The 59680-nt window shown below is 42.0% G+C and overlaps 1 protein-coding gene and 1 long non-coding RNA gene across 2 annotated transcripts in view; one reads left to right on the forward strand and one right to left on the reverse strand.

Moving 5' to 3' along the window:
- Window positions 1–4240, reverse strand: part of LOC131811234 (uncharacterized) — a 4780-nt gene extending 540 nt beyond the window's left edge. The window contains exons 1-2 of the long non-coding RNA XR_009345854.1: window positions 4087–4240; window positions 1–133 (exon numbers count right to left, since the gene is read on the reverse strand). The exon at window positions 1–133 is cut by the window's left edge and continues 540 nt beyond it. This is a non-coding gene — a long non-coding RNA (uncharacterized LOC131811234). The remainder of the gene's footprint in view (window positions 134–4086) is intronic.
- Window positions 4241–17268: 13028 nt separating this feature from the next.
- On the forward strand, window positions 17269–56143 carry CAT (catalase). The gene is made up of 13 exons (XM_059139505.1): window positions 17269–17463; window positions 32897–33068; window positions 34150–34260; window positions 35471–35601; window positions 36058–36162; window positions 36749–36874; window positions 39850–40041; window positions 40934–41086; window positions 44707–44845; window positions 47703–47833; window positions 53460–53567; window positions 55032–55115; window positions 55441–56143. Exons 1-13 carry the CDS (start codon window positions 17398–17400, stop codon window positions 55504–55506), a joined length of 1584 nt encoding a protein of 527 aa, XP_058995488.1. The 5' UTR covers window positions 17269–17397; the 3' UTR covers window positions 55507–56143.
- The last annotated feature ends 3537 nt before the right edge of the window (window positions 56144–59680 follow it).

The raw sequence follows: 59680 nt of genomic DNA on the forward strand, positions 1-59680 counted from the left end.
ACAGCACTTCTGATTGCGGAAGTCAGTGTCCGGTAGGCATGTGATCAGGGACCCCCCAGAAATCTCACTCAAATCGCCAACATGCACAGTCTGGATGGAGACATGACACTTGAAGTCTGGCTTCTCAGATTCTCTAGAATAAAGCACAGCATAATTTTCAGATTTCTCTTCACACAACCAGGCTAGCAATCTGAAGCTCTGGAAAACTGACATGTTCCTGTCTCTCCTTCTAGGACATTTTTTCCTTTACGTAAATAAAAAGGGAAAGATATGGGATGTATGTGAAGAATGCACTTATCTGTTAGGGGTTTTGTACTAGAGTTACAACAACACTGACATTCCACAGTGACGTATTTTCTAGGTGTCATTGTGGTTTCACTTTCAAAGGCATTTAACTTCAGCAAGTTTCATATATATTTGAGTTGTATTGTTTATCGTGTTTTGCAAACATCATTAAATGATGTGTTAGATGTAATGCCCGGTCCTCATCGATTCTGCTTAATGGTCGCTCTAGAATCTGTCCCACTGCCGCTACTCTTCCTTCATTTTATCTGGACTCTTCTAGTGATATTACGACTGCTCTTCTGATCTCTACTCTCCCCATTTTATGACCTCTTTTTATATGCTGACAAATTAATCTTCCTACAACACAGTGGCTGGGCATGTTTGTAAAAACATGGGTCCCACAGAACTTGAAAGAAGCCTTGTTTTCCAGACACCCTCCAATAACTTCCAGAGATCCTAAGTTTCAGGTAAATTGAATTCTCCCTGCATTCCCCATGCAGTACCTTACTTCTACCCTGGATTATGGGCTAATACAGTTATAACTGGACATTTCCTCAGACTTCACCAGCCTGAAGACGAATATGGAAGCACATTAGCATCAATGCCCCTGGTCTCAGTAGCTTCTCAGATACAGGAAGTCCCATATATTGAAAGGAGAATTGAGCTGACAGCCAGGCATGCTGCTGCTTCACTTTGCTGGGTTCCAGAGAAGCTCTCTGTGTTTCTGTCGGTGCCACTGTCTTCCCCATGTCCTTCTGCTGGGCATCTTGAGCTGTCCTGAGGCCACGGTTGACCTTGGCAGAGTGAGAAGGAATGGCAGAAAGAATGGCTCTCTCTCTCTTTTGTCACAGTCTGTTGGCGGTATGTTAAAACTGTTGTCTGGGTTCTAGTATATTACAGAATATAGTGGAAGAATAATCTTTTATTTTGCAGTACTGTTGGAATTCAACTTGCACCCAAAGTCTGCCTGACGGCCCCCAGGCGATATTTAGAATTCCTACTTCTCTTTGATAATTCAGGTTTTTTTGTTCCTGGATCCTGCAGTTCATGCCTGGATTTCCTTCTCGTAGGAGGAGTGGTTCTGTAAGAGGTCTCTCAGGACCTCTGCAAAGAGATTTGGGCTGGACCTTGCTACCAGTTTACTGGATGTGCCCAGAAACTCTGGCTCATGACTGTGCACTCAACTGTGGTTCTGAATAGGAGACATTTTAGCCTCCAAGCAGGAGACTTCCTTTTTGCCTGCCCCAATACTCTGGCAGACATACCTACATCCCAAGTCCTACAGATGGACTCAGCTTGGGCAGTTTTCATGTCAAAAAAACTGCATACACTGTGGTATCATTTACATAAAGTTAAAAAATATGTGGGACCTGTTCCCCAAATACTTATAGAACATAGGTGTTTGGTTGAACTTAAAGACAAGCAAAGGGGAGGAGGGAAGTGTCAGGGATGGATGTATAAAAGACATTACCCATATTAGTAATGTTTGATTCTTTAGGCTGAGTGGTGGGTCCATGCTGTTTGATTTTGTTATTATTTATAATAATGTATATCCATTACATATATATGAATTATATCACATCCAAAATTTTAAATATCAATTGTGTCATAATTAAAAGTTTGTTCCGATTTAAGAAAACATCTAAGTATTGATTTGTACTTTGCACTGCTTTCTTATCCCTTTGCTTTGCTTTTTAGTACTCCTCCTCTTTGTTGTCTACAGTAATCTTCAAGTTCTGGAATGTTCTTTCATTTTTGCCGTCTTTTTCTTATCTTAAGGACTGACCTTCTGTTTTCTGCTATGATTTTTACCTCTGCTCCCATCATGACTGCTGGCTTCTTCATTTAGATTTTATCAATTTGTTTTCCACCTCTTGGGGCTATACTGCCAGTGGTGAGCAGGTGAATTACTTACTCCTCTCAGTTTTTGTTTTCTGGAACAGTTTTCTGTCTACATTACATGAGTCATTGTCTGTTAGAACAGACTTCTGGGTTTTCTATCCGCCCCCCCCCCTTTTTTTTTGCTGATGTTTGATAAAGATACACTTTTAGATATTTTATGGACTTTTATGGACTACTCTGTAAACATTTTTGGGAATTGGAGTTATGGCAGATTTTTAAGAGGTGCCAACAGTACAATGAAATGGAGATAGCCCCTAAGAAAAATCCTTTCTTAACAGTTTCTCCTTGGGAAATTTGTTTAGTCCCTACTCCAGCTAAAGAACACCTAGAGTGGCTACTCTCTGTAGCCATTAAAAATGATCATGTATAGGGCGCCTGGGTGGCTCAGTGGTTAAGCCGCTGCCTTCGGCTCGGGTCATGATCTCAGGGTCCTGGGATCGAGTCCCGCGTCGGGCTCTCTGCTCGGCAGGGAGCCTGCTTCCTCCTCTCTCTCTCTCTGCCTGCCTCTCTGCCTACTTGTGATTTCTCTCTGTCAAATAAATAAATAAATAAATCTTTAAAAAAAAAAAAAAAAAATGATCATGTATATTATTATTTATTGACAAGGAAAGATGTTCATGACATATTAATGAAAAGAAATATAGCATGCACAATATTTATACATAACCTATATATAATTTCATTTTTATTTAAAGCCTTCTATATCTAAGTGCATATATAAGCATAGATAGAAGGACATAAACAACATTAATGTATCTAATTGATAAAAATATTAATAATGCTTATCTTTAGAGTGGTGGGATTTGGGATTATATTTTTGGTTAAGTTTATATGATTTTCTCTGTTTTCTAAAGCACTTGAAATGAGCCTATGTGGCTTTTATAAAAACTGGCCAATTAATTCCCATTTTGATTTAAAAAAAAGGTTTTGGTGAGATTAAGAAATTTCTCTTCAAAAGATTTCAGGTTTGTTTGTCTGTTTGTTTGTTTTAAATCTGCAAGTATACCTATCTGGAAGTATCCCTACTCTGTACTATTTAGCATAACATATTAGCATCTTAAAGTGGAAAAAAAAAAGAGTGAGAAATCCACATGGTATCTCACTGTACACATACTAAAAATGACAGTAAGTTATAGGTACAGGCCACATCACTCTGGTTGTGAGGGTAGGTCCTTCCCAAAGATAAGGGCACTGGGGGGAGAGCAGGATGGAGAGAGAGTGGACTGCACAGAGGAAGGGCAGCTTCCTAGGGTTGCAGAGTTCCATCTAGGGAAATGGAGGTGTGTGAGCTTCTCCAGAAGACCCAGCAGAGTGCCCTCAGGGTGGAGGAAAAATCTCCCCCAGTAGTTTTGCTTAGGGCAGAAGTATGCTTCTGATTCCATTCTTCCCACCTTGAATTCTCAGACACAAGTCAGCGGCCGTGGCAGTTGTGACCACAAGTGGTGTGGGATGCCAATCGAGTCTGCTTTGCCTGGGACTTTCCTGTTTCAGCAGTGAGAGTCCTACATCCCTGGAAACCCCTTGGTCCCAGACAAAACGGGGATGTTGGTCTCCCTGTATGGTGGGAACATCAGCAGGGTTCAGGAGATGTACTTGGCAGAGCCACAAAAGGTTTTTAGAGGTCATGACAATCAGAAAAGAGAAGGTGGCAGTTGCCGTAGTGACTGTGAAGGGGTCTGTTAGAAGTGATGCCAAGATATGGTGGTACCGTTGGCAGCAGCAGTGATCTGAGCTGCAAGAGAAGAGCTGTGCGGACAGCTCCAGAAGGAAATTGTTGTTACAACAATAATTTGTTGTTGTAATGAGGAAATCATTACAGCATGATTTGTTGGGATGGAGGAGGAGGACCAGGTGTGGTGGCGAGGACCCAAGAACTACATTGACAAAGATCACACTTACCTTACCATTCTTATCTCTCCAAAGCTCTTCAGTTGCCCTGCCCCAACACTTGGGACTAGGAAACACAAGTGGGTTCTTCCCAGACTTCATCTAGTTTTGGGGCCTAGAGTCACCTTTTGCTCATTTACACATCATCACTTATCTTTCTTGTTCACGTTCTGTTAAAAAAAAAAAAAAGTCAAGTATTTCTTGATTCACCAGGCACTGGAACATATATTACAGAAGAAATTCACTGAGTGGTTTTGCCAAGGGAAAAAGTCAGGAGTTGTTACCTGCTCCAAATCAAGGATTGAAAACTAGCACATGGATAGGAAAGAGTAAGTCCACAGACCTATATGCTGGTTGAACAGGAACTGTGGTTCCTGGGTCAAGAAATACTTTGCAGTCTGATGCCCTGAGGTCAAGTTTACAGTCCTAACCAGTTGTAGCTGCTGAGAACCAGTTATGATGAAACACGCAATGTTCCTCTCTGCTCTCCTAGGCAAGTGGTGCTTTAAATAGCAGACTTTGCTTCCTCCACCTCTCCATTTTAATTCCTGCTTTAGCCACCATTCCCAGGACCTTGCTGGAACACATTTTTATCTTTTTATTCCCACCATTCCCAGGACCTTGCTGGAACAAATTTTTATCTTTTTATTCTGGACAAATAGTACTTTCCAAGTTGAGTCTTGATTGCTGTTTATGTTCCCAAATTTTCTTTCTTCCCTCCTTCCTTCCTTTCTGTCTTTCCCCCCACCCTCCTTCCTTCTGTCCTTCCTTTTTTTCTCTGATGAGGACAGCCTATTTAATCTCCATCAACTCACCCTTATCTCTTTAGTTCCTCCTAAGCTTCCTTTGCAGCAAGCTTCCCATAGCTACACTTGTTGTCCACCTGTGTGGCTTGGACTCTCAGGAAGGCACTAGCTTTGACCCCCAGGTCATCACTGCTTTTAGATCCACAAGAGTGTTAAATAATGACACATCTGCATTGAATTATGATTCAGCCTTCCTGGCCCCACAACCACAAATCTGTAATGCCCTGGAGGGAAGGAGAGTCTGCTACAAATATTGGCTGCAGTGACAATGTTTTGATCTGCTTTTCATTTTCTAGATGTAGTCATAAACTAGAGGGTGGCTACAATGGTTGGAAGTGGAGTTTTTGGAGGATCTGACACGGTTTATTTTTTTTATATTTTAATTTTTTAAAGATTTTATTTATTTATTTGACAGAGAGAGAGACAGCAAGAGAGGGAACACGAGCAGGAGGAGTGGGAGGGGGAGAAGCAGGCTTCCCGCTGAACAAGGAGCCTGATGTGGGGCTCCATCCCAGGGCTCTGGGATCAGGACTTGAGCCAAAGGCAGACACTTTACAACTGAGCCACCCTGGTGCCCCTGACATGGTTTAGACGGGGCTCTTCAGGGCTGCATACACAATTCCTTTTTTTTTTTTTTTTTTAATTTGATCTTATTTTTTCAGTGTTCCGAGATTCATTGTTTATGCACCACACCCAGCAATCCATGCAATATGTGCCTTCCTTAATACCCACCACCAGGCTCACCCAACCCCTACGCTTCACTCTCCTCCAAAACCCTCAGTTTGTTTCTCAGAGTCCACAGTCTCTCATGGTTCATCTTCCCCTCTGATTTCCCCCAACTCACTTCTCTTCTCCATCTCCCAATGTCCTCCGTGTTATTCCTTAAGCTCCACAAGTAAGTGAAAACATATGATAATTGACTCTCTCTGCTTGACTTTTTTCCATTCAACATAATCTCTCCCAGTCCCATCCATGTTGATACAAAATTGGGTATTCATCCTTTCTAATGGAGGCATAAAACTCCATTGTATATATGGACCATATCTTTATCCATTCGCCTGTTGAAGGGCATCTTGGTCCTTTCCACAGTTTGGCTATTGTGGACCCTGCTGCTATGAACATTGGAGTACATATGACCCTTCATTTCACCACATCTGTATCTCTGGGGTAAATACCCAGTAGTGCTATTGCAGGGTCATCAGGTAGCTCTATTTTTAATTTTTTGAGGAATTTCCACAGTTTTCCAAAGTGGCTGCACCAACTTGCATTCCCACCAACAGTGTAAGAGGCTTCCCCTTTCTCCACATCCTCTCCAACGTTTTTTGCTTCCTGTCTTATTAATCTTGACCATTCTAACTGGTGTAAGGTGGTATCTCAATGTGGTTTTGATTTGAATTTCCCTGATGGCTAATGATGATGACCATTTTTTCATGTGTCTGTTAGCCATTCCTGTGTCTTCTTTGGAGAAGTGACTGTTCATGTCTTCTGTCCATTTTTTGGCATAATTATCTGTTTTACACAATACTTTTTGTTATTCAGTTTCTTTCTTTACAGATATACTCCCCATCTCCACCCCCACCCCTGCCTTTCTTTTATACACTGGTACAGAACAACTAGAACTTTGACTTTGTTTCACAATTTATGTGGCTAATTTCTTTCGTTCTTTCTTTTTTTTATTTAAGATTATTTATTTATTTATTTGACAGAGAAAGATCACAAGTAGGCAGAAAGGCAGGCAGAGAGAGAGGGGGAAGAAGGCTCCCTGCTGAGCAGAGAGCCTGATGCCGGGCTGGATCCCAGGACCCTGGGATCATGACCTGAGCCGAAGGCAGAGGCTTTAACCCACTGAGCCATCCAGGCGTTCCTATGTCCCTATGTGGCTAATTCCATAAACTATTGTGTTCCATGTCATAGAGCATTTCTGAGAGTTACAAATAATTTTTTTTTTTTTAAATTTCAGGGCATAGGGCTTTGTATGGGTATGTTTGGAAGGGACAAAGAGTAATAACATGGCAGAATACGATATAAGGAGGGCATATACTTTTCCTGGTACAGGCCATATACCTCCTGTGTCCCCAGCCCAAAGCCCTGCTTCTGTCCATAGTTTATGTTAAATTCCCTGTCCATGCAGCCTGTGATTAGCTACTGTTAGATCCTTCTTTCATCTGTGAGTTTCCCTGTGGGGTTCACTGTGCTGTGAAGAGGAGTCTTGGTGACTGACATTTTGGCACCCTTTGCTTATTGTGGACTTCAGCTGACTGAACCTCTTTCCAATATCATGATACTTTGCTCTGCTCAAGATTTACTTTATGATTGATTTTTACTATAGACACTTGGATATCAGAAGTGAGACTGTTTAAGGAGTGCATGTTGCTAGAAGTAGGGTGAATCTCCCACACAATTAACTTCACACAGGACTTGTATTGCCAGGGTTCCTGTTAACAGAACGATATACAGAATAATCTCTAAACTTCAAGTGTGATCATATAGCAATATAGGTCATTTTCCAAACACCAACAAAGGTGGCCATAAAATCAGGGCCTGTTTTGAAGATAATAGTTGATATTCACTAAAATAATCAACTAAGTACACAATAATGAGAAGTCAAAAACAAATGTTCACTGGCAAGTAATTCCTTACCTCAGGATAATCACGTAAGCTAAGCTTACAGTACTTAAGGTTGGATGATCTCAGGGTTTTATAAGTACGAATATATTATATTTTATGATATATATAAGCATTGAGAAAATCGTATGGCCATTTCTCTGTGTAGCTTGATTGTCTGTGTTTATATTTTCTTACTTTTTAACTTATGTCTTTGTGTCTTAAATTGTTCCTACAAAAAAATCACTAGGTCCAAGGCAAAACTGTGACCTAGGTAAAGTTTGAATTCAGTGGCTTCTGCTTCCTCCTCATTTTCCTTTTTTTTCCCTTTTTTTTTTTGTTCTTGATATGTCTTCACCCCCACATAAGGCCTAAACTGGGCCCCATTTTGGGCCTTGGTCAGCTACTACATTACTTATAATTAAGGTATTACCTGAGGAAATATTTATATATGACCTCTCTGAGGAATGTATTTACATTTCTTTGGTAAATATTTACTTTGATATATTAAAATTGCAGAAAGTTACAAAAATACTACAAATAACCCCAGTTTACCATTTACCCAGAGTCAATAATTGTGTACATTTTCCTCTATTTGTTTTATCATTTGCTTGCTTCCTTTATTTGTATTTATGTATGTATGTATTTTTTCCTGAGCCATCTGATAGTGATTTGCAGACATCAAGCCTCTTTACCACTAAGGGCTTCAATATGTTATTTTCCAAGAACAAAACATCCTCTTCCGTAACCACAGTGCAATGATCAAAACCAGGAAATGTAACACTGATACAATGTTATCATTCATACTAAATTTATAGTTTATATTAGGTCTCATAAATTATCCCAATAATATTCTTTAAGCCTTTCCACTCATTCCAGATGCAATCCAAGAACACACTTCCTACTTAATTGGCATAAAGAAGTCGCTTTAGTCTTCTTTAAATTGGGATAGCCTTAGAGTCTTTCTCTTTCATTTTCTTGATATTTTAAAAAAAATCTAGACCAGTGATTTTGTAGAATGTCCTTCAATCTGAGTTTGTTGGATGTTTCCTCCTGATTAGATTCAGGTTACGCGTGTTTGGTAGAAGTATCACACAAGTGATGTGTTCCTTTTGGTACAGCATATCAGAAGGCTCAGGATGGGTAGAACACATTTCTTTTTTAAAAGAGCACTCTTGAACATGAGAAAGCTTTCATATCCTGAAGGAAAATATATTTAAAAAGGAAATGAGAGGGTATAATGTATTTGAACTATTTCCCATTCTTCCTTTCAAAGATGCTCTCGAATGGAATGTCATTTTCTTGTGGTCTTTCTCAATTATGTGGGCTTCACAAGTGGTTTGATATGTCCTTCCCAAAAAGCCAGGTCTGCAGGTAGGTGGGAGGTGGTATGTTGCTTCAGTTGTGTTCTAAGAATGTGGGACACTCACCCCAGATCTTTCTGTATCCCTACTTGTTTTGTGGCAGGCAGGATCATGTCAGAGTTGAGATATGGCCTCCGGCCTGGTTTGAATCCTGGCCCTGCCACTAACTAGCTATGTGACTTTGGGAGGTTACTTTACCTTTCTGTATCTCAGTGTCCTCATATGTAGAGTGAAGATAATAAGAGTTCATACTTTATGGGGTTGTTGTAAAGATTCTGTGGGTTAATATCGGGAGATGCTTTTAGAGTAGAACATAGGACATTGTAGGAATCATATACCTGCCTATTAAATAAATACATAAAACAGGTTTGAGGTGACGGTTGTTGGAACAGGAAGGTTTGGTTTAGGGCAGTGGCTGGTTCTTGTCCATCACCATGTGGACCAGGAGCTACACTTGCAGTGGCCAGAGGCAGTCTCTTCACTCCACCACACTCTACAGGGGTGGGCTGTGATATAATACCTTAATGCCAAGTTTGCTGTATTTCCTCAACAGCTGTAGCCATCCATGAAAGAACCATGTGTGGCTCAAGAGCAATACTGGGAAATGCGAGGCACTAAGGCCCACTGTGTGCTCTATCTCTCTTGATCCTCGCAACAATCCAATGACATCAGTGAGGCAGATCCTGTCGGTTGACCACCAATCTCAATCTTCCCTTTCTTCTATTATCACAGAAGGCCTGAGTTTTGCCAAGCACATTGTTGCACAGCTGGTGTCTATATTCCCCAGCTTCCTGAATGGCTAAGCATGGCCATGTGACCAAATTCCAGCCAAGGGACTGTGAGTGGAAATCAAGTGTGCCGTTTCTAGGTCGTGCCTTCAAAAGGAACAGGCATATACTCCTTTTGTTCCTCTGTTCCCTTCTCATTGGTTGGCATACAGCTATGGCTGAAAGAGGGGGACTCAGAGAAAAAAGCTGCACATTGAGGATGGCTGAACTGCCTAACCAGCCATGCCATCTAGGTCTGAGATGTTTTGTGTGTGAGAAATACATTTTTACATTGTTTAAACCATGGTATTTTGAAAACAAACAAACAAACAAACAAACCAACCATGGTATTTTGGGGGGTTTCTTTTCATTTAGCAGCCTAGGTTAAACCTAATACAGAAGGTGTGACTACCTCCATCTCAAAAGTGAGAAGTGGAAGCTTAGAAAGATTAAGTGACCCAGTTTGTAAGAAGCTGTAGTGGGATTCAAACCCAAGTGCTCTGATGTTAGAGCTGAGACTTTTAACTATACCATGTTGTTTTGCCCCTTGGAGTCCTACTGGTCTATGATCTGGGCTCATGGGAGAAATAGGGGGAGAGAGACACCAGTCCCAGTCCTCCTGGTCTACATCCCATAGTTACACGCAACGTGTACAATTTATAACTATTATTTTCTTCACAGATACATAATTGTGTGGTCTCAACCATACTGATTGTGTTGATTTATCTATGAGGTTTTTGTCATTTTTCAAATTGTCAAAGCTTAACCAAGTCTGGTTTCTGCATACAGATTTAAGATCAGAGTAACGCACAAATGCAACACTTCATAGTTTACACCAAGGAGACCATTAAAATACCTCAAGGACAGCAGCCCTGGAAAATAACTCAAGCCAGACAAAATAATTCCAGTAGTTAACGTGATGGACTTGCACAGCCCTTGCAAGGGAGGGAAAGATGAGGAAGCAGAGTGGATAAACAGCAGGAGCCAAAGCCAGTCTGAGTCAGATACAGCAGCTGGCGTGCTTGGGCAAACTTGAGAAAGGCTGAACCGCAGGTGCAAATGTTTGCTTGCTCTTCTCATACTAGACAAGGTGTCACAACACCATCACTGATGAAGTCAAGCTTTTAAGAAAGAACGGAAGAGATCTCTTTAGATTTCTGTGGCCACAGCGGGGCTAACAGAATGCTTATCTTGGCACTATTCCTAATGCCCGTTGATCCTTCAAGATTCATTTGGCCATTATTTCCTCAAGGAAGCCTCCCATGATCTCTCAAGTTCAGGTTAGGTGACCTTCTTTGGTACCAACGCAGCAGCTCTATTTCCTTTCTCAGAACACTCTTCGCATAGTGTTATTTCCTGGCAGTTTTTTGAAAAAGATTATTTATTTATTTGACAGAGAGAGAGAGCGAGAGTGAGCACACAAGTAGGGGGAGCAGGAGAGGGAGAGAGAAGCAGGCTTTCTGTTGAGCAGGGAGCCCGACGCAGGGCTCAATCCCAGAGCCACCCAGGCGTCCCTCCTCATGGTTTTATTGTTTGTTTGTTTGTTTTTTTCTTTGCCCATGCCTATCTCCTTTAGTGCTATGTTTTTAAAGTCAAGCACGCAGAGCACAAAGGACACTGCAGAGGTTCCCTAGACTAAATCCCATGGGGGTGGTGGTAATGGCTGAACAGAATACAAGAGGTGTTGTTCTTTCTCAACAATCTAAGAAGATATGCACTGTATAGGCATCTACAATCTAACTACTTACCTATCCTAAAATTTAATTTCCAGTCCTTACTCTCAGTGTTGATGAGTGTCAACCAGCTCAGTTTTGCAGAACACAATAGACCATATGTCAGGGGACTTCAAATGTTCATATGATTTGAACCAAAGTTACTTCTAGAAACACGTCCTCAGGAAGTAAATACAAATACAGAAGAAGGATGTTCACTGTACTATTATTTTTATTTTTTTTTTTAAAGATTTTATTTATTTATCAGAGGGAGAGAGAGTGAGCACAGGCAGACAGAGTGGCAGGCAGAGGGAGAAGCAGGCTCCCTGCTGAGCAAGGAGCCTGATGTGGGACTCGATCCCAGGACGCTGGGATCATGACCTGAGCCGAAGGCAGCTGCTTAACCAACTGAGCCACCCAGGCGTCCCTGTACTATTATTTATACCAGAAAAAAATTAAATGTTTCCAGTAAAGGAATGTGTAAATAAGGGATCAGTGTTTTGATTGCACATTGTGCAACTATGAAAAAACACATACACACACTTTCAGAGAATAATTAATTTTTAATGAATATTTAATTCAGGGAGAATTTAATCACATAAGGTTAAGCAAAAAAAAGCAGGACATAGGACATGGTTGCTCTGTCATGGTGCTGGAGAGGCTGGCAGGAACGTGGTGGACAGAGAGTTTGGCAAGGGGGTTTCTCATCAGATTCAGGAATGAGAAATTTAAACCACAGTTGTGGTGACCTAACAATTCCAGGAGGAGCGTTCCCGACGGACAGGCTTTGCATTTGAAGAAAAAAGGAAGATTCAGCAAAATTACAAGAGGTTGCTATGGAAGAAGGTTCAAAGCTCATAAGAATTCCTGGTCGCAGGAGAGATGCCCTGACAACCTGGAACATCTCTAATTAGCTGAAGAAGGTAGGCTCAGGAAGTGATTTAGAAAAGTTAAGCAGCCTCTATCAGCAGAACAAGGTGTTTGTCCACTGCCGGGTGCACGGACCAGATTTTGTATGAAGAACAACGCAGGGTTGACCAGCCTCAGCCACGAGAGTGTAGCAAAAGCGTAGACTTCATTACCATTCCAAACAAACAAAAAAAATCATCAAATGAAAAGGCACAAGGAGGGGCGCCTGGGTGGCTCAGTGGGTTAAGCCGCTGCCTTCGGCTCAGGTCATAATCTCAGGGTCCTGGGATTGAGTCCCGCATCGGGCTCTCTGCTCAGCGGGGAGCCCGCTTCCCTCTCTCTCTCTCTGCCTGCCTCTCCATCTACTTGTGATTTCTCTCTGTCAAATAAATAAATAAAATCTTTAAAAAAAAAAAAGAAAAGGCACAAGGAAAACGTGAACAAGTACAAGCTAAGTGTGCTGCTAAGAAACAAGAATATGAGAGGAGAAAATGAGAGAGACAAAGTTCAAAAGCTCTACAAAATGAAAACAATGCAAGTGTTCAAAAGACTGAGCAAAAAGACTAAAAAGGGCCAAACCCGAATTTACAAATGGCATTATCTTTTAAGAAAAAAACTATAAAAAAACTGTCAGATGCTTTGTCCTTAATCAAGGATTAAGCTTTCTGCTGTCTATTGAGTTTTTTTTATGTATTTAATGTACTGCCTAACAATTAATTAAATTTATCAATATACACTGGGATGCTAAGCTACACTAAATATCATGTGCTTAGATATTTTTCTTCTTGTAAATGAAAATCTTCCATACATGATCTATAGAACACGCTTTTTTTCTTATTTATTTGCCTCTGAGGAAAGCTGGCTTGAAGAACAGAAAGAGCCTTCTATTTTGATGATAGGTTTAAGCCTGTAATACTTTTGTATCACGTGAAATTCAGGGGAAATGAAACATTTTGAAAGTTTTGAAAAAGGGCAGCTTGTGGGCAAAGGCAGTGCCACTTTTGTGGTCCTGCAAATTTCCACTGTGGCCTAGGTGGGTGGGTAGGTGGGGGTCTTCACACCAAACATGTCTCCACTCTGCTTCTTGTCCATTTGCCACTTTAATGACCCCCCCTCCCCCAATAATTCAGCTTCTTGTGTCTCAGCCAGTGAGGGGAGGGCCCTTCCCCAGTACTAATGAGCAACATGAGAAGTGCTCTGTGCTAGTCTTTTTGGGCAGAGGGTGGCAGTAATACTTCAGCTTTCATCTCCCTGAGGGGCAAGGGGGTGGAGGAGGACCCAGGGTCTTTGGATGTGGGGGAAGGGCTCCAAGTGCCCGTAGGGCCTCCCTGTCTCTAATGGTGTATCCAACACTCAGACTGTTGTAAGCTGTTGTTGTTTGGTATGAATGAAATTGTCCTTACCAAACAGATTTAATGGTTGAAAAAAAAAAGCACACAAAATGCTCTATTATTAGTATGATCCATTATTAGTCTTTCTCTCTTTCTCACTCTCTCTCTCACACACACACATTACATACACGAGAGAAAATATAAGTAAAAAAGATATCTATTTATTACCACCCATAGAAAAGTGTTTATTTTACACATTATATTTCCAAGCCCCCATTAGTAGGCAGTTGTTACTTTTAAAATCAGAAAAAAAAGAAGTTAGGGTAATAATAAATTCCAAATTCTTATTTCTGTGTTTCCTTTTGCTCAAACACCCAGATCAATACATGGAACACGTGGCCTGGGGGAGAAAGAGCACATGGATTTTTTTCCCTCAGGATAGTTCCAACTATGGCCACTACCAGACGCCAAAGGACAGAGGGGCTACGTCCTCCAAAATAATTATTCTTATTAAAGCAGGAGTCAGGTGTGGTAAAGCAAAATAGGCAGAGTAGAGGGTGCATGTCACTGCCACATATAAAATCACTGGCACTTTTTGCAGATTCGGCTTGCCCGTCCTGTTTGCTCAGGCCTAGCCCACAGTGGGCTAGAAACACGCAGCTGTGGTAGAGTTCACCATCCTTCCCTCCCAGGGCACTCTGGATTGCAAAACACCTCTTTTCTTTTACACTCTTCCTTCTGCCTCCTCCTCTATCCCCAAGTTACTCCATAAAACCATTGTGAAAAAAATGAAATAAAAATATGTGGAACATTCTCAGCTCCTAAGAGGGAAGCTGGAATCAGAACAGAAATAACAACCTTGGTGTGTGTTACTGTTCATGCTGCCCTGTGTACCTGTCTGTCAGCCAAGAAAACAGAATTCATCCTCTCCATTCTCTCCTTTCAAGTAAGTGATGAAAGAAAATTGATCAATAAAGGTGCCTAGCTGCATGGTCAGCCTTTTCACTTCAGCGTTTATTGTATGGCCTACTTTGTAAGCTTGGTTTTAGATTTGATTATCTAAGGATTCACAACATTCTGTTTTGTGCCAGGACATTTTTTTTCATTGGGTTCTGAATAATCAGAGAACAGCATTTTCTAAATAACAATTGTATTTAATACCCACGAAAATACTCCTATGTTTATGTTAATAAAATATACAAATCTGGTTTGTTTACAGAGCCAATCACTTGGAATTACCTTTAGGAATCACATAGATGTAATGTATTTTTTAACTAGGGCTGATTTTTAGAAGTATTTTCACTTAATCTGTATTAGGATTATAGTTGTGAGGTCAATGAATATAATACTAGGCATGTAACCAAAATAAATTCATTGTCATTACTTGAAAGCACGTATCTTATTTTAATGTACAAGATATGACATGATCTGAAAGTGTCTTGTTTCTCCATTTCTTTTTCTCTAGAAATTCCTTAGGAATCCAAACCAACACTAAAGGAAACAGAGGGAAAAAAAATAAAATAAACAGAGCAATGTTCATGTAAAGAACAAAGGTTAACACATGAGGTCTCTTTTTATTTACTTTGTTGAAATTTGGTCACTGAAGAAAATGATTAATTTATTTTTTCAACATTTATTTACTCAACAAGCCATTAGCTCAGGAGATGATCAGGGCTAGAATCCTGACTCTCTGTCTTAATAACGGTGTAATCTTAGACAAGTTACTTATTTTAACCTCTCTATGCCTCAGATTCCTGAGTTGTGGGTAGTGAAAGACATCACACAAATCACACAGCGAAGAGCATCTTCACAGTTAAGTGTAATGAAGGAAAAATACAGGGAACTGAAGATTGATTTGGGGGCTGCTTTTTTTTTTTTTTTTTTTAAGATTTTATTTATTTATTTGAGAGAGAGACAGTGAGAGAGAGCATGAGTGAGGAGAAGGTCAGAGGGAGAAGCAGACTCCCCATGGAGCTGGGAGCCGGATGTGGGACTCGATCCCAGAAATCCAGGATCATGACCTGAGCTGAAGGCAGTCGTCCAACCAACTGAGCCACCCAGGCGTCCCTGGGGGCTGCTTTTAAAGAACTGCAAAAGTTAAACTTTTATGACAGATTCTTGATACCACGCTTTTGTAAAATCATGATCTTCTGAAATTTCCATAGTCACATGCCCACCTATTATTTGTAGCTTTATTGAAAAAAGTCAAACTTAAAAGTTGAGCACTCTTGGGGCACCTGGGTGGCTTAGTGGGTTAAAGCCTCTGCCTTCGGCTCAGGTCATGATCCCAGGGTCCTGGGATCGAGCCCCACATCCGGCTCTCTCTGCTCATCAGGGAGCCTGCTTCCCCCTTTCTCTCTGCCTGCGCCTCTGCCTACTTGGGATCTCTCTCTCTCTGTGTCAAATAAGTAAATAAAATCTTAAAAAAAAAAAAAAAGTTGAGCACTCTTGATCTGAAGATTATGGCAGGTTTATATGTATTAAGGTGTTTAAAGAGAAATCCTAGCACCTGAAGGGGAGAATAATTCAGTCCATTTGATTACAATGACAGACGAGTCAATAACTTACTAAGCATTTAATTTTCCAACACGGCTCTTTAAAAACACAGAGCCAAAGTTCCTGGGATTTTTCAAAATTCTTAATTCTTAGGAAGGCGGGATAGCCCAGGGGTTCAGGGCACAGGCTTTGAAAGCAGAAGACTCAGGATCTAGGCTCTGACATTCTGCGAGTATTTAAGCTTTGGGCAAGTTCCACCACCTCTCTTCAGGCTCGGAGCCTTCATATTTAAAGGGGGGGAGGGTAACTAGATTTTCATCACGAGGTTGTTGTAAGGATTAAATGACACAGTCTGGCAAACATCGAGCTGCATCTAGCACATGGTAGACACTCCAAAAAGGGCAGCCTGCTCAGCCAAAAGGGAACCTAAAAGGCTGAATGAACTTCCTTCTTAATGCATTTGAGACTATGACGAGTATTAAGAACCTGCCCGTGTTTCATTTTTCCAGTTTGACTATTAGGAGTATTAAGAACCTGTCAGTGTCTCATTTTTCCGGCTTGAGTATTAAGAGTATTAAGAACCTGTCAGAGTTTCATTTTTCCGGTTTGACTATTATGGATAGAGTCTGGGTCCAGGAAAACTGACGCGACATTTGAGAGTAAGATAAGTGGTTCAAACTTAACTGCGGAAGCAGCGTTTGCATTTATTCCAAATTCCCATCCGTCCCTCAGTGGCAGACGATTCGAACACTAGGTTAAGTCAAAAATTCGTTTTCCACAGAGGAATTCAACCCAGGATTTCTGACTTACTAGGAGCTGAGATCGCGTTTAAAGTGCAAAGCCCCACCCTGCAGCGCCTCAACGTTCCCTCCTCAAAACCAGCCGGCCACCCGCCCGCGCGTCGCGGGGCGGCGTGAGGGATGCTGGTAACCCGAGGCGAGAGTCAGAGCCCCAGAGGTAGGGCCCAGCTCTGGGTTCATAAACCCCAGCCTGGCGGGGTCGGAGGGGCCGGGCTTCCCAACCTTTTCACCCACCTTTCTGGCCTCTCTCAGTCCCGAGGTTTCGTCTCCCCCGCAGAGGGGACACAGCGCCTTGTCCATCTCCTCCCGCCCGTATTTGGCTTCCAATCCCATCCTGCTTGGCGCTGGAGCGGCCAATCAGGAGACAGTCTCCCTGCAGGGGCGGGACAAGGGGCGGAGCTTAGGGGCGGAGTGACAGGCGGAGGCAGAAGTCGCCTACTTTATGTCGCGCGGCGGTAGTCGGCATCGTCCGCTGAGGGTGGAGACGTGAGAGCCGAGGCCACCTGCAACGTTCTGCAAAGCCAGTCACACACGATGGCGGACAGCCGGGATCCAGCCAGCGACCAGATGAAGTTCTGGAAGGAGCAGCGGGCCGCGCAGGTACAGCCCGCGTCCCCCGAGCGGGCCAGAAGGTTTGCGCAGGAAGCTGGGCGTCGGCAAGTAACGGCCCTGGCTTCGCCTACGCAGCGGCCGTGCGGGGGGCTGCACCACTGATCGCGGGCCGGGGTGGGCGCCGCTTTTCAGCCCCGGTGGACTGATCCATTCTCGGGAGGAGGGGGAGAGGGTTCTGGGTTAGGGGGAAAGGCTGCTGCTGGTTTTGTCGTGGGCCGCAGAGCGTGGGTGATTGGCTCCAAGTTTTGCAGTTTTGCCAGCTGGGACAGAGGTCGCAGCTTGAGGGAGGAATGAAGCCTCACGGGGGAAAGAGGCAGAAAGAGCTACAGCTGCAAGAAAGGAAGTGAGGGAGGAAATGGGAACGGGGCTCCAGCCTTGACCTTGCTCAAGCACTTAGTCCAAGGTTCCGTGTTTGCGGGGTGCCATGTGGGCAGGGGTCCTGTTTTTATCATCTCGGTAGCCCCAACAGCAGTCACAAGTACTCCGTATGCATGGCAGTCAACGACGAAATAAAGAATTTTTAGGTCCGTCATTCCATTTGCATTTTAAAAACACCATGCCTAGCATTTTGGAGCTAGAAGCGACATCAGGGCTTGGTTAATGCGTTTATTCACACGTATTCTTGGAGTGCCGGTCTGTGCTAGTCACCGTGCCGAGACGGGGTGTACAGATGCCAGTGAGGCAAGAACTAGAGCGTAGGGGAGCTCAAAGTCTAGTCAGGGAGACTGCACAGATAAACAGGTGATTACCATACAGCGTGGTGAGGGCTCTATTATAGGTTATCTGTAAGTGTGAAGGGAGTGACTGGACTTGGCTGGAAAGCTTCCCAAAGCACGTGACATCTGAACAAGAACTTTAAAGATGAGAAAGGAGTTCAGCTCCGTGGTGGTGGGTGAGGCGTTCCTGGCCTGTATCCAGGGGCGCAGAGTCTCAAAGAGCATCTTTGAGCAGGTTGGGTTAGTTGGGAGTGCTTCTGATCTCAGTCTTCTCTTGTCCTATTGGACCAGAGAGTCTTGAGGGACTTGCCCAGTTCCCATGGCAGAGAGAGGGCCAGACCCATGCTTCTTCTCATCTTAATGCTCTTTCTCAAAATTGAGTTAGTTATTCATGAACTGGAGTATTAATGCTAACTGTCCTGTGGATCGCTTTATAATTCCCTGCTCTTGAGAAGGTTTTCGTGCCCCTCTTAGGGCCTAGCACTTCTCTCTCCTTGTATTGTCCTTTATTATATGCCAGGAGGGTAATTCAGTTTTTCATGATTTCCTAAAGAGAACCAGAGAGACTTGGAGTCTTAATCAAGGATGGGCAGCCAATTAGGGGCAGAGTCAGGATTAGAAATTACCTGCTGGGGGCCAGGATTCTTTCTGTATCTAGTGGTCGCTAAATCCTGATTCACAGGATTGTCCATATTGAGATTGTCCATATTGAGAGCAATATGGACAATGTAGTGAGTGTTTCATAAAGCACAATTTATTCATTTTTAAAGGACCCCTTTAAATTTTGTTCTGAAACTAGCTTACCTCTGTATTTTGAGAATCATTAACTATTGTTAAATCATTACAGCACTAATGGCGATTTACCCTATGTGGTTGCCCATGTGTGAAACATTGGGCTTACAAGAACACATCTATAATGGGGGGCTTATAGTTGAAATACTGTTATCTTCTCTGCCGATGGCATGTCTGTGCGCTGTGTGGACGGTCCTGATTGGCAGTCACTTTAATGTCTTGTTCTTCATTTTTAGCTGCTCTTGGTGAAAATCCCTTATTTCTTTGAGATGACCTCCTCCTCCGGATCCTCCAAAGGGAATTTTGCATATGTCCCATAGCCTTTCTTATTCTCCAGTGCTTTTTTGGAAAATTTCATACATTCAGAAAAGTTGAAGGAATCCTGCTGTGTATACTTACATATATTCACCACATTTTGCTATGTATCCTTTATTACATGTTTTTTTAATTACATGTTATTGTAACTGTCCATTCCTTTATATATCCCAGAGTAGGTTATAGCCATCAGTAGACTTTACCCCTAAACACTAAACATGCAAAACAGAATTCAGTATTTGTTTGTGTGTTTAAGTTAATATGTACAGTGAAATATACAAATATTCAGTGTACCATTCCATGATTTTTTAAAAAAGATTTTATTTATTTATTTGACAGAGAGAGGGAACACAGCAAAGGGAGTGTGAGAGGGAGAAGCAGGCTTCCCGCTGAGCAGGAAGCGGGGATTCCCAGGACCCTTGACCCTGGGCTCATTACCAGGGCTGAAGGCAGATGCTTAGTGGCTGAGCCACCCAGGCATCCCTCAGTGATATTTTGATACATATATACCAGTGAATCCTATTCCGTCCTCAAGGTACAGAGACAATTATTGTCACCCTGGAAAGTTCTCTCATGCTGTTTCCCAGTGATTTACTGCAACCTTTGCAGTCTTGCCCCAGGCAGCCTTCCTTTTTGATTTCTTTTTAGCCTTTCGCTTATGTGCTTTTTTTGTGTTAACACTTCCTTAATTCAGCAAAAATTTTTTGAGATTAAAACAAGAAAAAAGTGTTTTAAGATTCATTCATGATGGTGTTTGTATCAGCACTTTGTTATTTTTTATCTATTTATTTATTTATTTATTTTAATTATTTATTTGACAGAGATCACAAGCAGGCAGAGAGGCAGGCAGAGAGAGGAGGCAAAGCATGCTCCCTGCTGAGCAGAGAGCCTGATACAGGGCTTGATCCCAGGACCCTGAGATCGTGACCTGAGCCGAAGGCAGAGGCTTAACCCTCTGAGCCACCCAGGTGCCCCAGCACTTTGTTATTTTTATTGTGGACTAGTATTCCATTGCATGAATACAGCACCATTTGTATACACTGTTGCTGGGCATGTGGGCTATTTCCACTGTTTGGCTGTTAGAATAGAGCTGCAATGAAAAGTCTTAAACAGATGTTTTGTGCACATATGCTTTCATTTCTCTTAGGAAATGCCTACAGTAGAGTTGTTGGGTCATAGGGTAAGTGAGTATCTTATAAGAAATGCTAAGACTTTTTCCAAAGCATTTATATCATTTAACACTTCTGTCAGCTGTGTGTGAGAGTGCCAGTTGCTCCATATTCTGTCAACTTTGGTGTTGTCAGTCTTTTAATTTTAGCCATTCTTGTGGGTACAAAGTGGTGTCTCACTGTGGTTGTAATTTGCACTATTCTCATGATCAGTGCGAATGAAGAGTCTTTCCATGTGCTTATTAACCATTGGGTTATGTTCTTCTGACATAGCTGTTCAACTATGTCCTTTAAAAAACTAGATTGTCTTTTTATTATTGATCCATAGCTCATCTTTGAAGTCATACGTGGGCTAAGGGCTGTAGTAATTCCGAAATGTATTATGGCATAAACATAATAGAAATTTATTTCTTACATGATGGGCCAAAGTGTTTTGGGATGAGTACCCTATGGCCTATAGTTATGGAGGGAGGGTTCCAGGCTTAGCTTTCAAGGTTGCCCTGGGCATCACTGCCCATCTGTAGAAGGTTAAGAACATGGAGAAGGGTATGTGGGAGGTTTAGGGACCAGGATAAAAGTGGTATAGGTCATTTCTACTCATTTTCCATTGGCTACATTGGCTCCAATGGCCTGTTACATGACCACACCTAATAGAGAGGGCAGCTGGGAAATGTAGTCTATCCCAATCCAGGTAACCGACTTACTATGTTATCCAAACCATACATTCCATGTGAAAATCTATGTAGTCATTTCCTGTGATATAGTGATAGGCAGGTGTAATCTTTTTTTTTTTTTAAATGTTATGTCATTTTTCTGTGTAAGTGGGCAGCTTTTTATCAACATCCTCCCTCCCACTCTCTGTTTTTTTCTTTTTCTATTCTTTCTCTCTCTCTCTCTCTCTTTTTTTTTTTTTTTTTTTTGTGAGTAGGCTCCACACCCAGCGTAGAGCCCAACAGAGGGCCCGAAATCACGACCCTGAGATCAGGAGTCAGATACTCAACCAACTGAGCCACCAGGTGCCCTTTCAGTTTTTATTTTTATTTTTATTTTAAGGTTTCATTCTTGATAAGATTATTTTAAATATTTGCTAATGATTAAAAACCCATAGCAATGTTTTGACCATTTCTTGCTGGAAGCCTTGATAACTCATCAAGAAGAGGAAAAAAAAAAACATTAACAACTGTTGTGACACTTTGATTATTACAGGTACTAATATAAAACAGCCTGGCTTGAAAAACAAACTTTTCCTATTTGGGTGAAGGAGGGGGTGTTTTCAGTCTGTGTGAGCTCAGAGATACAGTGATATGACCTTTAAGTCTGACATTTATTTTCCTTGTAAAATGTAACTTTTATTTTATTTTTTTCTGGATTAAAACACCCACTAGTTCTGTTTCTGGCATCTTTCTTACTTTCTTGTGTCATTTGCTCCTTCTCCCTTCCCCCACTCAGTGCAACAGCATGGACAGGCAATTCTCTGCGTGCCTGATAGCACTTCTTGTTCTTGCTTAGGGCACTGTTGTTGGTCTAAGGCCATAAACAGTTGCAGTTCTGGTAGCAGTTACTATGCTGAAAAGGCCTGTTTAGAAGCTTTCAATATACCCTATTTAGTACCAATAGGATCTTTTTTTTTTTTTTTTTTAAAGATTTTATTTATTTGACAGAGAGAGACACAGTAAGAAAGGGAACACAAGCAGGGGAAGTGGGAGAGGGAGAAGCAGGCTTCTCGCTGAGCAAGGAGCCCGCTGCGGGACTCAATCCCGGGACCCTGGGATCATGACCTGAGCTGAAGACAGACGCTTAGTGAATGACTGAGCCACTCAGGTGCCCCCATTTGTGTTCTTTATTAAGAACACAGTTTGAATATTATAGGAAAATAGTATGGTGACAGATGGTGACTACACTTATTATGATGAACACTGAATATAGAATTGTGAAATCAGTATGTTGTATGAGTATGTTAATTAAAATTTAAAAAAAAGACTTGATTTTTTTTTACCCTTTTTGAAAAGATTTGACATTTTCCATGATATGTTATTTATTTATTTATTTATTTATTTGAGTGACCATACCCTAGGTGGAGGGAACAGGATAACTTAGACAATGAGTAAAGTAGAATGAAAATCAGTCTTGCTTCTCAAGCTTAGAATGACCTGTTGGCATTGACCTATACAAGGCACCTGGTGGCTTAACCATGATGAAGTTTGCTTACAGGACAAAGTGCATCCCAGTGAGAAGTCTCTGCGTGTAGCCCAGGAGGCATCCTTTTTGGTCATGAAGGCAATCAGAAACTTTTCCCAGTGTTACCACTTCATGTATTTTGATCTTGTGAATCGCCCTGGTGTGATGGGCCCTTAATTAAGGTCGGGCACCTTCTGATGCTTAGAATGTCTAAGGTTAATAATAACAATAGCAATAATAAAAATAATAATAAAGCCCATCCAACTACATTTGGGATTTAGTATTAAATGGCCTTGGTAGTTAGGGTTTTCACATTTTCTCGTGATGGTAAGTGCTCTCTGGGCAGGAGCTGGCATTAACCATCTGGTCGATTGCCTAGTGTGTATTTTGTGTGCAGAGCTGAATTCAGCTCTTTGTTGTGACTCTAGGTGTCTGTAGGGAAAGAATTCAGTATGGAGTGGGGTCACAATGAGCACTCACTTGTTAGAGTTACTGATGCAGCCTGCCCTTTCTCTCCCTTCACCTTCTTCCCTGTTTCTTTTATTAGACATTTCTCCTTGATTCTTGATGTAAAAAAAAAAAAAAAAAGCCCCAAAAAACAAAAAAACACCCTGAGACTTTATATTGTGGAAAATTTGAAACCAGAACTGAAGTAGAGAGGATCATATAATGAACCTCATAAGTGCCTTTATCTCAAAAGAATACCACTGTGACATCTAGAACCTGAGCAGTAATCGCTTACCTTTCTCAGCCAGTCAGTGTGTTCACTTTCCCTGATTGTGCAGAAAAGCATTCACCTACAGACCAAAGTTGACTGTAGAAAGGCCTACTTGCAAGAGTGGCCCCTGGCTGGTGTCTAGAAGTTGGATTTCGGGAAGGCTCCCCTACCTGGGCTGGTAAGAGCGACTGACTCCCAGAGCTGTGCAAACAATGTAGTGTTTACTGAGTCCCTGCTTTCCTGCTGGGAGCCAGAGGGCACCTCCACCATTAGCTCCTTATATAAACTTCGTGTGCTGAATCTCTAATGAGCTTCCCTGCTAGACAACATTTCACAGGTGTTGGCACATCTTGCTGGAGGGTTGAGTGTGTCCTGTGTGACCCCCCCCCCCCGCCCCCATCCCGGGAGAGGACTCTGGAAGCTTGCGCTCTTTTCTTCCAGACTTCACTCCACATGGCTTTCTCCTTGCTGGGGTTTTGCTTTGTATTAAAATGCTATAATAAATTACAGCATGAGTATGACTCAGTGCTGGGTCCCATGACTCCTCCTAGGGAATCAACTGGAGGTAGATGGTCTTGGGGACTCTTGGCACGTCTGTCTGTCTCTCTGTCTGCTTTTTAATGCTTTGTTTAAATGCAGGTTGAATAAGGTTCACATGTTGCATCGGTTGATATGTCTTTTAAGCCCTTCTTCTGGTAGTTATAAACACAGTTCTTAGTGGTTTTGTGAAGCAGTGAAGAGTCAGGCTTTACAGTCAGATAGGAGTCAGATTGTCACTTGACTCCTGGGCAGGTTGCTTCACCTCCCTCCCCCATGGTTTCTCCATATTAAATTTGGGCTAATAATCCTCCTTACCTTAAAGGATTATTGAGGACTCATTTATGTAATACATGCGTGTAAATTAATATATGTCAATTACCCAGCACATAGAATGCATACAGGACATGTTAGCTCTGTTGTTTTAAGAAATGCTATAGTATTGTGGTTAAGAGTTTGCATTCTTTTTTTTTTTTAAAGATTTTATTTTATTTTTTATTTACTTATATGACAGACAGAGATCACAAGTAGGCAGAGAGGCAGGCAGAGAGAGAGGGAAGCAAGCTTCCTGCTGAGCCTAATGTGGGGCTTGATCCCAGGACTCTGGGATCATGACCTGAGCTGAAGGCAGAGGCTTAACCCACTGAGCCACCCAGGTGCCCCAAGAGTTTGCATTCTTGAGCCAGTTTGCTTGGGTTCAGATTCTGATTCTGACCTTTTCTGTGTGGGTGACCTGGAGTAAATTGCATAACTTCTCTGTGCCTCAGTTTCCTCTTCTTTATAACGAAGGTATACTCATACTTCACACAGCTGGATTAAATGTGATAACCCAAGTAGAGTTTAGAATAATGCCTATATACTAAGCTGTTTTTGTTATTATGAGGTTTGAGAAAGTCCTGTAGGTGAGACCTCTCATACAAATTCCATACCCAAGCTGAAGCAATAATCAGCAGGATGAGTGAGTTCCAAGTGTTATTTTCATTACTGGTAGAGGCTTTGTTGGAGAATGTGGCTTAGGCGTTTTGGCCAAGAAGACTTGCTGAAATAACCCCTGTGTTGAATTTACCCCTTGCATTTAGGCAGTGGAGATTACCAGAGCAGCCCCTGGGAGAGCAGGATGTGTGCTGCCTGTGGTCACTGGCTTCCAAAGGGGAGAAGGGTGGGGACCTTGTGAGGCCTGGGTTCTTTTCCCAAATTGCCTAGTCCCTTGGAATGGGTCGGGAGGCTTGGAGCACTCTGGTCTCTCCCCTTCCCCCCAACGAAATTTGAGGGCCAAGACAGTCTTTGGGTTTCTGTACATGGGTGTGTACATTGTGCATATTTGATGAATCTTTGTTGAATAAATGTAGAATATTATAATTTACTAAAAAAATACTGTATATTCTGTGTTGATCTCTGAGAATGACAAGATGTCCTTATGACTCCTTTGAGATTGAAAGTTAGGGATGGGCTGTATTACCATTCTTTGTCAATTAAAACATGGAAGAATGATGTTTAGTAAGTTTTTGGAACTTCTGTAAGCAGAGGGCACTAATAAATGGAAACTGTTGATAGAATATTTTATCAGAGAAAGCCAACCTTACTCCTCCCAGGAAAATTTCTTCATTCGTGTCTTAACTCCAGCCAAAAATAAGAAAGAGCAAAGCCAAAATGGAATTTTACTTTGAGTCCTTACTTTTGATCATGGTGTCAGTTTTTAGAAAAGTCAAAGTCCTTCTTTGCCAATTTCTGCAGCAGTTTTCATAACTTTTGTCTAAAGGTGTTTGATTGAATTTGAAGTTATAAATTCAAACATTTCCCATTTATTTTTGAGAGGGGAGATGCAGGGGGAGAGAGAGAGAGAATTTTGTTGCTTCTTTCTTCTACTTAGAAATAATCTTTCTTGGCCATTTTGTGTTGGTCCATAGCTTAATTTATTCACATGTTGAATCCACAAGCCTTTTTATCAGCACCACGCTCTAACCAACTGAGCTAACCGGCCAACCACTCCACAAGCCTTTTTAAAAAGATTTTTTTTTTAAAGATTTTTGTTTATTCGACAGACAGAGATCACAAGTATGCAGAGAGGCAGACGGGGGGTGGGGGGTGGGAGTGGGGGTGGGGAAAGCAGGCTCCCCGCCAAGCAGAGAGCCCGATGCAGGGCTCGATCCTACGGCCCTGGGATCATGACCTGAGCCAAACGCAGAGGCTTTAACCCACTGAGCCACCCAGGCGCCCCTAAAAAAATTTTATTTATTTATTTGAGAGAGAGAGAGAGCAAGGAGAGGAGCAGAGGGAGAAGGATAAGCAGACTCTGCGCTGAGCATGGAGGCTGAAGCAGGGCTCAATCCCATGACCCCGAGACCATGACCTGAGCCAAAATCAAAAGTCAGATGCTTAACTGATGAAGCCACGCAGGAGTCCCACACAAGCCTTTCTTTGTATACTTGTTGATAACGGCATCGTGTCAGGTGTCAGGGATATAGATGTAAAATGAGTATATTGTCTAGAGAGGAAAAACAGTGAAGCAAATAGGGAATTATAAATATTTTGTTCTGTGGGGAACAAGCAGATGCCCTTGGCCTACCTTGAGGGATGGCATGGGGTGGGGGCAGGAAGGGCCGGTTCAGGAGAAGCATAGATGAATGTCATGGATAGTTGTCAGCCAGAAAGACATAAATACCTTAACAAATACAAATGCTGCTTTCCCTGAGAGAGAGCGAGCTCCTAGAATTCCCCACCAATGAAAAGCTTTTCTGTCATTAAAAAATTCTAATCCTAAAGAGAATCCTAAAATTATAATCCTAAAAACTTTAAAGAGTTTTTCAACTCAGTGATCTGAGTTTAAAACAACAATAACAACAGCAACATAATAGTCAGCAAGTTGGAAGAAATCTCCTTTGCCCATCATACTTGTTATATAGAACAGGTAGACCTGTGCCCCAACATTGAAATCTGTGTAAAATCACTGAAATTCTCCAATCATACAGTATTACTCATTAAACGGAAATAACCCGTCTCTCACTAGATTATTGGTGGCTTAAGGGAGATGATTTATGTAAGGGTAGGTTCGATAAAGTCTCGCATATGGCAGGTGGCTCAGAAATGGTTGTTAGGAAGAGAAATTCTGTACAGTTCTGTCAGTTGCATTGATCCTCTGTCCTTCCTGGTTAGCGTTGGACCAGAAATGGCTGTCCTCCATCCTCTTACCAGAGAAGGCCCAGAGCTGGCATTCTGGGGTGTTGTTTCTTTGGTCTGTAGCTGGCAAGAACCAGAGGGCACAGGCTGCGGGGCATGTCTGTGGTCTGGTTTATCAAACACACTGTCCTGCAGGGGCCCCCTGCCCTCCCTCCTCCAAGACTGCAGCCTGTCCTGTTGTTTGTGCAGAACATAGAGATTCCTCTTGCCTCGCAACCTCTGTGGTCTGTGGGGATGGGGGGCGGCGGGGAAGGGAAGGGACAGGGGCAAGGTCAGTGGAATGAATGAGTGAGTGTTGAACTGGGTGTGCCTGAGAGGCCCTTGTTCTCAATGCCGCACCCTCTGGATGGTACCATGAGTCCATGTTGGGATGGTTGAGCTTCTCATGTGACCCAGGTGCCCTATGGCTGCTTTTTATGACCTTGACCTGCAGACAGGCTCAGACTTGTTTTCTCCTCCAGCCGTTTCTGCCCTAGCATCTTTATAAAGCTTGCCACCCCTTTGTTGCCCTTAGCCTCGTCCTGAGGCTGCTGGCTCCGCCATTTGTAGGCTTTTTGTTCCCCCTTCTCTCCTTTCATCCACTCCTGACCCGACTCTGCCCTTCTCAGCTGGTGCAGAGAGTGGCTTGGCTTCACCTGACTGGGCTCCCTAACCAGGCAACCTCTTCTAAGTGTCCCGTTCCTGGCTATTTTTGTGGTTGTTTTTAGCCCCGAAGGGCTGGTTTTCATTGCTCTCCGCTTACTTGTTCAGAAGTATTTGAAATGCTGGAGATTGCTGCAAGTTTGCCCTAAACCAGAACAAAAACAAATTGTATTTAGACTGGGGTTGATTGCAGTGCTCCGTGCATGGTGCTGACCCTGGAATTGGACACGGGGCGCTCACTGCCTTCTGAGCCACCACCTCTCCCCTCTTCCTTTTGTCACTGCCGTTCTGGACACTCCATTCATCGTCTCTGCTTCCTTCCCTCCTCTGCATTCCTGGGCCGGCCCGCTGAAATTTACACCTCCAGGGTCACTGATTTAAAGTCAAAGACGATGGTCACAATCCTTTATTACAGGACTTCGGATGCACCCCGTCAGAGTCATTTTTCCTTGGCTCAAGTCACACCATCAATAGTAGTCAGTGGCTGGCTCTCTCTCGTTTTATTTTATTTACCCTTGAAACTGTCATGGGACTGGTCACCAGAGGCCCCATGTTTCCAAGACCAGAATCCCCTTTTCAGTCCTCAATTCCATTGGTCTTTGTGCAGCAAGTGCCTCTGTTGGCTTCTGTCCTGAAATTCTCTGTCCCGGAGTTTGGAGTCTGTGACAAGCTTCCATGCATTCTTTCTCCTTTGCTGCCTCTTCCCTTCCTTGTGAGGGGATGGTGCTGTACCTCAGTGCTCTGTCCTGTTCTCTTCTGGCTCACTCTGCCCCCTCTTCCACGTCTGGCTCCCTCATGGTCACGGGCACACACAGATTCTTTTGCCGCTGCCTCTCTTCTGTCAGCATTTAGTGGCTATAGTTTCGGTGTATCAATCTTGACAAAGGAATTTACACACTAAATATAGCTGCTTTTGAGTCGGATTTTAAGACTGTGCTTTCCCAGCCTCGAGCGAACGTCCTATTTCATTGAGTCTCAGACGGGTACTGTGAAATGTACTAGCGCCCTATACACTACTCAGGAGAAAACCCTGCCTGGCCAAACCAGGACACATTGCTAAGATGCCACAGATGGTAGGACTTACCCAGCTTTAAAGATCTTAAACTATTAAAAAATTGTGTATGTTACCATCAATGAACTATGATAGGTAACATTTGTTTAAGAGCCTGTGCTCAGCAGCGGCCCCTTCTCTGAAGAATTTTCTCTCTACGTTGTAATTATTTCTCTGAAGAAAGAAAGAACTTATTTAGGGTCTTTCCTCATAAAAATGATTACATATCTATCGTATGCTTCTTTGTTCTCTTTGCAGTCATTTTAAGCTGAAGATGTAACTCCAAATGGAGATTTCAGGTTTTTAGATTTACATGGGCAAGTGAAAATAAAGCACAATTTAGGGAGTTATTTTAGAAAGTAATTAGGTGATTAGAAGTGGACACTTGTGGTGTCTTCATTAAAAATGTTTTTAAGGATTCACAGACCTGTACCCCTGAAGCAAATACTACATTATATGTTAATAATAATTTAAAAAAAAAACAAAAAATGTTTTTAAGGGAGCGCCCGTGTGACTCTGTACGTTAGGTGTCTCTGTCCCGCTCAGGTCATGATCCCAAGATCCTGGGATGGAGCCCTGAGTCAGAGTCCCTGCTCAGTGGGAAGTCTGTTTCTCCCTCTTCCTCTGTCCCTCCCAGTCATCTGCACTCTCTCTCTCTCTGAAATAAATAAAATAGGATCTTAAAACATGTTTTTAGGAACTGTATGACATGAGGATATATACATTGCCTTCATTAAGTCAATACAAAATACAGATAATTTGGAAAAACTTCTGATATTTAATTAGATGTAGGTAGACTTTCTGACTTAAAAATTATTTTAGGAAAAAAAATAGAAGTCTAAAGAAAATTAAAATGACCTATAATGATATCACCTAAATGTTATGATAGTTTTATTGTTACTTAAAATTTTTGTGGATGAGATTCTTTTTTTTTTTTTAAAGATTTTATTTATTTATTTGATAGAGATTAAAAGTAGTCAGAGAGGCAAGTAGAGAGAGAGAGAGAGAGGAGGAAGCAGGCTCCCTGCTGAGCAGAGAGCCTGATGTGGGGTCAATCCCAGGACTCTGAGACCATGACCTGAGCCGAAGGCAGAGGCTTTAACCCACTGAGCCACCCTGGTGCCCCTGTGGATGAGATTCTTAATGGTGGCATAGTATTTCATTAACTGTGCCTCTATTTTTGGATATTTAAGTTACATGTCAGCTTTTGCTGCTGTAGGTAATATGACACTGAACAACCCCTGTAGACTGTAAGTTCCATGAGAGCAGGAATGTTGATGTTTGCTGCTGTGGTCCCGAACACTAACACACCATAGGCACCCCCTACACACTTTTGGAATGCTGTTGGGTAAATTTACTGTAAATCTTATTGCACACATTCTTCCTGACTCTGAATATACCTAGGGAGTAGAAAAGGGAAGCTAGGGAGATGATTTAATTGCTTATTTTGTAGTATTTTGGGAGATGTATTTGGAATATAGTGTCCCTCAATGCAAGCAGATGCATTTAATAACTGCTTTTCATTCTTTTTTGTCTTGGGTTCTGTAAGGAGGAACCTTTAACCTCGGAGTGTCCATTGTCACTTCCTCATAACATAGAGATGAGAAAAGAGGGTATTTTGAGGCAAGACTGCTGCTCACACCAAGCTACTGTTATCTTCTAGAAATCTCTCTAAAGCCTTGCACTTTTTTTTTCATAAATCATGTTTAAAAACTCGTTTTCCATGGTCCATTCCCCTGCCCCACTTCTCATTTTATTTAATACAGCTTCATTTCCTTAGGTCTTTTCTTCTCAGCAAATATATGGCATCCTTCTCACCTTCTAAGATACACTCTCTTCTCTTTAGTTCAGGTCAGTTTCTCTCATCGAGTGTTGCCCTAAACAGCCCCTGAAGTCAGGGATCTTTTTCTTCTAGTCTTTGCCCTCCCTTTGGACTCCCTTCTGCATTGCGACCCGGTTGAAGCTTTTTCTGGCACACTTTTTTGGAAAGCAGATTACGTACACACGAGCATGTGTGAGGAAAGCTGTTAAAAATTAGGACTGATGATCTATTAGAGCAAGGAAGAGAGTCTGGATGCTACATTTGTGGGGAGAAACCCAGGTTCACTTCTTAGTGGATTGGTATTGCAGAGGACATTCCTGCATCGGGTGAGAGGGAAGCCCCTTGGTGCAAAATTCCCGCATTCTCACTCCCCACTTGCATGAGTCTGGGCCATCAGGTGAGACCATCTCATTTTTTAGTTCTTCATTCAGCCATCCATTTATCCGCCTTGCTATGCATATGCCTTCTCTGGTCCTGGTTTTTATTCTTGACCATATCGCTCCTACCTAGTGGTCCAGAGGGGGTGTGTGATGTGCTTTTACTGGTTTCATGAGTGATGTAAATGACAACTCGGACCTGTTTACCTTTCCCTTTCCTGAGCCTCTTGGTATCCTCTGTCATACTTCTCTCCTTTATGCCATATCCCCTTGACTGATTATTATTATTTTTTTTAGATTTCCTTTAGTGCTGTGTTTATGTGTTGAGAAGGAGAAGAGCATGGTATGGTGTGGGCAGATTTTTGCTCAGACAGAGTCTGAATGGATGCCACACACATGTCATGGTGGTTAGAAAAGAAAACCTAAAATGCTTTGCTTCTGCTATCAGATCACTCCACATGACCAGTAAAACGGTAGTATGTGTGTGCCTAGTGTGGCGCCCTCATTTTGCATGAATTTAGTGCTTTCAATCCCCATATTAACTCTGGGAGATCATTGTTTCTTGCCCATTTTGCACATGCAAAGTTGGGACTCAGAAATGGTAAGTAACATGCCAGCACATAGACATCTGATGACTGGCAGTGCTGGAGGTTGGACCCAGACTCTGACGCCAGCACTTACGGTTTTTCTAAGGTTCCATGTTGGCTTCTTTGCCTTTTGATGCAAGGAGAACTCTAGTGGGAGTCTTCTTTATTAATTGGAGTCTTCTTTATTAATTCTGGAGATTCCAAGATCTCTCTTGTGTAGTGCATTTTCCCAAAGAGCTCATGGTATTTTTATAGGCTTTTAAAGTGACCCCCCCTCCCAATATCCCCTTCTAGGGAAAAGACAGGTATTGACCTTCTTTTAATATTCAGAGCAGGTGTACCTGCAGAGGAAAAGTTATACACTCCATTCCAGGTTTGTGAAAATTCTAGGCACATGAAGTTGGTACCATGGACTTCCATCATTAGACTTTTTTGAGTTGTTCTCGATGATCATGGCTGGGCTTTGCTTCCCCCACACATCTCCTCTGGTTTCCCAGTGGCCCAGGAGGACATTGGAGAGGCAATTGTCCCTGGTCAGGAGTACAGGGTAGGGGTCAAGATGATTCCAAGAGCTGCTTAGGATCATTTATTAAAAAATGCTGGGGCTCCCATCCTAGAGAAGGGACAGCTAGGAGCTTCCGAAGTATTTACTGATATTGCAGAATTGGGTGGATTAAAAAAAGAATTCTTTGTTATGGTAAAATAACCCGTCCCATTTCGGGGACATTTGACATCTTTAGACAATTAATACTACAACCTATCTTAGCAGCAACAGTTTATTTTCAGTGACAATAAAAGCCGTGACTTTTTTTGGCTTTTTTGGTTTGGAATTGGAAAGCGATATTACAGGAAGCTGGCATCTGCTGCTCAAGAGAGGGGAGTGCTCTCTGGGATGACCCACCTGAACAGCGGTAGCGCTCAGAAAGCAGCTGAAAGTTGACCGATGACCAGCATGGCTCCTCCGGAGACCGTCTTCTCACGATCAGCTCAGACATTCCATGTGGGGAGCTTCCTTTCCGGGGCTTTCCTGTGTGGAGCTCGAGGGCTATGTCAAGAGCAGGGGCCAAGAGGGCTGGCAGCTTCCTTAGCCCTCTTTCTGCTCTTCAGAGCATACCGCCAGATTGGTGTTGAGATTTTTCAAGGATTTCCGAGACCCGACTCTGCACTTCAGGCAGTGGCATATCTTGCAGCATTTCAGCATTTCGGACCCAGGAAATTTAAAAAGACTTTGAGCAGAAGGTCTAAAAATTGGGAAACAGTGTGTTCTCTGACAGCATGAATAATGGGTTGATTGTACCAACTCTCCTGCTCTCTTTGCCCTTTTCTGTTTACTCACTTAGAAACCCGATGTCCTGACCACTGGTGCCGGTAATCCAGTCGGAGACAAACTCAATGTTATGACATCAGGGCCCCGGGGTCCCCTTCTCGTTCAGGATGTGGTGTTCACCGATGAAATGGCTCACTTTGACCGGGAAAGAATCCCTGAGAGAGTCGTGCACGCCAAAGGAGCAGGTGAGAGCCATGTTTGTTTGTCGTGAAAGGATTGTTGCACAACACCTGGGTTAAAAATTCCTTCTCACAGGCTTGGAGCTCCTTTAATAGAAGTGGCAAATCTCCATTCCTGGAAGAAAGGGAAAAAAAAAAATGTCCATCGGGAGAGGAGCTCGTAATTAAATGATGATTATTTCTCCGGATTGAACACGAGATATTAAATATTTTAGTAAAAATGACAGTGATCTTCCTTTTCTTCCCTCCTGCGCTTTTTTTTTCCCATGTGCACTTTTGTGAAGAAATAAAAATATGAAAATGCAGAACACGGCATGCTGAAATCATAGCTAGATTTAGATGGTGCACTGACGGGATACATACTGGAGTGAACAGTGCAAAGTTGAGGATAATTGTGTTAGGGGGTGGGTTTGTGGTGATTTTTCCTTTTTTGTCCAAAAGTTGTGTAAAACTTTTTATCTTGCTTTTATTGCAGAAACGCAATATAGGGTAATGTTTAAAAGAAAGCTGAAAACTCAGTTGGACAAGAAAGCTTGATAGAAAGAAAGAACATGTTTGTCTCCTAGCTCCTTGCTCTGACTCCCAGTTAGAACTTTCTAGTTTCTTTATTTTTTCCTTCCATCTTCTCCAGCTTTTTCTGTGTGGCTTTTCTATCAAGGCTTTGGTATGCTGTTCAGTTTGTAGTTTGGCCAGTGGTGTCTTCCTGAGTGTTTTATCGTTCTTTTCATTCCCTGTGTTTTCTCTTCTTCCCCCTGTTCTTCTCTTTCCCTCCCGGCTCCTCCCTGTGATTCCAGACCACCTCAGGCCCTGTGTCTTTGGCCAGCCTTGACCCACTACTTCTAGCCCCACTCATCTCTCCTTCTTCTTGGTTCCAGCTGCATAGCACTCAGTGTAGCACTGAGGGCTTTGCATTTTGCCTCCATCATTTTGTGTTTGGACATCTATCTCTCCTTTTTCCGGTCATCTTGGAAGCTCCCAGAAGGCCAGTGCTGCACCATCCATTTCTCATCTCCCAGATGCCCAATGAGGGCCTATCGAGTGGTCTGCCTTGGTCTCATGATGAGGATTTCTGTGTCTTTCTCATTAGGGGCTTTTGGCTACTTCGAGGTCACTCATGACATTACCAGATACTCCAAAGCGAAGGTGTTTGAGCATATTGGAAAGAGGACTCCCATTGCTGTTCGATTCTCCACTGTCGGTAAGTCTGTCTGTCTGCGTGACTGGCATTGCGATCACTCAACCGTGTACCTTCTTCAGGGCATTTATAACTACATTGCAAGGAAGGCATATTAGAAGATAGAAAAAAAACATTTCTCCAAATGATAGCCAGGTTTTACAGTAGAAAAATAAAATCTGAGACATGCCGAAAGTTCCTTTAAATTCTATTTGTTTGAGGTCTTAGGAAATCACACCAGGCACAGGCCAGCACTGCAGTTCTGTGACATTTGGAAAGAATTTTCCTACAAGTGGTTGCCTCAGATGGAAACGTGGAGTGGGGCACTTACTCAGCAACCGCAATAGCTGCCCTTTATCAGAAATTAACTCTGTGCCATGTGTGATTAAGTGCTTTATAGACATTAGCTGTAATCTCATCTGTAGATCTACTTTGCAAGGTGGGGTTTATTCTATTTCAGAAGTGCAGAGATTTTTTTAGTAGTGCTAGTATGAGTTAGATCTATCATGCCACCTCTCAACACCCGACAATGCACAATTAATGCTGTTTCTCTTCCGTCTGTGCATTTTTAAAATACTGTGGATTCAAAAGTAAATGACATTAAGAATAAGAATCTATATTTTCCCTCATTTTCTTAACCTTAACCTCACAATTTCCACTACTCACTGATTCTCCTTGTTTGCTAACTTTATAAGTATTTTCTTTATTTTCATTAATTACCTTTTAAACAAACCTATCTAATGTTAAATGGATAATCCTTTTAGCTTTTACAGTTACGTACTCTTTTATTACTCTCAATGAATTCTTTTGTTTAATTGGTAGACTTGGATTAGCTAGTAAGTGGTAGAAATAATAACCCAGGCACTTAACTACATGATTTCCCTTTTTATTTTTTTTAATTTTTATTTATTTATTTATTAAAAGATTTTATTTATTTATTTGACAGAGAGAGAGAGAGAGATCCTAAGTAGGCAGAGAGGCAGGCAGAGGGGGGTGGGGGAAGTAGGCTCCCCGCTTAGCAGAGAGCCCGATGTGGGGCTCGATCCCAGGACCCTGAGATCATGACCTGAGCCAAGGGCAGAGGCTTAACCCACTGAGCCACCCAGGTGCCCCTGATTTCCCTTTTTAGAAGTAGATTGGAGAGGATAGATCCCAGTGTTTCTTCATTACTTTAGGTTTCTTGGATGGCAAGTACTCTGGCTTATCCTTCATTTTTCCCATTTGAATTTTCTAGCTGGAGAGTCAGGCTCAGCGGACACAGTTCGGGACCCTCGTGGGTTTGCTGTGAAATTTTACACAGAGGATGGTAATTGGGATCTTGTTGGAAATAACACCCCCATTTTCTTCATCAGGGATGCCATATTGGTAGGTGATAAACTATATTGCACTCCACAAATGTTTGATTTAAATTGATTTCAAACATTCTGTATTGACTGGCATTTAAAGAGAAGCCCCAGGAAAAGCAGGAGGAGAATTTGGGTTGGCTGGATTGCCTTTTTAAGCACATTTTTCTGTATTTAATAACTTTTTATAAAATCTAATAATGGTTACCATTGGTCTTCAGTTTGGCATTTCAAGATTCACTGACTCATGGGAATAGTCCAGTTTTCTTTGTAGAGCTTGGAAGATTAACAAAAAGAGGCACTTTGCCATGGAAACATGTAGAGGGTAAATTTCATTTTAGGGTTTGGCAGTGTAAAGTTCTAGGATTATCTTGTTCTGAGTTACAATCTGCGGACCTAGTCATAGGCAATGTATAATGTAAGATACCATAATTCCTATAAACTTAGTTTTGGGACTTTTTTCTCTTTTTCTGTTTAGTTTCCATCCTTTATCCATAGTCAAAAGAGAAACCCTCAAACACACCTGAAGGATCCCGACATGGTCTGGGACTTCTGGAGCCTGCGCCCCGAGTCTCTGCATCAGGTGGGAACTCTTCTTTTTCACTCTGCTGTAATGTTTCACCTGAACATGTGGTTCTCCAGTGTTGGCTCTCTCATTGGACTTGATTTCTGACTTTCTCTTTGGGAGGCTTTCTCGGATTTCTTGGCCCCAAAGAGTTTTATGATGACTGATTTTGTTAATCTTCCTCCGTTCATAGACCTTAAGTTATGCTAGAAACATTATCAGTTGATATTTAGCAATATTAAGGATTAAAGTCTCTAGTACGAAGTAAAGCTCTTATAGTAGTGAAAGAAGGGAAGAGTGTTACCAAACGTATTTATTGTGAAAACAGATTTTGAATAATAAGTTAGGCTACTTTTTCAGATTTGTTTTTCCTTGTCTTCACTGAATTCTGAGCCATGAGGTTAATGATTGACATGTCATTCTGCTTTAAAATTCTTGTTATTTTGTGTAAATGATACTAATGATAACCTTTCCCATGGGAACTTGCTTAGTGAGTTCCATGGCATCTAGAGATTCTTGGAAAACTTAGGAATATCTTTTAAAAAATCTAGGATGTTTTGATTGAAACTGAGAAATGTTAGGCTTTATTTTCCTGTTCCTTTAGGTCTCCTTCCTGTTCAGTGATCGAGGGATTCCAGATGGACACAGGCACATGAACGGATACGGATCGCATACTTTTAAGCTGATCAATGCGAAGGGAGAGGCAGTTTATTGCAAATTCCATTATAAGGTACATGTTGCCTTTGGGGGAGACGGTACAAAGCTTCTACCACCCATGTTTCTTTACTCCTGAGGATTAGGAGAAGAACAAGGCCCCTTCTCACCTTTCCCTTACCTCCACTCTGAAGACCGAGAGGTACTGGTCCAGGTGACTTGGACCAGGACTCCAATGTTGGCTCTGCCCAAGTGAACAGATGCCCGCTGCCCAGTTAAGGGAACCGTGTGGGCTCTCTTTGGTCTCCTTTTTCCATGTGGCCGGAGGGTAGGAGTACTCAGCTACTACCAATGGTTAAGCTTTCTTCTCCTTCAGGACCCCGGGAGCAATGCGTAAATATTTGGGAAAATGCTCATTTAATGCTGGTTCTCTGGCTTAATGTTCTGGTGCTGGCAGGTGAATATCCACTCTCCCTGAAGAGGGAAGACCTAAGGTTTTGGCTCCTCAAATGAGAGGAGATAGTATAGGCCTCTAGGCTATGTGAAAGATTTCTACCAGGTTTAGCCTAGCTTTCTAGACTTCTTTGTTGGCATTTAGAATCAAGCCTTAGCAGAGTAAAGCAAATCTTGCTGCTAGCTAGAGAGACTCGAGATTTCTGTGCTTTGTGTTTCCTAGCCCTGAGTCATTGCGCTGAACATAGACATCTTCTGTGGTCCCGGAGGGGACTATGGCAGAAATGGGGCCTTCCTTTCTCTAGTATCAACCTCACCATCACTTTCAGTCTGATGCTATCTTTCCAGAAACATTTCTCCTAACTTTTTTTTAACTTATCCATCCATTTATTTAGCATTTATTGAGGGTGTATTATGAACAGGGCAAAAAAAAGTAAAATCAGTTACAAATGTAAAATAATAAAAATTGTTTTTTTCATTTCCTTTCATATAATCATATCAAATAAGTTACCTTTGGGGGAAGTTTTGAGAACATTTTAATTAATTGAAGTGTTTTAAAGAGCTCTCTCATAATGATCTTGTCATTTGTTACAATAAGTAATAGTCTCAGAGAACTCTAGAAGGTATTTTAAAAAGTATCTGGTTGCCTAAGAACATGTTTCCAAATACTACTGCTAAAATAAGCACAGAGCAGTCATGGACTTGGGACAAATATAGTCTCCTTAATGGTATCTTTCCCAAGACCTGTTTCCTTCTGTCTTGTCTTAATCTTTATCTGAACAACTTATATAGGTATATCAAACAGGAAAACTGTCTCCCTTCTTTATACTTATAACTTGGATATATAAGCTTTGGCGGGTGACAGTTTTAAGCAACAGTTGTCCCATTGGCTTGTAGCTGCCAAAGGGAGCAGTGTTGTGTCACTGAGAGCAAGGGCTAAATGACTATGTCTGGGGCACCTATGTGGTGGTAGCTTTGCAGGCAGACCAGTTGTGAATTCAGATCTTCCCTTTTCTAGGTAATGCTGACCTGGTCATATTATTAAAAGGTCTCTGTGCTCCAGCTTTATCACTGGGAAATTGGGATAATAATAGTACCTGTCCATGACCCTGGAAGGATTGGGTTGCTTATGGGCCTGTTGAGCAGAGGGCCCTGGGGTAGCCCAAGACCTACTTGGATAGTTCAATCTGGATTATTCTGACCTATGACTAGTCTTTTCTAAGCCCAAGGGATTCAGTTAAAATCAGAAAGGTATTGCAATATTATTGCACAATTTAATGTATTAGCTCTCTGGATGATCTGCAGATGGTGACCTCCATTTTTTTTTTTTTTTAAAGATTTTATTTATTTATTTGACAGAGAGAGAGATCACAAGCAGGCAGAGAGGCAGGCAGACAGAGAGAGAAGGAAGCAGGCTCCCGGCTGAGCAGAGAGCCCGATGCGGGGCTCGATCCCAGGACCCTGGGATCATGACCTGAGCCGAAGGCAGCGGCTTAACCCACTGAGCCACCCAGGTGCCCCGTGACCTCCATTTTTAAATCTGGAAGGTGACTGTACTTCTGGTCCTCCTGTAGAAAGAAGGGTTCCAATCTTGCCACCAACTAGAGAGACTCGAGATTTCTGTGGTAGAGATTCAGAGTTGACTTTGCTGAGGAAATCTTTCCATGCTTGGCTTGTGGGGATCTCTCAGAATAAGATACAGGAGAGAATCTGTTGAAAAGGCAGTATGGTGTGATAGTAGGAGCGTTAGTGAAAGTGACTAAGTTAGTTGGTTCTTCATGGCTTGCTTGGGAAGTCAGAATACTAATTTTGTCTGCTCGTAGGTAGAGAACTGGTTCAGAGTGGCTCTATTGAAGTTCTTTTCAGCTCTGTGAACTATGATCCTATGATTTCTGAAAAAAATAAAAGGAAGAGAGTAGGGGTGGAGGGTTGCTGGCTAGCACAATCTCAATAATTGATCTGAGCTATTACAAAACAGGAATTAAAAAATTACTTCCTGCAAAATATTTGCTTATTTTAAAAATATTTTTTTATTTTATTTTTTTCTGATTTGAAAAGTAACATGAGTGTAAAAATTCAAATAACCACTCTGGAAAACAGTTTTGAAATTTCTCAAGAAATTAAATGTAGAATTACCATGTGACCCGGCCACTGTATTTTGAGATAAATACTAAAAAAATCCACTGAACTGGACACTTTAAAATGGTTAAAGTGGTACATTTTATGTTGTGTGTATTTTATGCCAAAAATTTCTTGGCTTTTCTGAAGACAGTAGTACAACATTCCTTATATGGGTGAGAAATTGAAAATAAATTAAATGTTAATAGTTAAAAAATTCAAATGATACAGGATACAGAAAGGGAAAGATAGGACTAATTTTAAATGTGAAATGTATATACAGATTCCCTGGGCATTTAAAAGAATCAGGATAACCAAATGGAATTTCTTTCTTATTGGTGAATTCCCATTTGTATCAGATTTGAACAAGGAAAATCCATTCTGAGTTGTGTTCCTTGTCATCCTTCAGTGCATAACTGATGAAAGTTCTATAAGTTTGCCAGGACATTTCAGTTTGAGCTGCTTTCTTTCATTCTGTAGACTGACCAGGGCATCAAAAACCTTTCTGTGGAAGACGCTGCAAGACTTTCTCAGGAAGATCCTGACTACAGCCTGCGGGATCTTTTCAATGCCATTGCCACGGGCAACTACCCCTCCTGGACATTTTACATCCAGGTCATGACTTTTAATCAGGCAGAAACCTTTCCATTTAATCCATTTGATCTTACCAAGGTGAGTATGTTAATAACTAAATTGTTTTCTTTCTTTCTTTTTTTAAAAAATATTTTATTTATTTATTTGACAGAGAAAGAGAGATCACAAGTAGGCAGAGAGGCAGGCAGAGAGAGAGGGGGAAGCAGGCTTCCTGCTGAGCAGAGAGCCGGATGCAGGGCTAGATCCCAGGACCCTGAGGTCATGACCTGAGGTGAAGGCAGAGGCTTATACACTGAGCCACCCAGACGCCCCTCAATTGTTTTCTTTTTTAACTCTCTTTGTACCTAATTTTACAAATTCCAGTCAAGTCTTTGTAACAATAGAGAAGTTATGTACGAAATACAGTGCAGCCGCTTTGCAGTTTCCTGGCCTGTGCATCTCACTTCTAATTCCTTTTTGCTGAGTTCATTGAGTTCCTTGAAGTGGATTGATCTCTCATTATCAGCAGGGAATAGAGCTGGAAAAGCTGATGTCCTTTTGCCTGGGGAAGATGTCCATGTTTACTGTTTACGGTTGTGAAAGATGTAACCAGTGCACTCACCTGAAGTTCTTTTCACTTTACTAGATTAAAAATTATTTTCACTTATTATTGTTGGCTTCATTATATTAGAAAGTTGTTTTTTGTTGTTGTTAAGATTTTATTTATTTATTTGAGAGTGAGTAAGCAAGTGCGCATAAGACAGGTGAGGGTAAGGACATAGAGAGAGGGAGAAGTTGACTCCCTGCTGAGCAGGGAGCTTGATGTGGGTGGGGCTCAATCCCAGGATCCCGGGATCATGACCTGAGCCAAAGGCAGATGCTTAACCAACTTGAGCCACCCAGGCACCTCAAAAACTGGTATTTTTTAATAAGTATGTTAATTTCATTTAGTTGGTTGTTTGGTAATTGTGAATATGACATTTATTTTTAGATTTGGCCTCACCAGGACTATCCTCTTATCCCAGTTGGTAAACTGGTCTTAAACCGGAATCCACTTAATTACTTTGCTGAGGTTGAACAGTTGGCATTTGACCCAAGCAACATGCCACCTGGCATTGAGCCCAGTCCTGACAAAATGCTTCAGGTAAGCTTGGTGGAGTGAGATCTTCTGAGACAGGCGTGCAGGTGTGTGCATGGGTGATTGTGCGGATGCGTGTGCACACGCACATACATACGCTCTAATTTGGCATGACCTATATATAAAGAATTAACTAGAACATCACTTAAATGTTATTCAGTCTGGGTCCTTAGTTCCTGTGAGTCTGATGGAAGCATCCTGATGTTACAGTATTACAGAATAAAGCAAATTTCATAGTATGCTAAGACTTTGATATTTAGTCTTTTAATTGAAAAGAAGAGAAATGCCTCAGATATTTGTAGAGTAAAGCACTCTTCATTCAGTCTGTCATTGATGGGAGGAAATATCATTAACTGGTTAGTATAACTCGATTTATTTCCTCTCCCATGGTGATGCTTGAATTTTTCCATCTGTAAAAAGAGACTGGAGATGGTTTTTATGAACTGAACGTATGTCACCAGTGATTGAAGGCAGTGGGTTAATTTAGCTGTTTGTCTCAGTCATGTTTCTACGCATTCACTCTTTTTTCCATCATTCTCCATTAGGCTCTTCAAGAGTAGAAAGAGTGAAAAATACTTTTTTTGGACCATAAATCAGTAGGAAAATAATTGGCTTAATAATTATTGAGTAAATCAATCTCTTGTGTTTTTGGACTCTGACCATGAAGCAGAGGTGAAGGATTATTACCCAAGATCAGGCCACAGTGGCTGATGGCTACTTCTTATGTAAGCATCTGACTCTGGTTCAGGTGTCACTCTCCATGGAGACAAGCTAATATTCCATTATTTTTTTAAGATTTTGTTTTTATTTATTTGACAGAGAGAGCTCACAAGCAGGGGGAGTGGCAGGCAGAGGGAGAAACAGGCTTCCTGCTAAGCAGGGAGCTGGATATGGGGCTGGATCCCAGGACCCTGGGATCATGACCTCAGCCGAAGACTGTTGCCTAACCAACCCGAGCCACCCAGGTGCCCCTCCGTTATTATTATTATTATTTTTTAAATTTTTATTAACATATAATATAGTATTAGCCTCAGGGGCACAGGCCTGTGAATCGTCAGGCTTACAAACTTTACAGTATTATTTTTTTTTAATAGTAACTTTTCTGCTTTGACATTAGGAGCATCTAAGGCTTTTAAAGAAAATAAGCTTCTCATTAGCTTTTAGTTCAGTTTAACTAACGTATAGATCTGTATCACACACACACATATATACACACATACACACACACACACACATTTTTATTTATTTATTTATCTATTTATTTATTTGTTTTAGAGAGAGAGAGAGAGATAACTCACATGTGAGGGGAAGGAGCAGAGGGTGAGGGAGCGAGAATCTTCAGCAGGCTCCATTTCCCAGAGTGGAGCCTGATGTGGGGCTCGATCTCACAACCTCGAGATCATGACGTGAGCCAGAATCAAGAGTTGGATGCTTAACTGAGCCACGCAGGTGCCCCTTAACTAAAAGAAATTGAATACCTCTCTGCATATGATAGACTGCTGTGGCTGCGATAACATATAAAAACATAAGATAACTATAATATAAAGCAGAATGTCATGTGAGTTAGGAGAAATCTTGTCTGTTAGGAGGATGATGACAAAGTTTCAAGAATGAGGTAGCATTTGAGATGGCTTTTAAAGAATGAGTAGGATTTCGGTTTTCAGCAGAGATAAAATGGGGCAGGAGAGAGGCCTGAGTACAGGTGGACCATGTTGAGTGTGTTTCAACTGTAAACAGTCACTTTTTCCTAGAGTGGAAGAACTAAGATTGGGTGCATTGAGCATCAGTCAGAGGGGACTTCAGTGCTTGAGTAGAAGTTTGTACAATTGTCCCTTTCGGTTTTGAGAAATGTGATGTGTGCATATCGAGTAGAATCAGTCCAGTTGGTGAACGGGAGGTCAGGGCATAGAGAAGGAGAGCCAAGCAGCTCACAGAGCACAGGAAGGAGCGCTGGTATGAAAGGAGTAAAGGAGGCCAAGCCCTGGGACCCTGCGCATCCAACTTGCCCTGCCTTGGGGTTGGAAGGGAGCTGAACCTGAAGGAGGTTACTGGGATTTGCCAAGGCATGAACTTGTCATGGTAGAGCTTGTCAGGGTAGAACTTGTCAGGGTAAAGCTAAGCCTATATAACCCTGGTATTGAGGGAATAGGTTGAAGAACAAATATTATCCAAATTCTCTTCATGATCCCGGTCACCATGGCTCTCTGGGGCCACAGTGAGACATGGAGACAGTTAACAACACTGAGTCATACAGTTAGAAGACCTGAGAAGCATTGGGTGGAGGCCTCGGCCCAGGGCAAAGGACCACAGATCATATCCATGTTCTCTGCAACAACAAAAACCAAGCGTCTGAGACATTTCATTTGAAACTGTTGGGAAGAGGGTCCTGAGAAAAGATGATAAACTGAAATCATGCAATTCTATTAGTGAATTGAATTGTATGAATGAATCCTATAATTTCTGTCAGTATTAACTTGGCTGTGGCAAACATATTTTAAATTTATGTGCTGTCTTCTTGTTGGTTTTTTTTTTTTTTTTTTTTTAAGTGTGTTTAAAAAGTGAAAGGGCTTTATTTAGTAGGTGTGGTCAAGATATCAGTCCCTGCGTGGCCTCCTGGTCTTCGCGGGCCTCCCGCAGCCGGGGGCCGCCGAGTACTTGGGCAGTTACCGGCGGGCGGGCGCAGCTCTCGGCCGGCAGCCGCAGCACATCCCCTCACATGTGACTTTGAATCTGGTTTCTGCGGTTGGGAGCCATTTCTCACAGAAGATTCGCAATGGGAAATCATGAAAGGACTGGCCAGTGGAGAGAGCCACCTTCCTGGTGATGATCATACAGCAAACACAAGTCATGCTATAGGCTACAAACATGGAGCTCTGGTTTGTCTCGCTTGAAACTCTCCTGATCAACATCATAATTTGAGTTGAGTTTCTGAAAATAATACTGTTTTCATAACCAAAAAAAAAAAAAAAAAAAAATCAGTCCCTGGCTCAGTTGTTTTAGAACATACGTCATTTAGCTGTGAGTTCCGACGCCAGGGAAGATGTGAGAAGCCATACGTACAGTGCGGAAGGACTGCTGGGCTTACTTAGCTGAAAGTGGGCAGCCAGGTGGGGGACTTTGAAATCACTCTGATGGGAACTAAAGAGCATCTGAGGGTGACAGTGGCTGTATGGTCATGAACAATGTTCTCCATTACCTTTCAACAAGATCATGTTATTAAACTTTAAAGTGTTACCCAAAGTGGTAAGCCAGATCGCAGTGGAAAGGACATGGATTCCAATCAGTGGAGTGCTAGCAAATATATTTTACAATATGAATACATCCTTAAGAATGGGAAATAATATAAGGCAGGGCACTAATTTGTTATTTGAGGAGAAAAAAAAAGAGTTCTCTTCTGGAACAGGTGTGAAGATTTGTGGCTGTTTGGCTGTGTGACGGGGAAGATTAAGGACTGTTCAGTTCGGGAGAACTCAGGAGATTGAAACTTTGCTCTTTTGCGGGGCTCCGCAGGGTTTGGTGGTAACACTCTAGAGAGTGCTTCGTGCTTGATGTTTGAGAAGCAAGTGTGAAGACCATTCTGTTGTGTATGTGACCGCACACAGCGCCTGTTTCATTTTTAACTGTAGGGCCGCCTTTTTGCCTATCCTGATACTCACCGCCACCGCCTGGGACCCAACTATCTTCAGATACCTGTGAACTGTCCTTTCCGTGCTCGAGTGGCCAACTACCAGCGTGACGGCCCCATGTGCATGCTGGACAATCAGGGTAGGCCTCAGATGTCTGGGAGACGGGGTGGGGAGCCTTAGGGTGCCGCTGAGCAGAGGGTGGGGGAGGCCCTGCCAGGCCCATGGTCTTTGGGCTCCTCCTCTGCGAAGACGACCAAGGGAACCTTCTACTCCCTGAAGCAAGGATGGTTTAAACTGCCCGAAGACTCTGTATTTTTTACCTGTTTGATATGTTTAATCAAGAGTTCCCATCTCAGATTTTCCTTGCCGTCCATCAGATCATGGATGGTGGGAGAAAGGTCTTTCATGGCTGTTGAAGAGTAGCATTCAGCTTTAGGGGTTAGGTTTCAAAGACTTTTCACAAAGTGGACAGTTCCTTATCACTCTTGGATCACTAGGACTTAAGACTTTTGGAAGTGCAAAGGCAAGAGATCCTGTTTCTTGTTTTCCGTTGTAATTGGCTGGGGCCAAAGAGGAAGAAACGTAGGTGGGGTTTTGAGGGCATGGGGCAGGTTAGAATAAAGGAGACAGAGTAAATCAAGGAATTCTCCCTCACTTTTTTTTTTTTTTTTCAAAGTGGATATAGTTGAATTCATGTAAATCAAATGGTGAGATGAGATGCTACTGCATTTTGTTCTTTGGAGCCCATTCATAAAATTTATGATTTTTTTCTGTTAACTACTCTCTTTGGTGCCCATGTACAAACAGCCTCTATTTTTTATTACTTGTTCTAATTAGAGAATGTTTGATTAATGTTTTTTCCTTTTAATGCTCTCTAGTTTAATATCGATCTTAATTTTCTTTCTCCCCCCCCCCCCCCCATTTAGGGCACATTTGTTTTAGTAATAGCCTGCTTACAGTGATCCCTTCAGAAAATGTACTAATGATTTATATTTATAGCCATAGATGTCTGTATTCAAACAATGTTTGCTTTTCTCTGATACAAATAATACATTGTGCCCTAGAGAAAATTTGGAGAAGAGAAGGGGAGAATAAACCCACTTACAGCCCCAACACTCAGAGGCCATAACTGTTGCCTTTTGCTTTATTTCCTGCCAGTTTTCTCTGGGACTATTTTTCAGAGACTTAAGATTATTTTGTTTATATGATTTTGTGCTTTGCTTTTGTTACCATTTTGACTAAGCCTTTTTATGTATTTAATGAGTTTACTTGTTCACTAACTGATTACATCAGGAATTTGCAGTACTTCTCCCTGAGGTTTGCAGAGCTCAGGGGATGTGCTGTTGCCCAAAGTAACTGATATTTCCTGTGTCGGTCTTCCACAGTTTTACTCTAAAGTGATTTCTTCCTTTCATATTCTGCAGTCCTTTCATTCCCGAGATTGGCTGTATTGGAGAGGTTCATGTATATTCTGGAACTTCATTAATAAGTACTTGCTTCACGTTTATCCTTCTTGTTCACCATTATGGTGGCATATGTGTGAAAAAAACTATTCAGAGATACATTGTGACACACCCTTTGCCTACTTTTAAAAGCCAACCATTTGGGTTGTGCTCTTGAAGTTTAATGACAGAGCTTAATTGTTCCCAGTAGTCAGTGACTTGAAGACAACTCCCACTTTGAGGAAAGGTCAGAACTCATTTGGAGGTAGAATTTAAAAATTACTCAAATTGGCACATTTCAAAAAGTTAATTCTTAGTGTGGAAGACCATTGTGGTGGCTGGTTGTTGGAGCACTTTCCCTTCCAGATAGGTAACGCTGACCTGGAATGAATCTCCAGGGCTAATGATCAGGCCCCATAATAGTATGGGGCCTTCCTTCTTCCTACATGCCCTTGATGCCTTGATGGGTGTGATCTGTAGGCACCTTGATTATCCACTCTGCATAATCTGTCCTGGCAGTGAGCTGGTTAAAATTCCAACCTCAGACTGGTTTGTTCAAAACACTCAAGAGGTTTCTAGGCCACTCCTGCTTAGGCAGCATGTGCTCAGGCAATTCAACCTTCAACCAACATCAGCTGAAGCAGTTAGGAAAATAAATATGCCAGAATTTAAAAAAAAAAAAAAAAGGCCTTTTAATTTATTCCAGAAGTCAGAAAATATGTTTTGATTGCATTTGTCATAACTTCTTCTGAAGTCCAGATAAATGAGTGCAGCCATACTAGAAATATCAAATTAAAGGACTAAAGTCCTTTTTTATTTACTTGTGGAAGGAAGTGAAAGTGAAGCTAGAATTGAATAAAGTCATAGTCAATAAAGGAAAGATATTCTGAGAATCTTAATAACCTTGAAGAAATAGTGAAATAGAGTTCTGTAATAGGAGTGTAGTCTGTGCTGGAATGGAAGAGAGCAGATAGATCCCAGATCCCAGCTCTACCACTAACCACCACATGACCATGCCCAGGCAGTTAGCATCTCAGGGCTCGGTTTATCCATGTCTGTATATTGAAGGAGCAGAGCTAGAACTTTCAGTTGCTCCCCAAGATTCTGTGATTCAGTGTTTGAATTGAGCCCAATCCCAAATGAAATGTTCAGATTTGAAATGTATCTTTGGGTCTCATCTTCTGTGGGGGCCAAATCAAACCTGTATAAATGTATTTGTACCAGTAAGCAGCGAAAGATTTTCAAGATCAGATCACTTGAAGTATTCAAGAAAACTTAAGATCTCTTCATTAAAACTCAGAGTGAGACTGCCAGTGAGAGCATTTGGAAGGTGGCATTATTCTCTAGGAATCTGAGTCCTGCCTATAGCTAAATAGGAGATGTTAAAAATGGCACGTGCGTGCATATGGATTGTGTGTGTAAACGCATGCATGTGTGTCGGGATATACATGTAGATGTGATCGCCACTTGAATTATATCTTACTACATTGACTGCTTGTAGACTTAATTCCTTCTTCACCTCTCCAAGTGAATCTGTATGCTTTTCTTTTGAAGGTGGTGCTCCAAATTACTACCCCAATAGTTTTAGTGCTCCAGAACAGCAGCCTTCTGCCCTGGAACATAGCAGCCAGTGCTCTCCAGACGTGCAGCGCTTCAACAGTGCCAACGAAGATAATGTCACTCAGGTAAGAGAGAATCGCAAGCAGACTCCGCACTGAGCACAGAGCCCGATGTGGGGCTTGATCTCACAACCCTGAGATCATGACCTGAGCCGAAATCCAGAGGCAGACGTTTAACTGATTGAGCCACCCAGGCTGCCCCAATTTTCCCCTCTTAAGGTGTCTAATATGTCTTAAATTGAATTCACAGAAAACATCTCTAATCATAAGTCAGTGCCTTTATTAGATGGAGTTGAAGTGTTGTGTTTCTGTGCTCTTTCAGTATAAGGTATGGAGACTTCTTTCGGTTCCCCCAAATTTTGTTGAAGGTATTATAGGTGGGGCCACTGGGAAAGCAGTGATGATGCATGGAAATGTAAGAAATGTGTAAATAAAGCTTAAGTAAAACCGCTTCTGAGAAGCCAGGCAGGACAGCCCAGATTTAAGGGACTAGAACAGGATTCACAGTAGCACTAGGAGCCTCCATAGCAAGAGTGTGGCTGTGTCCACTGGAGGGCGCACTGGTCACCAGCACTGTTCTGGGGACGGAACCACTCTCCACCTGTCGGCTTCTATTTTTCAGTACCAGTTGCTTATTCTTACTGTGTCCTCCTGACTTCCTCCTCGCTTCCTCATAGCTTCTGTTTTAACATTGCTGTGGCTTTGCTGTGACCTTGGCCTAACTCTTCTCTATGGCTTCTTTTTCCATATATTACTTTTTCAGGGGACCTTTTTTCACTGTCTCTCTCTCTCTCTCAGTATTTCCTTGTTAGATTCTAGAGAGAGGGAGTCTAATTGATTTGACTGATGTTTTCACTCTAGGCTGCATCATTGACCTTTGACCAGCCTGTGGCTACCCGCCCAGGTCAAGTGCCCACCCTCTTTCTGATCACCAATAGCTGTCCGAGTGAGGTTCTCTCCGTGGGTGCACTGAAAGAGACCCTGTCACTTTAAAGAGGAGCCTCCTCATTAATGTGTCCAGTACAACTTAGACCCCACACAAGAGAAAAAGGAGATTTAAAAGTCCTGTTGTCCTAGAGCTCGGTTTGGGTGGTTGGTGTTAAACTTATTATTTAAATTAGAATAGGAACTGTATTTACTTTTTCAATTTATAAATGTGGGTTCTAAGTAAAAGATATTTAAATACATGAATTAATTCACCGTGAAGACATCTTTATTTGAAAGGGATGCTTGCATAGTAGGATATAAACCAGATTTAGATGAAATGAAGCATCTTCTAAAAGCCTTTTGTAGTTACTGCATTATTTTTAGTGATGCTGATGATACCAATATATTGTACTACAGTCCCTACCTTTCAAAGAATTTTGCCTGCATGAGGCTTGCTCTGGTGTTAAACTAGCTAATACTACCTCTGAAAAAATTAATTTAGATAATATATAGCTTAAAGAGTGAGAGAACATATATGCAGTTTATCTAACTAACGACCCATGTCCAGAATATGTAATGAACTCCTACAGATCAATGAGAAAAAGACCAAAGAATAGAAGATAGGCAGAGACTTGAGTAGGCACTTCACAGAAGACAATTTCCAAATGACTGAAAAACATACAGGAAAGTGGTTTATCTCTATAGTTAGCAGGGATGTACAAAATGAAACCACAAAGAGATAGCACTACCTAGGCACCAGAGTGGCTAGAATTAGGACTGGCCACGCCAAGTGTTGAGAGAATGAGAAACAACCCTCTCTTTCCTGTGAGTGCAAATTAGTTTAGCTGTTTTGGGAAGCTCTGTCTCAGTATCCAATCAAGCTAAACACGTGTGTGTCTTTTGACCCTGGTAAAGTACACTGTTATGTAGGAACCCAATAGAAATGAAGACATGTGAGCACTGGAACACATGTACAAGACTGTTCCTGTTATGCAGATGTTCAGCGAGAGCTTAGATAAGCACATTTGCCAGAACACATTGAAAATATGAGAAGTCAAAAGAATTGCATTTGGGGATGCAGTTGGAGAAAGGGGGATAATGATCGGGAGGAGGGTCTGGTGGGGAGATTTCTGAGGTGTAAGTGATGTTCCTTCTTTATCTGGGTGGTGGTTGCGTAGTATGTTCACTGGGAAATCATTGAACCCGCACTTAGGGTTGGTGCCCTTTACTGTAGGGCTATAACACTTAAATTAAAAAGCTTACGGAAGAAGAAAAATCATTCTCTCAATTTGCGTATGCTAGTAAAAATATCATGTTTCCTTTGAAAAGAATTTGGTCCTGCGATCAAAGTTCTATGGTTAGGTGTTGGAGCTGATAAAACCGTTTAGAATCTTTATCGGGTCAATGAAATTGAACAGCTGTCCTGTGTGTGGAGTCCATGCCCCTCTGCATTGAGCTGCTGAGCTGTGTGTACAGATGGTGGTAGCTAGCCAGGTGTAAGGCTGTGCAGACCAGAGCTCCCTAGAGACTTCCCCAGTTCGACTTCCAAGTCCCGCCTGCCTTTTGCCCGAGCAGCGTGACTGCGGAAGCCAGGCTCAGATGGGTAAGGAGAACGTACTACTTCTGTTGCAGCCACCGGCTGAACTGTCCACCTGCTGAGGGAGGGGCCCTCTTTCTCTCTGTGTGTGTACATGTGCTTTTTTATTACTCTCTTGGAGCTAGATTAACCAGATCTCTGGGAGAGCAAGTATTTTATGTGAGTTTTATTGAGTGGTGTGTTGATAAATATTAACAGTTGTGTACAGGGGGCAAAGCCCTGGTTTATAGTGTTTGTCAGTTTTCCTTTTTTTTTTTTTAAGATTTAATTTATCTGAGAGAGAGAGAGCGAGAGCGTACACAAGCAGGGAGAGGGGCAGAGGGAGAGGCAGAAGCAGACTCCTTGCTGAGCAAGGAGCCTGGGAAAGCCTCTGTCCCAGAACCCTTGAGATCATAACCTGAGCTAAAGGCAGCAGCTTAACGAACTGAGCCACCCAGATACCCGACAGTGTTTGTCAATCTTCTTGGTGACAATATTCCCTAGAGCTGATTCCAAGCTAGGAACATGGCATCGCTATATCTGTGGCATTGGGACATGAGGTTCAGTATCACACTATTTTGTTCTATTTCTACCGTAGTAATACAGTAGACACAAATAATCTCAGGAACATAGGTAATAGTGTATTAGTTGGGAGAGCATACATTTTGAAGGTTTATTATTTTTGTTTATAATGTAGTTTAACTGTAAGTATGTAAATTATACATATACATATAATTGAGTTTTTAATAACAACTGTGTTTTAACAACTCACAAAATTCTTAAAAAGATAACAATCCGCTCTCATAAGCAGGTGGGCTCCAGCACACCACTGAAACTGCAGGACCAATTTCATTTTAGTTTGATGATAGATTGATGGAACATAGGAGGCCACACTTCTGTTTGTCATACATGGACATGCTAGATTAAAAAATAAAAAGAAAAGTAGTTGAGCTAACAAACAAAATTAAATCTCTGGGTTCTAGAAATGAAAAAGGAATCATAATAGTGCATGAACATCAAAGGTATATATATCATGGTGGGTAACCAGATTTGATTTACATCTTTATCAAGATTTTATGACTCCAAGGGGCTTGGAGTTTAGGCTGCAGACTCCCTGTGTGGCAGAAAGCTAGAACTGGCCTCTTGACCTGTGACATAATGATGAGAGTCAGGAACCGGCACTCCATGGGAAAAACTACCCACAAGACTGAGGCTACAGCTTGCCAGCCTGTGGGCTCTAGACTTCCTGAGAAACTGGGCATCCCTTCCTCTACTCTCCTCCTCTTAGGTGAGGTCTCTGCAGTGTTGTTCCACTTAGAACCACCTAGAAGTCCTGACCTGAGAAGCAATGAGTCAGCGAACCCTTTAGGCCCCTTTGCAGAAATGGTGAAAAAAATCACAAGATCCCTTAACAATTTGGATGCAGATGATGGTTTTGTAGAAGATAACTCCTGTTGGAGATGAGTCCCAGGGAAGAATTATAATACAAGTGGGGAAATCCAGTGCCCTGAGAGATTGCACGTACCATAGGTGGAAGAATCATGTACATGATAGAATAATATAAAAGGACTTTAAAATAAGCATGTATACTGTATTCAAGGAGATAGAGACTGGGATATGATCCACAAGATAAAAATAAGATATGGAAAAACAAAAATGAATAGATTTAAGAAAGAACCAAATAGATGTTTTTAGAAACAAAAAGTACAATCTTTTGAATAAAAATTTAATGGACTAAAGTATCTCAGTGGATGGTTAAGCAGTGTATTAGATACAGCTGAAGAGAGAATTAGTGAATTGGGGGATAGATCTGAGAAAATCCCCATAATGCAGTACTGTGATTGGATTGTGGTCATGTCCGAAGTTTGATTTTTTTAGTTTTTTATTTTTTTAAGATTTTACTTATTTGACACAGAGAGAGATCACAAGTAGGCAGAGCAGCAGACAGAGAGAGGGGGAAGCAGGCTCCCCACTGAGCAGAGAGCCAGCCCAATGCAGGGCTTGATCCCAGGACCCTGAGATCATGACCCTAGCTGAAGGCAGAGGCCCAACCCACTCAGCCACCCAGGCACCCCCAAAGTTTGATTTTTTAAACCTTGGTTTCAAGTGTAAACTTTGTTCACATTTTTAAAAAATGTTTTTATGGCTTTGTATTTGATAACACACTTAGAAAAGCTATGAACATTTTGACATTGTATGAATTTGATACTTTGGATAATTGGGTATTTTTGGACTTTATAAACATTAGTAGAACAGGATATAGGATGGTGCCTGGTATATTATAGGGACTTTATAAATAAATAGTGGTTGAATGAGGGGCGCCTGTGTGGCTCGGTGGGTTAAGGCCTCTGCCTTCGGCTCAGGTCAGAATCCCAGTGTCCTGGGATCGAGCCCCGCATCGGGCTGTCTGCTCCGCAGAAAGCCTGCTTCCTCCTCTCTCTCTCTGCCTGCCTCTCTGCCTACTTGTGATCTCTGTCTGTCAAATAAATAAATAAAATCTTTAAAAAAAAAATAGTGGTTGAATGAATGAATGAATGACATGTTAGAATAAAAATCATAGCTGTTACTTAGAAATGGTTGATTTCAGAAGTGAGCAAAGCCCTTAGAACTCATCTACCTTACTTCTAATTTGCTATTTCTAATTTTAATCGATTGATATTCACGTTAGAGGCAAGCTTAATTGTACAAAGTTTCACTATTCACATGTGCCTTCTCCAAGAAAGTTTGGCTTCTGAAAAACTAAGGTATATATTAATGAATTAGGGTTTCTTCCTCTATGGTTCTGGATAAATTGAACAAAGGTTGTATCATGCTAAGTTTCCATTGATGACGGCTTGCCGGCTCTGGACATGTCTGTAGCGAGACGTGGTGGGATTCTTAATTGTAGGCTCTACTGTGTCTTTAGCTTGTAAGAGACATCTAAACACTGACTGCAAAGGACATTACTCCAAGAAACAGTTATGAGAGCTGTTGTCAACTGAATTCTCCCTGTTCCACAAAACAAAAAGTGAGGAACTCCATACAAATGACAGTTTTCGCTAGAATTATAACTTATCCTTCAATTCTAAACACTTTCTTATTACACCAATGAGAAGTTATTTTTTCATTTCAAAGGTGGCACATTGGGTGAGTTTTGTTCACAACACACTGGTTATTTGAGTCTCTGCATCGTGCATTTTCCCTGCACAGGTGCGGACGTTCTACACGAAGGTGCTGAATGAGGAGGAGAGGAAACGCCTGTGCAAGAACATTGCGGGCCACCTGAAGGATGCACAGCTTTTCATCCAGAAGAAAGCGGTGAGTGATACTTCAGCCGGCGGGTGACATCTGCTGGCCAGAGGAGAGAGTGCAGCTGTGTGACAGAACCCTTAAGTGAATGTTGCTTCTGTTCTGCTTGAGCTAATTGGACTTAAAAAAAAATTAGCACTAATCTCCAGCCCACCTCCGATTTTTTGCTCTGCATGTTTTTTTCTTCAGGGAATGTGGCATAGCCTCTGATCCTTCAGTTTTTTGTCCAGTGTGTAATAATTGAGTTGAATTCAGGGTGAATTCTGTCCTACGCTCTTCATAGACTGCCACCAAGTTCTGTGCCAGAGTCAGGTGCAATATAAAAATGTGGGTCCTGCCCCAATTTTGCTTCAACTTTAGACGATAAGAAATACGGATTGCTTTTTTTGTGTGTGTGTTGCGAAGCCTATCTAACCACTTGATATCATGACACCTGACCCTCCTTCAGAAGCAGCTAGAAATTTGGACTGCCTCTGGGGAGCAGTGAGTCACTGCCACATCAGGCTGAACTCCTGAGCAGAGGGGCCAGGGTATTTCTGATGGCAGCTCACTGTGCTGCGTGGAGCCTTCCTGCTCACAGTTTTTGGGGCCTGCCACAGGAGTAAGCTTCTTGGAAGTTGAGACAACCCTGCAGTTGCCTTCTGTCTTGGTCGCTGCTTCTCTGTTCAAAGGGACAGCTGGACCGGCATCTCTCTGGGATGTGTTCAAAGGCCTGGAGACAAGTACCAGCAGGCTGGGCACTTTCTCTGTAGGCAACGTTCTGTGTCTTTAACTGTCTCTCACAAGTGCGTGTCTAAAAATAACCTTTTAAACTGCGGAGATACTATTTACGTGTTTCCCTCTGCAGCCAAGAGCTGGACGCTTGTTCTCTGAGGTAGGCGGGGGTGGGTTTTATCTCACTGTTGAGAACGAGTGGGACAGTGTGGAAGTAGCAGAACTGGCCTTGAGCCCTTGGTCTTCTTCTCTTGCCTGTGCTGAAACTGTAAGGCTTCCTGGGGGTTCACAGTGCCGCCCTCCTGCTGTCCGCTCAGGATCAGCCCGTGGTTGGGAACTCCTGCTCGAAGTATGTGGAGTTGCCCAGCACGGGCCACCGTCTTTGTACACCTCACTTTAAAGTCAGGCGGTGTCTGGGCCCATCTCGTTCTACAAATCACTGTGACTTGTTGAGTCACCCTGAGGCCGGCTCCTTATGGGCAGCAAGTGCCACTCACCTTGTTCTCTGAGGTAGGTTTCATTATGTCACTCGTTTTGTGGGGAGTGGACACTGACGCTCAGAGGAATGACTTCTCCAAGGTTGCTCAGCCGGTCTGTGCCAGGGTTTCCCCGAATCCTCTCAGTCTTACTCTGTGGTGTCATACGCTGCGTTGCTGTGCCTTCCTTCCTCCCCTACAGGGTAAACACTGTGCCACGCGTGCCGGAGGCAAGCCTAAGAGTGGGCTAGGGGAAGTTTACATTTTTGTCGTTTGGTTTTAGGTCAAGAACTTCAGTGATGTCCATCCTGACTATGGAGCACGCATCCAGGCTCTTTTGGACGAATACAATGCTCAGAAACCCAAGGTGAGCCCAGAGCAGCCCGGCGGGGGTAAAGGAAGGGTGTCCTGGATCAGACTGGGTTAGAAAGTTTGGTTTCCTTAGTGATGATTCTTCCCAGGGACAACTGTTAGATTTTCCAAGGTGTTCAGACACTCCCTTGCCAGATAAAGAACTCACCTGCACAGCACACCCTCTTTGCTTTAGCTCCGGACCACATAAGGTCATGTAGGTAAATGCAGTTCCCAATGGTTATTATCTTGATGTGAGCACAAATTAAAGCCAAGAAGAACACCAGGCTGCTGCTGCTGAGCGAGTTAATTAACCTGCTGGTCTTGTTCTTTTAAAACAGAATGCGATTCACACCTTTATGCAGCATGGGTCCCACCTGGCGGCAAGGGAGAAAGCCAACCTGTGAGTCGGGGCCCCGGGCCTGCCCCAAGTTGCTCTCCATCTGAGAAGCAAACCATGGTGTTCACACACCTACCCACTCTTTGCCAGATAGAAGATTCTCCTGGGCTAGTTGCACAATCGCAAGCCATGTCTTTCAAATAATAATCCAGGTTTCTATCGCAAATAACGTAGCAGTGGCGTTTAGCGCTATTTCCCTGGGGGGGAATAAGGGTAGGGCTTAATAGTGGTAAAAAAGAAAACGTACTTGCTTTTGACAGTTGATTGGATTAGTCACTTAAAATGACTAGAATGACAGTTTCTGGCAGAAATATGATTTTATTTGATGAGAAGAAAATCTTGGTGAAATTAGTATGTTTACATATCATCTCATGGCCTTATTGTATAAAAATATGGCTGTAATTGTATAAGAAGAAAAGATCACCTACTCAGTAATTTTCATTTCTCTCAGTTCTGTATAGGAAAAACACATTTAATGCATTGATGTCTTTTGAAAATAATTTCACTGACATAATAGCTTAATGCTTACTCCTACCTGGAACTGAACTTGGAATTACATCTATGCTCATATAGCATTGATTTTGCAACAGACTGATTTGTAATTGCTACATTTTTACAATAAAATAATCTGCACATAAGAAGAATGGCATTTGATTTCTTTGGGCTCCATATATAACTTGGACTCTTAGTCTGAATATTATGTATTTTCAGATGCTTACCCTTAAAACTGAGAATACCAATATTACAGGGATACCATATTATTTGTTTAAACCAGTAGCCTTTACACACAGTTTTCTAAGACACTCTGGACCAGAACTTTTCATCCTACTGGGAAAATAGCAAATTTTCCAACTTTGAAAGTTACTTAGATCTCTTGTCCATTAGTTCACTTCCTTATCTGTCTATGAATTTTTAAAATAAGAACCTCTGGTTCTTTTCTTTTTTTCTTGCCTATCATCTTTGCCTATCATGCTTAAATGGAATACTCTAGATTTGAGCTCTTGAGTACTGAATGAAACCTTTTTTCTTTGAAAATCCTTATTCCCGTCACCTCAGCTCTTCAAAACCAGTTTTACTCACTCTCAGAAATTGCCCGAGATCTTGGGCTACAGTTAACTGTTGGACCCCTAATAGATACAAATTTGCAGTCCTTCAGCTCAAACTTTTTTTTGCCCCCCCGCCAAATTCTCCTGCCTAAATCCTTCCTATATTTGAGTGTGATTGGAAACTGTTCTGTTTGCCAACATAGAGAGGAAAATTGTCCATTTGTGCCTACTGGTGAATACTTTCAATTTAGTGACTTTACTGTAGTTCTGGCTTTTTATATGATTAAATATATAAGATAAACTCATAAAAATTAATGTAATTTGACATGGGGGAAGGAGTTTATTTGAAAATTGGTTATAAACACAAAGATGGGTTTTTGAGATAATTTTCTGCTTTGGTCTATTCTGTCCTCTAGAAATAAGTTAGTAGTTAAAAATCACATATATCTAACATGTTTCTGGTATGTAACAATCTGACACCTATAAGTGTCTCCACTTTTGTCCCCTGGAGACCTCTTTTTGTAATTTTCAAAGATAAATATTGATGAGGTTAACTTCCTCAGGTTTTGCTTCTGGGCAGCAGTACCCAATTATATTCCTTTAAGGTGACATTAAAATATATCCTGAGAGTTTCTGAACCAAATTCATAAGGAGAATAAAATTAGTAAGAGGTAGTATGTTACAAAGGCTTTAGAACCACAAGAGACCAAGATTCAGATTCGTGCTCTGCTGTTTTCCACCTGTGGTATTTGAGCAAGTTGCCTCACCTCTCAGTATTAGTTCCCTCATCGCTAAGTGGGACCATTAATTGTTCTATCTCCATAGGATTGTATGGTCATTATTCAAAATACTGATTTTGAACACCCCTTCTTTCCAGCTCAATACCCCAGGGCCTCATCTTGGTCAGCTTCTGCCTTGTAACAAAGCACTTCACAACTCAGTGACTTGAAACAATAATCATATATTACTCATGTCTCCAAGTCAGCTGGGGTTGGCTGATCTAGGCTGGGCTCAGCTGTGGCAGCTTGTTGATGTGGCTCTGTGTCACACGTCTCTCATCCTTCTGAGACGCATAGTGATGGCTAGTTCCTAGTGATGGCAGAAGTGCAAGAATGCAAGAAAGGGAAACCTACTCTTTTTTCTTTCTTGGGAAATTGAGATTGCACGAGTGAAATCCCAGTTGCACAAGTATTTTCTTTGTTTGTGTTATAGCCACTAATACTTCACGGGCCAAAGCAGGTCATGTGGCTAAACCCAAAATCCAAGTGTGAGAAATTGTACTCCATCCATGGAGGTGACTCTCTGTGTGTGTGTGTGTATGTGTGTGTGACTCTATCTGAACATTAATCTACCATAGACTTCCCCTCCCATTAGTTCTTCCATCCTATTGGGATTTCTAATCAATTCTCAATGGTCATCACCCTCTTTGTGTCCTTATTTCCCTTCTTACTTTGTTTACATTTGATCTAGTTCTAAATAATAACTACTCCAGAACCCAGCCTTGGTCAAGGATGCCTCTCAATGACTCAATTTCTGCACTGGAAATGACCATGACTAAAGCAAACCACAGCCCTTTTGACGGGGCTTTTAAACATTTGACCACAAACCTCAAGTGGGCCCCCAGTGCTGCCTGGAAATCTGTTTTTCTCTCTTTGGTAAACCCTTCTTCTTGGCTCCCCCTCTCCCTTCAGCTCCTTATTTTGCCAAGGATAGAATAGCTTCCTTATCTTTTCCTCCACCAGAGTCTTCCAACTTGCCAGCATCGACATCACCATGCTCTCCTTTCCTTCCTGTTGACAGAGATGAACTCTGTTCCTGCTGAAGGCCAGACCTCATGTGTGCACTGACCCCATGCCTTCCCTCCTGCTCTTGGATCCCCCTTCCTCTCCTACCTCATCCCTGTTAGCTTGCAAACCTGCTCTTCCAAATCTCATCAAATCCTCTCTTGTCCTCATAGGGCTCTCCTGTTATTGCCTCCTTTGTTGAAAAATACTTTAAAAGAATTTCCTTTACTTACTTGCTATACTTCCTGTCTTCTGTCCTCCCTTGAAACTACTACAATCATGCTGCCCTCGCCAAGGTCACCAGTGGCTTCCATGCCACTAAAATCCAATACTCTCATGCAGTAGTGCCATTTCTGGGTATATATACCCCAAAGGAGTGAAAGCAGTGACTTGAAGAGATTTGCACCCAGTGTTCATAGCTACATTACTCACAATGTCCAAAAGGTGGAAAAAAACGTTAAGTGTCCATTGATGGATGAATGAATAAACAAAATTTGGTATATCCAGACAATGAAATATTATTCAGGCTTAAAAAGGAAGGAAGTTCTAACACAGGATAGAATATGGATGACCCTTGAAGACATGACACAAGGGAAATAAGCCAGATGCAGATGGGCTAATATAGTATCATTCCACTTACATGAGGTTTCTATGGTGGGGAGGAGGAAACAGTGTTTAATAGTTACAGTGTTTTAGTTTGGCAACAGGAAAAAGTTCTGGAGATGGATAGTGTGGTAATGTTTGCACAACAATGTGAATGTATTTAATGCCACTGAATTGTATACTTAACAATGGTTAAAATAGGGGTGCTTGGGTGGCATAGTTGGTTAAGAAAGTGACTCTTGGTTTCAGCTCAGGTCATGGTCTCAGGGTCATGAGATTGAACCCCATGTCCGGCTCCACACTTAGCATGAAGTCTGCTTAAGACTCTCCCTCTGTTTCTGCTCTCCCCTCTGTTCTCACTCTCAAATAAATACATATTTTTAAAAAGTTTAAGATAATAAATTTTGTATATATATATATTTTAGCACAACAAGAAAAATCCAATGGTCCATTCTCATTCTTCACTCATGTGGTCTCTTAGCAGTGTTTGACACAGTGGGTCACTGGAAACTCACTCTCTCTCTGTCTCTCTCTCTCTCTCTCTCTTTTTTTTTTTTTTTTTGCATAAGAGCTTTTTTGAGATATAATCTACATACCATAAAATCCAAACAAAGTATATAATTCAGGGGTTTTTAGTGTATACAGAGAGTTGTGTAGTCATCACAATTGATTTTAGGACATTTTTGGCACTCCCCCTGCCCCCTAGAAACCTTATACAATTAGCAATCACTCACCGTTCCCCCACCTG

This window comes from Mustela lutreola, chromosome 1 (assembly GCF_030435805.1).
Source record: "Mustela lutreola isolate mMusLut2 chromosome 1, mMusLut2.pri, whole genome shotgun sequence".
Lineage (NCBI taxonomy): Eukaryota > Metazoa > Chordata > Mammalia > Carnivora > Mustelidae > Mustela > Mustela lutreola.

Excerpts from the sequence above, each read along its gene's own strand:
- CAT (XM_059139505.1), top strand. The coding sequence starts at position 17,398 with ATGGCGGACAGCCGGGATCCAGCCAGCGACCAGATGAAGTTCTGGAAG. Across the intron at positions 33,069-34,149 it reads CGTGCACGCCAAAGGAGCAG|GGGCTTTTGGCTACTTCGAG; the intron begins GTGAGAGCCATG and ends CTTTCTCATTAG. Across the intron at positions 47,834-53,459 it reads ACGAAGATAATGTCACTCAG|GTGCGGACGTTCTACACGAA; the intron begins GTAAGAGAGAAT and ends TTCCCTGCACAG.